Here is a 72,089-nt window from a genome sequence, read left to right as displayed (position 1 = left end):
TCATCTGAATTCACTGACTGTCAGACACTTGAATCTTTGTAACCATCAATCCATATTCTGTTTGAAGTAAGAATATTGAATCTTTGTCTTTGCACTGATTTTTGGCTAATAGAATATGTTGTCTTTTTTTTTTTTTTTTTTTTCCCCTAACAAATGAATATTTTGGGTTTGATGATGTATCTTCAGACTCTTGTTTCTGAGTGCTTACCCATGTCCTGGATCCCACTTTCTGGCACTTAGACTTTGACCACTTAGTAGGTCTCTTGGAAATCCAACTCATTTTAAGAAGTACGATGTACTTTCCAAATTGTTAACATTGATTATCTTAACACAACCACAAACTTTAAACATCATTCTCTCCTGGCCTATAGTTTTACTTAGATATTTTATATAGTAGCAGATTTTAAATTTCAAATTTAGCACTTCAAAAATATTAATATACATGGAATAATTAAGACAGTTTACAACAATCTGAATGATAACCAATGAATGCAAAGAGTTTAAAAAAAAGGTCTGGGTCATTATATTCTCCAGTAGAATGTGAATTGTTAATGGACTGCTACTGTTATATCATCAAGTATGGAACAGGATTCATTTACTACCTATGACTAATAGGTGGTAAAATATCTATGATTTCCATGAATCAAGCATCTTTCAAAGATCTGTGCTTATTTTGGTGTACTTAAATGAAAGAGGATTATGTCTACATTTCTTTTTCATACTGGGATAGTGGTATGCTTCCTGTCAAAAAAAATCACACAAATCATATTTTCCATAAAATACTAGCACATCTTTATTTGACTAAAAAATAAAAAAAAGACTTTAATACTTTGTGTAGGAAGCATTCTGTAGCCTAACTGTTGAAATGACTTATTAAAAAAGAAGAGTTAAAATGTAAATGAAAATACTTACAGAAAAGTATCGGGAAACAAACTTTGCATGAATAGTGTAAATAAACCACTAACTTTTCTGACACTTGGTTCTGCCCCTTCTCTTTAAGGGTTGCCTGTCCATTGATCTTTAAGTCCATCAGTGACATGATGTCAAACTAACATCTCTTAAGTATTTATGTTCTTGCCCTCTGTTATTCAGGGTTTTAAGAGAATTAAAATCTTTGTATGAAAACAAATGTATGTGTAAATATATGGAAGTATATTGTATATCTGTCTAACCTATCTATATACCTATCCATCTACATGTTCGTTGGACAATAGTCACAGGCCATCAGGAACAAACATATCTGTTGCTGAACAAAGTTCTGTTTATTGGTGTTTCTTGCAGTAGGTGAGACCACACAACATGGAAACTGGTAAGGGAATGTTAGGAGGATGAGGGTTAGGGTTAGACATGTGTCACAATTTTGGGTGGCATCTAGGGAAGCTTTGGATTGGGTGCTTCCAGAAAGTGGGGGCAATTCTGTGATTTGGTATCTTAATAAGTTTTATCTGAGGTGCAGGAGGAATGGAGAGAAGCTAAAACTCTGGAAAGGAACCAGCAGTCACTAATGTTAGTTGTGAGAGGGTCGTATTGATCATTTTTGTGTTTTTTTAATTGGTGTTTATTTTGTATTATCTGTGTTCAGTTATGATTATGAAGGGGTCTTGTTTTTGTCTTGTTCCACCATGGTAACAGAGAGCCTTTTCTGATACCGGTGTTCTGTGAAATCATTTATGTTCAATAAGAGGATCCATGGCCTAGTAGTAGGTGCTAGGCCAGTTCCCAGCTCCCAGCCGTTGGGGCTCCTACTTCCTTTCCCTCTGTATATATGTATATGTAATCATATTAAGGATCAATTATTGTATTATTTTCATGCTTTATTTGCATTTGTGCTACAACTATATTGACATCAAGTAGGACTACTTTAAATGTTATGAGAACATTAAGAAAAGAGAAATTGGGTTAATATGTATAGAATGTAATAGCATCAGTGATTGCCAAATGATGTCCCTGTGTGCTCTATGATCAAGGGTGCCCAGGTTGTTTTGGTATAGAAGAATAACGGAAGTACTGAGTTTTCACAAGGCATATGGTAATACATAGGACAAATTCAGAAGGACCTGTGCTCTAAATTTTTACACTTTGAGCAGTGTTTTACAAGAGCACGCAACACCATTTCTTACATTGCAGTTGTATACTTGATAGAAATTTTACCAGTTTTGTAGTTTTCATTTTGTTTAATTTTTAAAAGTTTAATCATTGTATATAAATTATAGCAGGTAGTGCCCAAACTAGTCCTATAATTTACATACATGAGTTGCATTAAAATAATAAGAATTAATCTTGTGACCATGAGATCTTTTTCTCTCTTAAATATTTCTGAATACAATTTTGATTAAACCACCAGATGCTATGCCTTCACCTCAGTACAATGTTGCTTTCTATTTTACGCATTTTCTCATTTCTTTAATCCTTTATGAATAGTCTTCCTGTTTTCTCTCTTGAACTCTTTCACATCCTTCAAGCTCCATCTCAAATGCCACCTTTCTTTTCTATTCAATGTAGTGGAATTTTACCCCTTTCTTCTCTATACTGAATGTAAAGAACTGTCCATATCCTCCATTTGTCTCTATTTATGTGGCTAGCAGTCTGCTAACTGATAAGCTCCCTGGGGGCAGATAGCTCCAAATTCGTCATTACTGCCCCCATATTGTTTTACGTAAGTTTTGACATGTAGAATTCACTAAATGAACATTATTTTGCATAAAATTAATATGATTAAATATTTGGAAATTACTAGGATTTCATTGAAAGTTACAGATACCAGAGTACTAATTTTGAAATGAAAAAGTCAAGTGATTTAATAAATGAAAATATAAAGTAAATAAAAAAATATGCTCTTTATTTGCCATGATAGTAATAATTATTATTATAGCAAACACTTATTGTATGCTATGTATCAGCATTTTGTGAGTACTTAATGTGTAAGAAGTCTTTTAATTTCTACATCAACTCTGTGAGGTAGGTGTCATCAGTATCTCTATTTTACAGATGAGAAAACTGAGCACAGTGTGAATAACGACCTTACCCAGGGCCACATAGTCGTGGAGCCAGTTTCCAAACCTAATTTTGGCTCCACAATCAATAGCATAATTAAAGAAACTAAATAAATTGTAAAAATGCAAATTCTATTTGGACATAAAATTTACTTTCAAATGTCAAAGTTAGAAATGATTTTGAGTGTCCATCATGGACTTTTGATAGGAGATCTGGAAGTAGATGACCAAGAAGTCTTCATTCAGTTCTACAGTTTTAAGATTATCTGTGTTTCATAGTTTCCTTAAAATGAAGGCACTGAATGTTTCTACATATTTCCTACTTGACTGTTTTAGAAAAATAATTCTCACATTCAGTTGAAATGAATATGCAAAGATGTTCCTATGAAGGAAATTTGAGAGCCCAAAATGCTTATTGCTGTCACACTGTTAAGAGGTCATTATTAGTCCCTATCAGCTCATAAACAAGTTCCTGTTGATGGAATTTTATAACACCGTCTATTTCTAGTTATGTGGAAATCCTGCCTATTGACGGTAAAAATCTAAAGCTGTAATATTGGCAGCAAATATACTGGAACAGAAATTTCGCAGTTTGTCCCCTGTAGATTCAATATAGATGAATAACATTTAAAAGGCTAGAACTATACTAGACATTTCAATTATTAAATGACAAAAATGTTCCCAGAAAGACTATAAAGACTATTCATATCTGACCTGTGATCAAATTTTGCTCATTTTTAAAGTAATTTGTTTCCATGTTATGTTCAATAAATTGCAGATGACTCATATTCATAAAAATAAGCTTAATTGCCATGTAATAGGGAATCTGGCTAGAACATATTTGAGGTGCCCAAATCAAGAGCAAATGAAGCTTGTGGAATGCCCCTCTTCTGCACCAAATCATATGTGAATGCATAAATTCACTTGTGAATAAAAAACAGATGCCGTTAAAGAAAGTTTAAGTTCCTGGGGACACATTAATAACTGGCTCATGGACACACAAAGCAAAGCAAACTCTAGGGACAATTTAAAGGACCAACACACAGGAGTGATTTCCCCAGAAAACTGGCCAATCGCAATTTACATAGTAAAGGTGTTAGAACTAAATACTTCTAGGAGGCCTCTGAGTGGCATTCAAATCTGGTATCCACAATAAGCACTGAAATAGAATATTAGTTTTCAGTTGTTATGAAAACTTAAGGCTTGATTTTGTTGTTTATTCTTTTCACCATAGTTTTGTATCTAAGTGTGGAATGATCACATATGTTTAAAAGTATACTTTAAATTTTAAATAATTTTCCTTGAATGAACATTTTGAACAAAGAAAAAAGAGACCCAGTGAAGTGATTTGGCCCAATGCTGCTTGAACTCAAGCCTCCTGATTTTCTGGATTGTGCTAGTGCCACCACATTCTATATATGCCATACAATATACAGAAAAGAAATATGAAATCTCATTGAAGTACAGTAATTTGAGTTTAAATTGAGAAAGTGATTTCAGTTTAGGATGGAAGACTGGGTGCTTTTTCACATCTAATCCTTTTGTAGAGCTCACTGAAATAAAAATACAGAAATATAAGCTAAATACAAGGAATGGTATAGTAAGAGGTCACCATCAGGAAATGGAATATTTCAACATGTTTCTGGAAATTAGAAAGAACATGGGAGAGTATTACTGGAGAAAACAGATCAGAGGACATCAGCTCCCAGAATATTCTAGAAGGGTCTCCAGGAGCAGGGAGAAACATGGAAAACCTTTAGGAAATAATTGTGGTATAGAACCCACATGACAAAACCATGTTTATACAAAAAAATACACACACAGACAAAATTACCTGGGTGTGGTGATATGCACCTGTGGACCCAGCTATTCAGGAGGCTGAGGTGAAAGGAGGCTGAGGCTGCAGTGAGCTGTGATCACACTACTGTACTCTAACCTGGGCAACAAAATAAAAATAAAAATATAAAAATAAAAATAAAATTTTTTCAAAAAAATAAAATAATAAAATAAAATAAAAATATAAAAAAATAAAAATATAAAAAAAATTTAAAATTTTTCAAAAAATAAAAATATAAAAAAATAAAAATAGTATATATGTATATATATTCATAAACATATATGTTTGCTTAACATTCACATGTTTCAAAAAAATAAAAATATAAAAAAGTTAAAATTAATAGTTGACTTTCTTTATATAGAAATATTGATTGATTCTTCTGTCTCCCAGGGATATACTACCAAGCATATCACAAACAAACAATAACACATTATCTAAAAATAATTTGGAGGAGAGCTAAGACCTTTATAGTATTTATTGTGCTCAAAAGTAGAGCCCTACTTTTTCTGGCATGACAGGGTTTACCCATCTAAAAGTAGTCTCCGAGGCCACTTACCCTAAGCTGAAGCCAGCCAGCGAGATTCCCCACAGACTTCCCGGAAATGTTTCCCAGTTGGGGTAGACGATTATAGACACACCTACTCTTTTATGTAATGGCAGCGTGAGCTCGTACTGACTCCCAATTTTAATTCTTAAACTGTGGGTGAACCAACAATCACATGTTGGAGGCTGGATTTCTCCTGAACCCAACTCTGAGACCGAGTATTGTGCAGGAAGCTTATGAGGGAGTGCTCTTGAGATCAGCACCTGTAGGGCAAGAAAAGGAAAGCCAAGTTTGGTAAAGGGTGAAGCTGGGCTGTGATATGAGGACACTGCTGACCCTGCAGGGAACTCTGAGGCTGGGATGACACTTTGAAGCTTTCAAGGCAAGGACTCTGGGGGCTTTATGTTCCATTGCTGACCAGACGTCAGATGTGAGCTGCCCTGGGGAAAGCACATAACCTTTGGCCAGGTGGAAGCCCCTCGCTGAAGCAGTCTAACCAGCAAGACAACCGAGTGAGTGTTCAGGTGACAACCATCACAGCAACTGGGGGAATAAATCCTTCGGTCCTGAAAAGGACTGGTGGCATCCCACAGTACATCCCAAACCACAGATGTATCAAGAAAAGTCAATATGAAAGAGAAAAAAAAATTAAAAATAATATGTGAACTACCTTAAGAGAAAAAGAAAGAATTTTAGAAAGAGAAGACATTTTCTAAAAGCTTAAATTAGAACAAGAAAGAGTTGTTATAGATTAAAAATGATGCTAAATAAATATAAAGTTCAATTAAAAGTATAGAATATAAGCACATTTCTAAGACTGTAGGGCAAAAACCAAGAAGTCAAAAATAGGTGAATAGGTGAGTGGTCACTATAACATCTAACTCAAAGGAGGAGGAAGACAGAACACAGAAAATGCAAAAAAAAAAAAAAAAAAAAGAAATCAGGGAAATAATAGATTTCCTTCAGAGAAGGGTCAATTCTTCACCCTGAAGGGACTCTTGATTCCATTAATAGCCTCTTTAGGGTGGTTCAGGGTGTGGGATCTTGGACCCATGGAGAAAGACATAAAATTCTAGAACACAAAATATATAATTGTTATTAATAATGTAAACTCTTTATTGGAGTTTAGATTACATAGTCAATTTAGGACTAAGCACAAAAAATTAAAGTTTATGGAAGTAAATGTTAAAATCCTTGATAATATAAAAGTTAGAGCATAATTGCCTGAGGCTAGATTTGATTTGAAAGAGGCTTAAGAAAGGACAGAGAGATTAGTTTCATCTCACATTAGTTTAAGGAGATGGAAATGCTGGGTTTATGATTAGATTTTACCCTACTTACAAGTGAAGTTAGCTTGTTACTGTTTCAAAGATGCTGGCAGAAAACCCAAGACTCCTGGATCAGAGACAAACAGATTTATTACTCACAGCACAGCAAACAGCATGAGTATTATGTTTGGGACAGTTTTCCTTTTCCCCAAAGTGACATGTGGATGAATGTATTAGTCGGGATTCTACAGAGGGACAGATGGATGATGATCCCTTTTCATACATCTCTCTTCCACAAGAGAGAGAAATGTATGAAGAAGGATTTTATTAGGAGTATTGACTTAATTGATTATGGAGGCTGTTAAGTCCCATAATAGGCCATCTGCAAGCTGGAAAATCAGGAGAGCCATTGCATGGCTCAGTTCAAGTCTGAAAGCCTCAGAACCAAGGAAGACCATGGAGTGTATTCCTCAGCCTGAGACCAAAGTCCTGAAAGTCCCAGGAATGGGTAGTGTGGGTTTTGGAGTCAAAACTCAGAGAGTCCAGAATTCTGACATTCAAGGGAAGAAGAAAACGGCTGTTCTGGATCAAGAAAAGGGTATCCTGGCTCCAGAAAAGAGAGGGTGAGAATTCATCCTTCCTGCATCTTTTTGTTCCATCTAGACCTCCAGTCTATTGGATGGGGCCTGCCCACATAGATGGTGGATCTTCCCTACTCCGTCCTTGGTTCATATGCCAATCTCTTCTGGAAACACCCTCACAGAAACACCTGGGAAAGCCCAATCATTCAAATTTAAAGCAAAACCACCTGAGTTTCCCTGTCAGTAGAAGAGGGATGGGCTTGGTGCCTACTGATACAATGAGAAAGAACAATACCAGTTATCTGATGATCTCTTAATCCAGTCAAGTTGACACCAAAAATCAGCCATCACAATGGATCTGGCATGATGATGCATACACAGTGGGATTGTGTCATCAGTGAGGAATACTGAGCTTGGTGATTCCACATCTTTCATAGGAGGTATTAAGCAAGACTGCTCTTTGCTCCAAAAGGAGGCATCACCTCAATGTCAAGGTCGCTCCCTGTAAGTATAATCCTAGTAAACAGCAGTCAGGATTTTGCCTGCTGGGTAAACAGAATAGGATGTGTAGCACGAGAAACCTATGGAAGACTTTCTCTCCCAACAGGGAGTCAAGATATTAACTGAAGTTAAAGAAACAAGAAATAGAAGTATAGGCCTATCAGTTGAAGTTCCAAAGGTCATTAGTAAAACAACTGAAAATAGTATGTAACTGTGAAACAGTGTGAGGAGAAATGCATATATAATAAATCCCTTTCTAATACTTCATGATTAGAAATTAATAAATATGGTCTAAAGTTAACACATCTGATAAAAGCAATAAAAGGATGTTATTTAGAGAAGTAGAAGTAGCCACCTAAAGAACTAAAACCATGAACATTTAAAACAGATTGACTTCAGAGTGAGATTAAAGATGTGTGAGAGAGGGTGGTTTTCATTCTACTTTATTAAAGCTCCTAATGCGTCCATCCATATATCTATATATATGTATGTATGCTTTATACACATACAAGTATATGTATATATACACATACATATGTGTGTATATGTGTGTATATATATATTTATGCATATATATATACACGCACATTGAATATGTTACAGGATGTTTCTGGTATTGCTTTCCATAATTAACTTGAAAGTATATCAAGACTAATGTTCAAGAAAACATATGTGTGTGTATATATATGTGTATATATGCGCTTATGCATATACATTATGTGAATGTTAAGCAAACATATATATGTTTATGAATATACACATATATACACACACATATATATATGTTTTCTTGAATGTAAGGCTTGATATACTTTCAAATTAATTATGGGAAGTAATAACAGAAACATCCTATAACATAATCAATTATAGGAGATGACTAAACTTGTCGGCAACCAAAGTCAGAACATTGAAGATTTTAAAATTAAAGAATAAAGTAGTAGTATAGGAGAAAAAGTCAAGTGTTATATTCAGTCAGCTGAGAATTCCTACTTTCATTCAATTAAAGACAATTAAAAAAATCAATTTAGCAAGCATTTCTTGAGTGTTTATGTGTCAGACAGTGTTTTTGGTGACAGGAATACAAAATTAATCTTCCTCTGATGGAATTCCCAGGTTAATAGGAGAAGAAAGGCATATAAACCAGTAATGATAATACATCATGTTAATTTCAATATCTAATTTTCAAGTTTGACATGTTTTGATGATTATCCATTTGTATTTTAATTTAAACATTATCTTATAATTGAAAGTTAAATATGCAGCCTCAGATCATCTTTTCTTCTTTACATGTGAAAGAAGTATAAAATATTTTAATGCTAAATTTGCCTTTATAAGCCTTTGGTTATTAGGAAACTGGTTAGAATATTGCTTAGGACAAAAGAAAAATCTGTTCATTTACATTTTATTTTTCTTAACCGTAATTGTCTCCTTTCACTCTGGATAAATAGAAAAATTAATTCTGAGACATTCCTAAAGCTCTTCTGGGCTCTAAATTAGATCAAGTTGGGAGTTTTCTTCCTTATTACACTACTTCTTCCCTGCTGACATCAAGTCTCTTGTTTCTCTCACTTGTCTATAGCATGTGCTGTTTGTCTTCCCAATTAAATTGAGAATCCCTTATGATTATCATTCAACAAGTTAAGAAAATATCTGAGATTTAAAATTATAATTTGCATAAAAATGTGTATGAAGATTAAGCAAATAATGCCATATTTTATGAAGTTTTCAACAACTGGAAATAAGAAAGCTTATTAAGGGGTAACAATTTTATAAAATTATATTACAACATGATCAGAGTATTATCTATTAGATTACTATTTAAATGCAATAACAGCATTTTTTTTTTTTTTTTTGAGATGGAGTTTCACTCTTTCACCCAGGCTGGAGTGCAGTGGCGCAATCTCACTCACTGCAACCTCCACCTTCCAGTTTCAAGCGATTCTCCTGTCTCAACCTCCCAAGTAGTGGGGATTACAGGCTCCGGCCACATGCCCGACTAAGTTTTGTATTTTTAGGAGAGGTAGGGTTTGGTCTGGCTGGTCTTGAACTCCTGACCTCGTGATCTGCCCATCTCAGCCTCCTAAAGTGCTGGGATTACAGGCTTGAGCCACCACACCTAAATAAAAGTATTTATATAAAACTGTTGTATATTAGATAGATATTCTATGTTATTAGAGGAGAAACTAGTGAGATAGTTTGGTGGTCAAATGAATTCCTATTGACTAATAATTTAAATCAATCCACGTATTCCCCTAATATGGCTACACCAAATTTTGCCATTATCCTCAAAGTTTTATGCAGTTAATATAATAATTGTGGAACATGAAAATATTATGTGAATTTTAAGCAAAATGTTAGGATGTAAAATTATATGTACATTATTACTATCATCATGTAAATAATATATTTATTCATATAAACAACTATTGCAAGCACATAAAAATGCAGCACTGTTATATAGCATTATGAGTGGTGACTATTTTAGGATTTACCAAACTTTCTGTAATGCTTTTAAATTATCTCACTAAATATAATTTAAGTGTGTGTTGCAGAACACTGTGTACTGTGTGATATATAAATTTTTAATTTATAGATATCTCTTTCTTTTTTGCCAGCAAAGGGATGAGTAGGGCAGACATTAGAAGATATACTCCTTCTAATTTATGGATAAGAGTACATGTGGTACAAATTTTTATTATTTTAAACAGCTCTACATTTTCACGGTTAAACACTTAAAATTTAAATTAAAAAAATTATGAGGTATAAAAACCTTTAGATAATCTTAGCCAGCCTCCTTTGTAGCCTCCAGTGATTCTCTCCTGCTGATATGCATACCTTTATTAGCCTCCCATAATGAATCGGAGACAGTTGGTGTGACCACAGTGAATGTGACATTGTATGACTTCTAAGGCAAGATCATAAAAGGCCTCATAACTTCTTCCTTGGTCTCCTAGGTCATGTGTATTGGGGGGAAGGCAATAACCATACCATAAAGATGCTCAAGTAGCCATGTAAAAGAGCCCAAGGGGATAGAAACTGAAGCCCCCAGACAATAGCCAGCATCAACTCTCTGGCCATGTGAGTGAGCCGTCTAGGAAGTAAATTCTGTAGTTTCACTCAGACATCAGGTGACTGCAGCCCTAACAAGTTTGCAGTATCATGAGAGACATCGAGCTGGAGTGCCCTACTGCTGAATTCCTGACTCAAAAGACCTGTGTGAAATAATATATTGTTATTGCCGTTTTAAGCGACTACATTTTAGGGTAATTTTTTTGTGCAGCAAAAGATAACCAAAGCATAATTCATGGCCTTTCTGTTACTTAGAAGTCATCAGGAGCTCTGTGCTGCCTTTTAGATGTCCCTGAAGTAAGCTGCTGTACATATGGCCAATACATGTTTTCTGAAACAGTAGGGGTATTGTTAGATATGTCTTGTCATGATGGCCCTGGGATGCCCAGTGTATTAGTCCATTGTAATTTATAAAAAGAAGAGGTTTAGCTGGCTCGTGGTTCCACAGGCTGTACAGGCAGCAAGATGCTGGCATCTGCTCCACTTCTGGAGAGGCCTCAGGAAAGTTAGAATCATGGCAGAAGGCAAAGGAGGAGGGAGCACTTCACATGGCCAGACCAGGAGGAAAAAAGGATGAGGTGAGGTACAACACACTTTTAAACAACTAGATCTCATGAGAATGCACTATTGCAACCACAGCACCAAGGGGGATGGTGCTAAACCGTGAGAGACTGCCCACATGATCCGGTCACGTCCCAATAAGCCCCACCTCCAAAACTGGGGATTACAATTGAACATGAGACTTGTCTGGGAACACACATCCAAACCGTATCACCCACCATGGTGACTTTTTCTGTCACTTATCACCTGATGCCTTCTTGTTACTTATTCTGAAATCCCAGGGAAACAAAGTCCTAATATATGTGTACAAGAGAAAGGTGATATTCAAATGGCTAGACATTTTCTGACTAAGTAGAAGTGTTTCAAATACTTTGCTTAGCACAGTCACTGTATTTGTTCAACCCCTTAGATTTTTTGCCACATGGATTAGTAGAAAACATATTCTCTTTTTGTTATTCAGAAGTATGGTGCTTCACAGCTACAGAACAGTGCATAGATGAACATGAAGTATACCATTTAGATAATTTGGGAATAAAATTTCTTTGTTTGCACAAGAGACTATTTGGCAAAAAGGAAAAGCGATTCAACAGTGCCAGCTAAATATAATTTTCTAGACCTAATTTTAAAAATGAGTAATTATGAGACAACAAACAATAAAAAAAGGTCTGGTAGTTCATAAAATTTTAATGTTATTTATACTGACTACCTAAAAATATAATTTCAGGTCATAGGTTCAAAAGGCAGATTTCAAAATCTTATGTTTGTTAATATCAATGCTGTGAATTTGCTGAAATGGAAAGTTACAGAAAACGTAGTTAAGAATGTAATTTTAGCAATGTAACCCTAAACACAAAAAGTGAGAGAGGACACATTTTTACATTTATGCCAAATGAAGAATATAAAAGGAAGCGGGAATCAACCTGGACAGAAGGTGATGCTGTCACTGACACAAAGAAGGATTTGGGACCTTCTTAGTTATGATCTAAGGCCTGTTTATTAACTTTCTGGGATCAAACTGGCATTCATTGTCTCAGAAACATATTTTTCTACTGTGGTCCCTGCTCCATTCAAATTCATTGTTTCATTTCTGACTTATTTGCTAAGGTGTGCTCTGCAGCATTTATCAAAATCTCTTCTATACCAAAACCAAAGAGGAAAGCCAAATACTGCATATGACACATTGGCACCTGAGTATATATTAGAAAACTATGCAAATAATAATTGCAGCTTTTGCCAGCTTAATTTGCTACTTCAGAGATTATTTTGCTTATAACCCAACTGCAACTTGCTGCTGTGGCACTGACTGGTATTTCCAGTGTCCCCAAATGTAGTTCTAACAGGGTTACTAATATTATAATAATATTTGAATTTCTTTGTCATGATGAATGTGCCAACCACTTTCCAAAAATTTCTCATTTACTTGGTCTAAACCAACCTCCCTACTTCTATATTCTGAATTAGACACAATATCCGTGTGGACCAACCAAAAGAATAAAATAAAGTGGGCACTGGAATTATCTAAAAATGCTTGATATTTAGTTCTTTTCTTTTTGCAAAGTGTGAGATTTATTAAAATTCGGACTCAAATGAAATGTAAAACAAGAGACAATCTTGATACAGTTGAGAGAATCTGAATAATAACTAGATATTTGATTTAAAAATAAATTGATTAAAAACAAAGGACTGATTTCTGTTTATCTGTATGATAATGGTGTTGTGTTCATTTCCCAAGAAGCTCTTGTCTTTAAGAGATACTGACATTGTTTTCATTGTATATATTTAAGGTATACAAATTGTTGATTTGATAGAGGTATATATTATGAAATAATCACCAAAATCAAGATAATTAACGTATCTATCACCTCACATAATTACTTTTTTTGGAAATGAGAACACAAGATTTACCCTGCTAGCAATTTCAAGTTTTCAGTATGTTAAGTAGGATATTGTGCACCATTATCAGTCCCCGGGAGGAGTATTCCATGTGCTGTTGACCAATCCCAGGGGAGAACTTTAAACACTTTGCTAATTTCTGCTAAGCTTCCTCTGGCAGAAGTTTTGCACAAACCTAACTATGAGATTTATGAGACCAGTGAGACAGAACACTCAAGTGAGACAAAGCAACTTCATGATTCATACATAGGCAGAAAGAATCAACAGAAGTCTAGGATCCATGTTGACCAAGTCCCCCAAAGCTCAGAAAAGCTGCACAGAATGGATGAAGTATCACCAGCACATGACCCATTTTACACCACAGCTGAGCAACCCCGAAAGCAATCTACTCTGTCTTTTATTCTCATGTGAGTGTGCGAGGGTCCCTAAGATTACTGAGCTCAAGCATTACAGGGCTTCCTTTTCTAGGAGCGACAAGGACAAAGCCTTAGCTGTTCTGGAAAGTTCCTCCTTATCTCAGGATGTTGCAGTCTCAGTACATTCTTCCCAAGAATTGCAAGCACGAGGGGGAAGATCTGGTCACCGAAGCTCATTTGGGGACCTGTCCTCTTGCAAAGTACAGTATTGTTACCTATAGTCATCATGCTATACATTAGATCTCCCAAAGCTATTTGTACTATTTCAAGTCGTCAGGCTAGAAGTCTGTAATGGTTAGTTATACGTATCAACTTGACTGGGTTAAGAGATGCCTGGATCAATGGTAAAGGACCCTCGTTCACCAGTGTAGACAGGTATCCAATCCAGTAAGGGCCTGACCTGAATAAAAAGTCAGAGAAAGGGCAAATTTTTTCTCTCTGCTTGAGTTGAGACATCTATCCACTCCTGTCCTCGGACATCAGTGCTTCTGTTTTTCAGGCTTTTAGCTTCAGATCAGGACTTACACCATCAGCCACCTGATTCTCAGGCCTTCAAATGTTGACTGAATTATATTACCAGATTACCTGTTTCTCCAGTTTGCAAACAGTAGACCATAGGACTTCTCAGCCTGTGTAACCATGTGATTCAACTTTTATAAATCTCTTTCTCTCTGTATATTATGTATCCTATTGATTCTGTGTCTTTGATAAACTCTGACTTGTACAAAACCTTTGGGATGACAAAGTTGCATTGTATCCTGGGGAGTCCGCAATGTGATAGGGCTTTGTTTTCTTTACTCTGTGTCTTGTTGTCTGGTCATTCAAGTAGCATTGCATGTGTTTCAATATTCTACAACTTCTCCAGGAAAACAGCTCCTCCAACTTTTGTCTGCACTTTTTATTCCATAAGGTCATATTCCAGATTTTGATTTGAGCCAGATCAATCTGGGTCCTTAACAGATATTGTACCACCCACTTGTCCCTTCTTCACTGCTCACTTTCATTCCTTACCAGGGACTCCTCAAACAACCCCACTTCCAAATTTTCTTTCAGCCAAAAATTCTGGAGCAAATTGACACCTGATACACCTGTCTCTCTGGTTCTTCTGAAGATATTCTGAGATATGTCCTAAAGGGAATCAGAATATACTATTTAAATATATGCCTTTTTTTGGGGACAGAATAATTATTTTGGGCTGAAGACATTTGAGATTCTACAGATTCACAAAGAAACCTTCCCAGAGCTTCGCTTAGCTGGGTAAAAGCAGACTTCTGAGAAATAAAAAGTGCCATAAATCTCCTCTCCAAGGGACGTTTTATTGCTAAAAGAAAGCAGAAAATCAGTGCCAAGAAGAACCTGCAGACACACGAAATCTTCTTAAGATAGCCCTTATCTTCCATTAGTTTCTGCCTATATTTACCTTCCCATAGTTTGCTGTACCTGGAAACCACAAATCCTTTCCTTTGTTTTGTCACATCTCCACAATTTATTGTTATTTGTTAAAATGGTATATAAGCTCTAAGCACTATTTGCTTCTTTGGGTCATCACTTCTTTTCTAAGAAGTCACCTGTGTCATGTCAATTATATCAAATAAAATTTGTATGCCTTCTCTCCTATCACTCTGTCTTTCTTCAGTCTAATTTTTAGGGCCTCAGGCAATGAACCTAAGAGAAAAGAGGAAAAAAAATTTTCTTCTCATACAATTTGAATCTGAGTTTAGGTTCAAGTTGAGCACTTAAGTTTCATAGACTTGAAAAGCAATACCAAAGTTTTAGATTCTTTTTTCTTTTACTTTTGCTAGCGTTGGTCACTTGGATATTGTTTCCATAACTTATATTTGTGACAATACCATAAAGGTGAATTAGAAATAGGACAAGTCAGCCAGGAGCAATGACTCACGCCTGTAATCCCAGCACTTTGGGAGGCCAAGGCAGGTGGATCACGAGGTCAGGAGATCGAGACCATCCTGGCTAACACGGTGAAACCCAGTCTCTACTAAAAATACAAAAAATTACTCAGGCATGGTGGCGGTCGCCTGTAGTCCCAGCTGCTTGGGAGGCAGAGGCAGGAGAATCACTTGAACCCAGGAGGCAGAGGTTGCAGTGAGCCAAGATCACACCACTACACTCCAGTCTGGCAACAAAACGAGACTCCGTCTCAAAAAACAAAACAAAACAAAAAAGAAATAGGACAAGTCACACTGTAAACCCTCTGTTCCTAATCTTTTTAAATAATCAATGCTGGGTAGAATAAATGAGGGAAAAAGAAGAAACAAAATCAGAAACAGCCTGTAGCCTAGAAAGTAAATGTGAAAGGGATAAAGATGATGCTGATAATTCACCACTCTTAACTCTCCTGTAATTTGGAGAATTAAGTTCCAGATTTTTGGAGTAGAGCCACTTCACTATCCTGTAAAATTTTCTCATATAATAAATGACAAAAATAAGGATTTTTATAACCCTTATTTCTAAGTTATAAATAACTTCAGAGGAGTTGCTGTAGTCCTTGAATCAGAATCAAGCCGTTCTCTTCCACAAACTGTGTCTGATTTGTTTTAAATAAACGTTTCTTAACTGCTTAGTTTATTGTCAGTCATTTCTAAGTGCCCCCTATACATTAATTCTCCACCTGCTGACATCACTGTCATTAAGATGTAACTCTGTTATTATATGTGTAATTGGAAGTTTATTGGTTAATTTGCACAGAAAAAAAAAGATTTTTTTTCTTTCAAAGGTCAGCAATTTGGAATTTGGAAGTTCTACTTGATCTGTTTCTTTGTAGACCCAATATTTTTTTCATACTCTTTATTTCTCCATTCTGTAGGGCACTTTCCTCATCAGTGTGGTTATAACTGGGTCAGGACATGTCCATGTTCTAGCTCTTGTGAAGGACAAAAGAGAGGTGGAGGATAAGAAATTCACTCTCCCTAGGTAATAAGGAAGATGTATACATTGTTTCCACTCAAATTTCATTGGTTAGAATTTAGACACATGTTCACAACTAGCTGCAAGGGAGAGTAGGAAATTTGGGCTTTACCTGCGTCTTCCAGATACAAAACTAAACTATGAAGGGGAGACATATCTTCAGGGAAAATGAGCTTAACATCTCCATTAAAATGAATGCTTTGGCAAAGTCTCTAAGATTATAAATAACTTTGTTATCTATTGTCCATGAGTTGTGAAACAGACTGCCCTGTAAAATATACACAACATAGATTGTCGGAGCTATTTAAAGGCCCCTTGAAGTTCTCACTTATATTGAGGATATAAGAGTTTATGTGTTACAAATTAAAGAAGGATTTTTGAGGACTATTTCTTTGAAAACATCTGGGTTGTGAAATCCTAAGAGGGAGAATGTGTATTGCTCCGTTAGTCTCTAACCCCAAGCCTTATGAAGTGGACTTTGAAGAGACGAGAGAGAGCTTCACATTTCTCTTTTATTGTTTTGGGGAAAATAGGCACTTCTATCTAGAGTATTCAGATGCTAAAGATTGCTCTGCACACTGTTGCTTTTTTTAGCCTCCCCACACACACCATCACCAACAGAAAAGTTTCTTATGCAATAAACGTTGTGCACAACTGAAAAACGTTTATGTTATTATTTTAGGTTTTATGCAACCTGGTTGCTTGGAATGACTGAAAGACTTCAGCCAAGAGAAACTGAATGTATGCCAGGTTATGAGGGGCATTAGCTGGGCCAAGGTTGAAATTCAGTGTCTCCACTCCAGAGATCTTTAGAAAACCCCGTTGAAAAAGCAAAGCTGAGTTTGTTAAACGTATTGTAGCAAGAGAGGACACCTTATTGACAGTCTTAATATTATCTTAAAACGAGAAAATTGGGGCAGGGTGCAGATGGAGCCAAGAGCCCAGCTGAATGATTTTAAGACAGGATATACCTGGGATTGAATATATATAATAGCTATGGATTGGAAAACAGAGGAAAAAGAGATCATAAAACCAATTTTAATGGGCAAACTGTATATTGGTGTAGTCTTGATGTGTGAACTGTTAGCCTTCATAAGTAAACTGTTTTAATTATTTTATCTTACTGAGAGCAAGTAGCTAAAGAATGTTTACTTTATCTCAGAATGTTTTACACAAGGGCAGGAAATTTATTTTCGCTCTCAGAGACAGCATGTGACAGATGGGCAGAAATGGGGTGAAACCCAAGGAACCCACTAAACACTCAGAATAAAAAGAGTACACTTCAAATGTGTTACAGTTTCTGAGAGCAGTGAGGCTAGATTGTGAAACTATTGCTCAAGTGATAAATCACCTGCCCATCCATTCTTTTCTAGTCTCATAGACTTCTAGGTACCCCAACATCCACCCACTCATCTCCGCATTCTCCCTGAATGAGCAGAAACCACTGTTGAATATTTAGAAAAGAATGAGTCAATCACCAGGTGGGAAAAGACAAGGAGCCCATAACTGTGCCTCTTTCTCCAGCTGCAGGCTTCCTGATTATCCCAGGCCCACAATGGGGATAAAAAATTATAACATTAAATGAATTTTAGTACTTTTGACTATTAAGCGAAACTTGTTTCTATAATTACTAAATTGAAGCAGTGTTTAGTGACCTAAAAATGGACAGAAAAGTAGTAGTGCTGACCTTGCTTTCGTCCTGAGTTAGAAGAGACACTTTGATAGGGATATTGAGAAACACAAAAAGAAACAATGAAACAAGTGCTTTATGATGTGATACAGAGTGACTATTTGTTCAGTATGTATGTAATGGTTATATATGGCTCTAGTTGGATTGCCATTGTGTTTCTTACTAGATCCTTGAGCCATCATGTCTTATCTACCTGTGTATGTGTGAGTGCATAGATACATATAGGTGAGTTGGCATAAGAAATGGGAAGATGTTCAATAATTTTCACTTCATAAGGTAAGGTAGCTGTTAATATCAGTTTGCTGTTTCCTTGAGATACTGTCCCTATTCACTACAGCAGCATAGAAATATCCAAAACTAGAGTAATTTTTTAAATTTGATGAATCTGGGAACATCTGTGTTTATAATTCAATCTAAGTCTAATTTAGAAATTTTTATGATTAAATAAGATGAGCTTTTTAATGTATTGTTTTCAGTATTGTGAAATGACTCATTAAATATCATTGTGTGTGTGTGTGGGAATACATGATATATAGAAACATACAGGGCCTTACACTGGCTGATACATAATAAATTTTATAATAGTGATCATTATATATTTTTAAATTTAGTAATGCTTTCTCCAAGTTGAATATTTGAGAAGCATATTGAAAAACATTTTTTTTTGACACATCAGGCCTAATCTAGTCAATATGTTTCAACCTAATGCGTTCCACAAAAGAGTTTTCCAGTGAGAAAGAAGCTGGAATTCAGAAACAGAAGTATTTTACTGATCAATGACATAGTGTACAACTCTGGGAAAACTCTTTATTCTCTATGGCTTACTATCTGCATTTCTCACATGGAAAACAATTATTGCCTACCAATAAAAAATTTGAGAACTGTAAGGAAAGACTACCTTATTATTTTGCATCCCCTAGGAGAAAAGAGTTGGGGTTTTGTGGGGGATGTTTTCCCCTCATTTTGATACAGTTTATTCAGAACCAATCTGTTCATTTTGTGATAGGCAACTCTTATAACTGTAGAAAATGGGAAGACACATGGTGAGGAAAGATGGGCTAGAGAAGCTAATCAAATATTTATCCTTGTTTTCTAATAAAATTTTACCAGCATAAATATCCTGTTTCTTTTAACTTTCTATGATTAAATATTTCATTGAACTGGGAGATAATTTTTAATCTCAGTGTTTTTTTCTTTCCCCCAACATTAAGCTTGAAATAGTACTTCTTGTTTGAGTGGTAGATGATGATTGTAGTAGTAAGAGAGGCCATCAGGAAAGAACAAAGAACATCCCCATATACCCCACTTCATAATTTGATTTTGAGTTAGCAGTAGTGTAATGTTTTCTGGAGATGGAGCAGAGAGAGTATAAGCAATGCTATCAGAAAAAACAGGGTTTGAACACGGTTCAGGCAACTTATTTACACGAACTCAAACCTCAGTGTTCTCCATCTGTAAATTTGGGATAATGCTTACTGCATGGGTCTTGTGAAAATTAAATGAGGCAGTGAATGTGAAGTAGAGTTGCTCAGTCTTCTGAGCTCATGGGAGTTGTATAGTCAATGATCCTTCCTATCTTTCCTTTCTTACTAGAATAATCATCCTTCCAGTTGACTAATTCTTCTAACTGAAAACATTTAATTGTGGGACTTATAATTTTACATATTTCTGATTTTTAAAAAATATTTTTCCCCTAGTAATTAGTCCATAAAAATAATTTATTATTTCTTTTTGAACTTTTGAAATAATTAAAAAGTAAAAATTACTTCAACTAGTGCTTTTATAAAGTGTGTATGTGTTTGTGTGTGTGTATGTGTGTGTTTTAAAGCAGTTTATATATTCAAGCCAGAGGCAGGTAACCTTGCTGCAGAGGAGACAAGAGAAAAGACTGCTGCTGTATCCTTTGGCTATATGTATGTTTGTTCATTAGGATGGCAAATGGGGATAATGTATTTCAGTGAGTTCCTATGTGAGATGCATCTTGGAATATAAAATATGAAAAAGTTGTTACATAAGAGTGGCCAAACAAAAATAATTAAAGAAAAAGTATCACATTATACCCTCATATTTCAAATTTGAGAAACTTAATGCTAGGACACGTATTTCTTTTCCCTCTTTAAAGCTCATGCAGCTTCTTTACAGACTAGTTCAAGATATGGCTGATTATTCTCTTTTAATGTGATCAAGTGAGAAAGTTTCACTGATAGACCCTGAGGGACAGCAGATAAGAGCAATGTGGCTCAGGCTGGGCTGGGCCTGTCACTCCTGTCACACAGATTTAGACTTTTGAAATGCAGATTATTGAATCTTGAAATCCCTGGAACTTTGATTCTTGGACTAAACTGCCCCCAAATTCTTCATTTTGTGAGACGGTTCAAATTGCATGTAGTATTTACGAAACATTTAAAACAGCAGTGTTTAATGTCATTATATAATGACTGTACATCTGAATATGGTTTGGCTCTGTGTCCCTACCCAAATCTCATCTTGAATTGTACTCCCACAATTCCCATGTGTTGTGGAACGACTTGGGAGATAATTTGAATCATGGTGGTGAGTCTCATGAGATCTGATGGTTTTATCAGGGGTTTTCGCTTTTGTATTTTCCTCATTTTTTCTTGCTGCCGCCATGTAAGAAGTGTCTTTCACCTCCTGCCACGATTCTGAGGCATCCCCAGACATGTGGAGCTGTAAGTCCAATTAAACTTCTTTTTCATCCCACTCTCAGGTATGTCTATCAGCAGCATGAAAATGGACTAATGTAGTAAGTTGGTACCAGTGGAGTGGGGCATTACTGAAAAGATACCTGAAAATGTGGAAGCGACTTTGGAACTGGTTAACAGGCAGAGGTTGGAACAGTTTGGAGGGTTTAGAGAAGACAGAAAAATGTGGGAATGTTTGGAGCCTCCTAGACACTTATTGAATTGTTTTGACCTAAAACCTGATAGCAATATGGACAACAAGGTCCAGGCTGAGGTGGTCTCAGATGGAGGTGAGGAACTTGTTGGGAACTGCAGCAAAGATGACTCTTGTTATGTTTTAGCAAAGAGACTGGTGGCATTTTGCCCTGCCCTAGAGATTTGTGGAACTTTGAACTTGAGAGAGATGATTTAAGGTATCTGGCAGAAGAAATTTCTAAGCAATAAAGCATTTAAGAGGTGACTTGGGTTCTGTTAAAAGCATTCAGTTTTAAAAAGGAAACAGAGCATAAAGTTTGGAAAATTTGCAGCCTGGCAATGTGATAAAAAAGAAAAACCTATTCTCTGAGGAGAAATTCAAGCCAGCTGCAGAAATTTACATAAGTAACAAGAGCTGTATGTTAATCCCCAAGACAATAGGGAAAACGTCTCCAGGACATGTCAGAGGTCTTCACCACAGCCCCTCCCATCACTGGCCTGTTGGCCTAGAAGAAAATGGTTTAGTGGGCCAGGTCCAGGGTCCTCATGCTCTGTTCAGCCCTGTGTCTCAGCTGCTCCAGCTATGGCTAAAAGGCACCAGTGTAGAGCTCGGACCATGGCTCCAGAGGGTATAAGCCCCAAGCCTTGGCAGCTTCCTCATGGTGTTGAGCCTGCAAGTGCACAGAAATCAAGAACTGATGTATGAGAACCTCCACTTAGATTTCAGAAGATGTGTGGAAATGCCTGGATGCCTGAGCAGAAGTTTGCTGCAAGGGGTGGGGAGGTGGGGTGGGGGCACATATGGAGAATCTCTGCTAGGGCAGTGTGGAAGGGAAATGTGGGGTGGGAGCCCTCACATAGAGTCCCTATGGGGCACCACCTAATGGAGCTCTGAGAAGAGAGCCACCATTTGCCAAAAACCAGAACTGTGGATCCACTGACAGCTTGCACTATGCACCTGGAAAAGCCACAGAGACTCAATGCCAGACTGTGAAAACAGCCAGGAGGGAGGCTGTAACCTGCAAAGCCATAGGGGTGGAGCTGCTCAAGACAGTGGGAACCAATCCATTGCCTCTGTGACCCAGATGCAAGGTAAAGGTGTCAAAGGAGATCATTTGAAACTTTAAGATTTGACAACTTTGTTTGATTTCAGACTTGCATGGTGCCAGTAGCCCCTTTGTTTGACCGATTTCCCCCATTTGGAATGACTGTATTTACCCAATGCCTTTACCCCTATTGTATCTAGGAAGTAACTAACTTGCTTTTGATTTTACAAGCTCATAGGTGGAAGGGACTCACCTTGTCTCAGATAAGACTTTGGACTGTAGACTTTTGAGTTAATGCTGAAATGAGTTAAGACTTTTGGGGACTATTGAGAAACCATGATTGGTTTTGAAATGTGAGGACATGAGATTTGGATGGGTCAGGGCTGGAATGATATGGCTTGGTTCTGTGTCCCCACCCAAATCTCATCTTGAATTGTACTCCCATAATTTCCACATGCTGTGGGATAGACCCAGTGGGAGATAATTTGAATCATGAGGGTGGTTTCCCCATACTGTTCTTGTGGTAGTAAATAAGTCTAGAGAGATCTGATGGTTTTATTAGGGGTTTCCACTTTTGCATATTCCTCATTTTCTCTTGCTGCTGCCATGTAAAAAGTGCCTTTCACCTCCCTCCATGATTCTGAGACCTTCCCAGCCATGTGCATCTGTAAGTCCAATTAAACCTATTTTTCTTCCCAGTCTCAAGTATGTCTTTATCAGTAGTGTGAAAACGGACTAATATAACATCTTTATCAGGTTATTAATATAATTTATATCAGGCACCTTGTTCCTGTCCCTTCCACTTAGTATAACTACAATTCCTGAACATTATATATAAAACAACATAAGAAGACTCTGAAACATAAAGAAAAGAAGGCAGAGCAGTGAGGGACCTGGGAATGCAAGAAACAAAACAGTGGTAAATACCCCAGGTTTTCTTTTGGCCTCATCTGTCTAATACTTAAATTTGAAAAAGGTAGCAACCCAGAGAGCCAATCAGTGCAGACAAAACCAGATGCCACAAAAGCCTACTCTCTCTAGCCAAAGGACCTAGATAGGAGCAGCCTAAAATGATAAAACATTTTTAGACAGTAACCTTTCTACTCTGCACAAGTATCACAGAAAATCCTAGGTAACTTTGTCCCTTCCCCCTAGCAAAAGTTAAGTGGGGAGCTAAAGACTGTAATAAGGCACCCCAAGCTTCCTGGTGAGGTGGTGTCAGAAATGGCTGAGTAGGGAAGCTGGACTTTCATGACCTTCCATCCTCCATCAGTATCAGTGGAGACCACATGGAAAGTCTGGACTTCCACTCCACCCCAGCAAAAAGGAGGAACGGCCCCCTTGGGGGCCAACTAAGGCGAGTGGGGGACTTGGCTTTATACACACTTGGCAAGGACAAAGGCAGTGACCCACAACCCCTTTTAAAGTAGTAGGCAGGAGTTGACTCCAGAGGCAGGACTCCACTATGGAGACCGGACTTGAACAATGGACCAAGTTGAGAACTAGCTAAAACAGGAAAGGGGTGGAAACACCTTTTCATATGACACTCATGCCAATGTGCCATGTCAGTTTACCGTTTTCATGGCAGCACCCGTAAGTGACCAGCCATTTCCATGGCAGCAACCTAACCCAGAAGTTACCACCCTTTTTCTAGAAATGTCTGCATAATCTGCCCATTAATTTGCATATAATTAAAAGTGGATATAAGTATGACTGCAGAACTGCCTCTGAGTGCTCCTGTGAGTACATTGCCTACAGAGCAGCCCTGCTCCACAACGAGCAGTACCTCTGCTGCTGCTGTACACTGTCACTTCAGTAAAAGTTCCTGTCTAATACCATCAGCTTGCCCTTGAATTTCTTCCTGAGCGAAGCCAAGAACCCTCCTGGGCTAAGCCCCAATTTTGGTGCCCATCTGCTCTGCATCATCTGTTGACCAATGGACGGATGAGGACAGTGGCAATCAGCGGAAAGACGTTGATTGGTTAGAGATGGTGGGAGATGGCAATTGGAGAGAGGATGAGTGGAGAGATGGCGAGAGATTGCAAAACAGTCTGTAATTAAGGCTGCAAGAGCTTTAACACTGAGGCTATACCAATAAAGATCTGCTAACACAACAGTGCTATACAACTAATCAAAGGCTCTTTTCAGAGCCATCATTTTTACTGGCAAGCAGCAGAGCTGAGCAGATGGGCAAGTGGCCGTAGTGCTGCTGCTTGTTAGGGACCTGCAGCTCCGACTGGCAGGCCAGTGGGCTAGTGGTCCCTGTGATGGCTCCCTGATGTGGCAGCTGAGCTCACCCAACCTGTATAGTTTTTCACCTGAGTTGCACATGCAAGAGTGGTCAGTGCCATTTTGGTGCCTGTGAATGAGTGAGTGTCCCCTCTGTCTCCTCCCCCATGATATTGGGTATAAACTTGGGAATAAAAGCCTTTGGCTAAGGGGTAAAAGTCCCCTGTCATTTGAGTGCCCCAAAGCATGTCCTTGTCACCTCTTCACCCAGTCCTTCCTCCTGTGTTTCCATTTTATTGTTACATCAGTGGTTTTATTTTCAGTCCTAAAATGTACGTTTTGTTTGCTGTCTTATATTTGCTTTTGACTTTCTGTTGACTGTGTTTGGGCAATTGTTTAAGGCAGAACACTTGGTTTTGAGAGGTCTCCTGTTGTATTGACTCCAGGATGCCAGAGTCATGTTGTTCTGTGACCCCAGCTTGGTCTTGGGTTCACTGTTGTCCACCCCCAGGTGCCCTGGGGTTTTGGCATTTGGTGAGGGGACCCTCATTGGCTGAGACTCAAGCACTCTGTGTTTTCAGCATTGGTATTATTGGCCTCCCCACAGATGCTCTGGGGTTTTTGGCATTGTCATTCCCTCTAGAATTGTGGGTTATACCCCCTCTCCTAGGGGAATATTGGTCTCATCTTTTTCTGCCCTGAAGTTGGAAGTTATTAGTTTTCTAATAACCAGTTGCAGGCCCCTTCCTGTGTTCTGCCTTATAACTGCCTTGCTCAAACTCCTCTTGGATGAAGGGACTGAGAGTTCCTGGGGCCCTGGCCTGATAGAAGACCATCTATAAATGCTAGACAAGTGGCCACTTGAATATTTTTTCCAGTGTCTCCGTTGCTGGGTAGGTTCTCCAGCAAGTCAGGGCTTCTGAGGTCTCTGCTTGGGCAATGCTGTTTAGATCTTTGCCTTCTTTCCTTCCATAGTCACCATTTATTTAGTCCCTCTCTTTGCCCAATACTCGCTTTGTGTGAAATTTAGGCTCAACATTTTACTGCCCAACTGTAGCTTGTAATATGCTTTTGTAATGCTTTGCTACCTACTTACACCTTCTCTGCAGGAAGTGGGAATCTAAAAGGGAAAAATAGCAAAGGCCCAGTTGCTTTCCGTCTCCCTAGACTTAGAAAAACTTCTGTATCTGGTTAAAATCCTTTTAGTCATGGGGAAAATGATGAGCATCCCAGAAGACTGTCCACTAGGATGTCTTTTAGATTATTGGAGCACATTCCAATTCAACTTATAGAAAAAGAAACTGTATTTTCTATTGCAACACTGCTTGGGTTCAATACAAATTAGAAAACCAATAGATTTGGTTTCAACATGATTCTATACATTATAATGACATTTTACGATTGAACTTATTCTGTAAAAAAGAAGAAAAGTGGGAAGATGTCCCTTACATGTAGGCTTTTATGGCCCTTTACTGGCTCATGTTACATCAAGGCATCAGAAAGCCATGCATAAAGGAGCCATTCCTAGCTGTTCCCACTAGAAAACTTACACCCTCCCTGAAACCTCTTCAGTCCCCAAATTCTGAGGAGTTTCTTGTCAGTTTTCTAATGAAGGATTGCACCCCAAAGTCATCAGACACCCCTCTCTTATTATGCCCCAGCCCCAGCTTATACCCCACCCCGACCGCCCAAGAAAGTAAGCACAACCACTACCACCAGGAGTGGGGCCCCCTAGCAGCCCCTAAAGTCAAACCGTGTCTATTGCAGGAAGTTACTGATCAAAATGCAGGAATACTTAGTGTACATGTGCCATTTTCTAGTCTAATTTGCTTTATACAAAGAAAAAAATGGCCAGTTTTCAGAAGATCTAGAAAAGTTTGTAGAGGAGTTTGTTAAGTTTATCATGTTGTTTAATTTAACTTGTCATGACTTGCAAGTGTTGTCATCTGCTTGCTGTGCCATGGGAAAAATGTGGAGGAAAAAGTGTGTAGTTGAGCCAGTGAATTATGACAAGGTTAGAGAAATAACTCAGGGAAAGGATGAAAATCCTGCTCTGTTTCAGGGTCATTTGGTTGAGGTACTCAAAAAAAATGCTAAAGCAGACCCCAGACTCCACAAAAGGACAAGCTCTCCTGGGCATACAATTTATTATTCAATCTGTCCCTGATATTAGGGGGAAGCTACAAACAGCAGCAATGGGGCCTCAAATCCCTTTGAGTCAACTCTTAAGCACAGCCTTTAAAGTTTACAATAATAGGGACAGGGAAGAAAAAGTGAAAAAAAAAAAAAAAAACAAAAGAGACATAGCCCAAATGCATAATTGTTAACAGTTCCTTTAAGAACCCTTCCACCTCAGAATTACCCATCCTGAGAAAATGTCATGAGATCGGCAACTGGGATGCGCAGAGAGGAGCCCCAGACTTGCTGACTTCTGGGTCAGAGTCAATGTGCCTACAATAAGCAAAAAGGGCCAGTGATAATGAGAATACCTTAACTGTCCCTGGTGAGAGAGACAAAAAAACTCCCCATTGATTCTAGAACTAACCTTCTTCCACTAGCCCCAAAGAGCTTCCTATGTCAAGTAAGTTTATTGGAGATCTTGGACCCTTGATGCTTGGACCCTTGATCGAACAGACAGACAGCTTCCAGCAGTGGCAGAGAAGCACCTGCCCAAATATTTTTCTTTGATGTCTCCACTGCTGGGTAAGCCCTCCAGTGGCTTCGGGACACTTGAGCAAAGCAATTTGCTCCCTCTCTTTCTTATCTGATGCTATGGGATTCCTTTCCCAGCCTATTGTTGTCTTCCATATCTATCAGGCAAACAAAATTTGGCCAAGAGAATGGGTCCCAATTTTGTAAATAACTTAAATCCAGTTGTCTTGTATAGGTCATTTTATTTAAGGTTTTTTTTTTTAGGTGTGAGTATATAGGTATTATGATGTGTGTTGCATGTAACATGCTATCAAATTGACTTATAAATAAAAGAGCATTACTAAATTAAATAAGACTAATCTAAGCTTAATAGTCTGACGAGAATGCTGTGTCCTCTAAACTTTAACTTTAAAATTTTTACCTAGATAAATTACCAATGTCATAAGCATTAAAATTGTTAAAATGGCTTCAAATGATGACTAGCTTTGCATGGTATCTTGGTTCTTGGAGGTGGTATAGATAAAACTGTTAAAAGTGAAAAGTTAAATGCATGTGAATGGAATAGAGGCTTAGTGAGCTTTTTGTGTGGTTTAATGTCTTAAAATGGTGTAATGGTTCTCATCTATAGAATGCCAATATCTGGTGGGCAGTTCAAAATCTCTTGTTCCTAGGTTTATATAAAACGTGCCAAAGAGATGTATTCTTTATTGAGAAAAATAATAATCTTTATCAAATTCAGAGGTTGCTAAAAAGGACGTTCAAAATATAATAAAACCAATGACTAGAAAAAAGAGAGATGTAATGAATGTTATGAAAAGAAAAAAAGAGCGAGCAATTTTGTATGAGGAGGGGTTTCGTATAGTAAATTCTTGTCCTAGAGTAAAATAGCTGGTTATTTGAAAAAAAGGTACCAGAGATCAAGTCAGTAAGTTCACACATAACATAGATGGTCTACATACATTGTAATAAGGTTGACAAAAGGGTATTTACAAAATAAATTTTGTCCTGTGATTAAACTTGCTGATTAAAGAAAAATGGTTTGTGGTAGGTTTTCTGAAAAAGTGGTCTGTATTTTGGAACCAGATTTTCTTCAGGTATTGTTTTGATAAAATATCAGAAATTTCATTGTTCAATTCTGTAATCTATTTCTTTTGGAAGCTTCTCAGATTCATGTAACTCTCTCCTTTGCATTTATTGTCAGCTTCTGTGGGTTTTCCTCCTCCAGTTCTGACTGTTGTTATGACCTGATGCTGAAGCGTTTTGTCTTAGAGGTCTGTGGGAGCAGCATTCTTTCCCAGTATAGCCTAATTCTGTGCTCTCAGATTTTCTTTGTGTGTAACCTTCTTTTGGCTTTTGTTTTTTGACTTTTATATTGCTTAGAAGGGTTTTGGGGGCTGGTGAGTGCCTGCTCAACTCCCTTCCCTTTGGTTGGGTGGGGGACATCTATTCAGTCTATTGGGTGTGGGTAGGGGCTATGGATTTTGATTTTTTGGTATGTTTTCTCCATTTCTGTCAGTATGTGCTGGAGGCAGTGTCAATGGCCAAGCTTTTATTTTGTCCTGTGCCAATGCTGGGTTGGTGTGCTTCCTGCCCCGTGTCCATCATGTCCCTCGGTGGGCCTCCCATGGGAGGGGGACTTGGAGTTAGGGGACTTAACAGTCAGCTGGATGTTCTGGGCCAAATGAGAGTGGAGGTGGGTGGGCATTCCTTGGCCCTTGAACCCCTTTTGAGCTGTGTAAGAGCCAAAAACTAAGAGCTAGGAAATGGGGTTGTAAAACTGACTGTCTCAACAGATGTGTTGAGCTGCTGTGGTCTTGGCTTGTAGTAATTAGCTACACAAACACTCTCCCTCCACTTTGGAATTTAGGCCAGGTTCAAAAGGCCCTCCAATACAAAAGTAAAATATTGCTTTTCCCCACAAAGAAAAAAAGAAATAGTTCCCCCGTTCAACCAGGAGACTTAGATTTACTAAAAACTTAAAAAGAAGAATCCCCCGAGGATCAACTAAACCAAAATGGAAGAGCCCCTCTCAGGTGCGGTTGAGTATCCTCACTGCTGTTAAACTTCAGGAAATAATAATTGAGTACACCTATCAACGATTAAATGTGCTTCTTGTGAGTTATAGGCACAAGGTTGGGGGACACTACGAACTAGATCTATAAAACTTTGGAAGAGCTCTGCTACCTACTGAAAATAATCAGCTCTCAGTCAGAAGTGGTAACGTGATGTTGCAGACAGGAACAGGAGCATTATTTTTTCTCTTCTTCCTGACTATATTTCTTTTCTATTACATTAACCAGCTGCCTCCTCCTGGGAAACATCTCTTTTTGTCCTGTTGTTCTAGGGCCCAACCAGACACCATGTTGCCAGTGTTAATCCTGTTTGCTCTCCAAATTACCCTGATACAGTGTTGATGGGAACAAAACTCTATAGTAAATATTTCAAAAATTATAACATCAAGGAATCATTTTCATGGTTGCTGGATTTGTCAACAACATCTTCAGGATAGACAATTGTATCTTCCAGAAAATCTCATGGCCATCTCCCCAGACCTTCTAACTAACCCTAGTGATCCCAAGTACCCAAAATGCTAGTTGTTAAATGGAAACCTCCCTTACTTAACAGATTCCGTCTGAATGCCCCCACAATTATTACCTGGATCTGGAAAGTTGGGTGCACTAATAATTCTGTCTTTTGCACTAATTGTATCCGGTGCACTAGTAATTCTATCTTTTTGACCCCCTGTTGTGTTAATGACACATAAGTGGAAGTTTTTTCCTGTGATGTTCTGATCCAAGTTTACTTACCAAGTTCCCAGGGCCACAGCAAGGTAAATGGGATTCTACTTGTAATCATGGTGCTTTCTTCTGGATCAGAACATACAGGGACAAAACAATTGCCTAGTCTGGGGAGGTAGGAGTACTGTTCCCTTTCGGAAAACAAAGATTGCTCAACCACTGCCATTAGAACAAGATAAAAATATCTCTGTAGATCCAACTTGGCAGCAAAGGGTAGACATCACACTCCATAACCACTTCCGAGTTTTCAGGCAACCACCTGTTCTTTTAGGAGTAGCTTTCCCTTGTATATCAAAAAGTTGGAATATTCCAGCACTTTGGGAGGTAGGTGGATCATTTGAGGTCAGAGTTCAAAACCAGCCTGGTCAACATGGTGAAAACACGTCTCTATTAAAAATACAAAAAATTAGCTGGGTGTAGTGGCACATGCCTAAAATCCCAGCTACTCAGGAGGCTGAGGCAGGAGAATTGCGAGACGGAGGTTGCAGAGTGAGCCAACATCATGCTGTTGCACTCCAGCCTGGGCAACAGAGTGAGACTCTGTCTCAAAAACAAAACAAAACAACAACAACAACAACAACAAAAACTTGGAACAGAGTTTGCAAGTTTGCACATTGGCTACCCTGGGTCACCCAGGGGTCACACCGTATAACCTATAAGACCCAAGAACACCAGAACTGAATGAGCAATAGTATTTATTCAGGCAGAAATAGAAGTGACAATAGGACTAGTGGCACCCTGGGGCAGGTTTGCTTACCAAGAGTCAACCCTAAAGAACTTGACTGAAACCCTACACTAACACAGGTCAGGCACTAAAGAGAATTCAAGAGTCCCTAGGCTCTTTGGCAAATGTAGTTCTCAATAGCAGACTAGCATTGGATTATTTACCAGCTAAACGAAGTGGACTCTGTGCAATTATTAATAAAACCTGCTCAACATATGTTAACAACCCTAGACAAGTTCAGGTTAGCATTCAAAAGAATTGCTTGAGCCTGGGAGGAGGAGGCGGCAGTGAGCTGAGACTGTGCCACTGCACTTCAGCATAGGTGACAGAGTGAGACCCCATCACAAACAACAACAATGAAAAGATGCATGAGTAAGCTACCTGGTTACTTAGGTATAACTAGGGCACTGACCCCAGCTATATCTGGTTGACTATCAAAAGTGCCTTCCCAAGTCTCACCTGGTTTTTACCTCTCCTAGGACCTTTGATAGCTATCATATTGTTACTAATTTTTGGCCCTGGCTTGTTTAACATCTTAGTAAAATGTGTGTCCTCTACGTTACAACAGTTCCAGGTAAAGACAATGCTGGCACAAGGCTCCAACCCGTCTCACCTACTGACCTAGAGAATGAAAGTGTCCTGCCTTTGGGCTCCTTAGATCAGGTATCCAGAGAATTTTATTCCTCTAGTGCTAGGCAGGACCTACACCCATAAACTCAGCAGGAAGCAGTTACAAAAGATGGACTCCACATTGATGGAGCCCACCTAAAGTCAAGGAGGAGTATCTAATCTCTGAGGGGAGAAAGAAGTGGGAGGCAGGACTCAATTCCAGAGGCAGGACTCGACTCCAGAGGCAGAGCTCAGACATCAGACCAAATCGAAGACTAGCTGAAACAGAGATGGGGCAGAAACATCTTTCCAAAAGATGTACCCCTCAGTGTGCCATGTCAGTTAACCGTTTCCATGGCAGCACACCAAAGTTACCACTCATTTCCATGGCAGCAACCTAACAACCCAGAAGTTACCACACTGTTTTCAGAAATTTCTGCAAAATCTGCTCCTTAACTTGTACACAATTAAAAGTGGGTATAAATATGACTCCAGGGCTGTCTCTGAGCTACTAGTCTGGGTACACTGCCTATGACATAGATAGCCCTGCTCTGCAAGGAGCAGTACCTCTAGCACTACTGTACACTGCTGCTTCAATAAAAGTTGCGGTATAACACCACTGGCCCACCCTTAAATTCTTTCCTGGACAAAGCCAAGAACCTTCCTATGCTAAGCCCCAAAGGGCTCACCTGCTTTGTGTCACCTTCACTTTATCCTGCCAGAGCAGGGTCAGAATAATTCAGCTAAAGGAGGTTTAAATAAGATCCAGAATATCACAGGATAGTACTGAAAATGTCCAGGTTTCAACTGAAAAGTACTAATTGTACCAAGAACCAGGAAAATTGCAAACTGAATGAAAAAGGATAATCAATAGATGCCAACACTAAGATGACAGAGATGTTAAAATTATCTGACAAAGATCTTGAAACTACCATAAAAATCCTTTAATGAACAATTATGAACACACTTGAAACAAAGAAAACATAGAAAGTCTCGGCAAATTAAGGTAAACTGTTTTTAAAAAGTGAAACGATTAAAACTGGAAATATAATAACAGAAATAAAAACTCACTGGATGGACTCAATAGCAAATGGAGAGAAAAGAGAAAATAATTAGTTAACTTGAAAATAGAGCCATAGAAATTACAGAACATAAACAACAGAGAGTGAAAATAAGTTGGAAAAAAATAGCAGAGTCTGCTGGAACCTGTGGGAGTATAACAAAAGTAATAATTTTATGGGATTCCAGAAAAAAAGAAAAGGGGTAAAGCTGAAAAATTATTCAAAGAAATAATGATCGGAACTTCCCAAATTTGACAAAATGTATAAACATACAGAAAGAAGAAGCTGAAGGAATGGGAACACAATGAACTGTAAAAAATCCACAACTGGACACACCACAGTAAACTTTATAAAAACTAAAGACAAAGGGAAAAATTTTACAAACAGTAAGAGAGAAATGACACTTTCCATATATGGGAAAACAAGTCAAATATCGACAGATGTCTCATCTGAAACTATGGAGCCCAGAAGGTGTGAAATAGCATTTACCAAATGCTGAAGGAAAAGTTCTGTCCACCCAGAATTCTAAATACAATGAAAATATCATTCAGCAATGAAGGGAGAAATCAACCTTCTCAGATGAAGAAAAGCCATGAACATTTGCTGGCAGCAAACCTACTCTAAAAGAGTGGCTGAAGAAAAAAAAGGATAAAGGAAGAAATCTTGATACATCAGAAAGGAAGAAAGATCATGATAAGCAAAAATATGGGTAAATACAATGGACTTTCTTTCTCTTAATTATCTAAATTATGCTTAATGGCTCCATAAAGAATTATAATGTGGTTCTAAATGCATGTAGAGGAAATATTTTAGATAATTAGGTTATAAACAGAAGGTTCTAAATGCATGTAGAGGAAATGCATCTAAGATAATTATAAACAGAAGGGTAAAAGGACATAAAGGGAAATGCCACATCACTTGAACTGGTAAAATGATGCCAACAGTACATGGTGAATGATGTACACATAATGTATTATTTAGAACAATCACTGAAAAACTATATAAAGAGATATAATAAAAAAAACACTGTATCAAAATGAACGTCTAAAAGATGATCATGTAAACCATTAGAAGGCAGAATAAAGAATGCAAAAGCAAAAATAGAGAACAAACAGAAAACAAAATAAAATGGCAGATTTTATCCCTACTATACCAATAACTACATAAAATGCAAATGCTTTGAAAATGACAATTAAAATACAGATTGGAAAAATCAATTAAAAATATGACACAACTATGTGCTATGTAAAAGAAACTAAATTCAAATATAATGTTATAAGCAGGCCAAAAGCAAAAGAGAGGAAAAAACATACAAACATTAGTCAAAAGAAATCACAAACAGCTTTATAAATAGGAGATAGAGTAGCAAAGGAAGTTACCAGAGTTAGAGAAAGACATTGTGAATTGATAAAAGAGCCAAGTTACTAAGGAGACATGGCCATTCTAAATGTGGATGCACTAAATAAGAGAGATCAAAGCATTTGAAGCTAATTCTGATAAAACAGAAAGGAGAAATAAACAAATCCACATTTATACTTCTGTGAAACAAAGCTGAAAGAACTAGTAAAACTGAAAGGTTAAATGGAAAATACACGGTTATATAGATACTTCAACATTACTTTCTCAACAATTTAATAGAAGAGCTGGTTAGAAAACCAGCAAGGATATGGAAGAACTCAGAAATGTCATCAAACAAAAGACTCTAATCAACATATATTTGGGACACTTTACTCAAAAAAAGCACAATATAATTTTTTTTTTTACGTGCCCACAGACGTAAATCAAGACAGACAATATCCTGTGCCATAACCAAACCTCAACAAATTTTAAAGATTGGAAGTCATATAGAGCATGTTTTCCAATCACAATGGAATCTAACTAGAACCAACAGCAAATAATAACAGAAAAATATCTAAATACCTGAAACTAAACAACACTATTTATTTACACATTTATTTTAGAGGCAGGGTTTTGCACTGTTGCCCAGGCTAGAGTGCAGTGGCATAATCATGGCTTACTGCAGACTTGACCTCCTGGCCTCAAGTGATTCTCCTGCTTCAGCCTTCTGAGTAGCTGGGACTACAGGCATATGCCACCACACAAGGCCAATATTTTATTATTTGTACAAATGGGGTTTCATTGTATTGCCCAGGATGTTCTTGAACTCCTGGGCTCAAGTAATCCTCCTGCTTCAGTCTCACGAAGTACTGGGATTACAGGAGTGAGTCACCATGCCTGGCCAACACTTCGATAGCCCACGGTTCAAAGAGAAAATCTCAAGAAAAAATTTTAAAAGTACATTAAACTGAATGAAAATTAAAAGAAAGAACATATCAAAATTTGTGAGAAGCAACTAAAGCAATGCTAAAAGGGAAATTTATAGCATTAAATGCAGTACATTAGAAAGGAAAATATTTCAAGTCAATAATAAAAATTTCCACCTTAAGAATCTAGAAAAAAATGTTCAAAATAAACCCAAAGCAATCAGAAGGAAAGATACAAAAACAGATAAACATTAGAACACAAACAAGTGAAACCTACAACAGAAAAATAATAATAAAGATCTATAAAATGGACCAATTCTTTAAAAATGCAAGTTACAACAATTCACTCATTTTGAAACAGATCATTTAAACAAGTTAAAATAACTATTACAAAAACAGAATTTAGAATTTTGAAATTCTCAACTCCACAACAAGGTCTAAATAGTTCCACTGAAGAATTTAAAAAAAAACAAAAAACAAAAAACATGTGCATAAGAAACAAGATCAATTTTACATATTTTTCCAGAAATTTGAAGAGATATGAATACATCACAATATGTTTTGTAAAGCTAACATTGCTTTGATACCAAACCAGATAAAGGGAAGAGAAAAGAAAGGAAAACTACAAACCAATAACCCTAATACAGATGCAAAAATTCCTAACAAAATATTACTAAATAGAATTCAACAATGTATTAAAGAACGATATACCATTACCAAGTGGAGTTATTACAAGATGTGCAAGATTGGTTCAATATTAGAAAATCAGTGAAATCCATTGTACAAACAGGATGAAGATGAAAAAACACACACTCATAATAATAGATGCAGAAAAAGCATTTGACAAAATTCAGTAACTATTCATAATGAAAACTTTCAGAAAAAATAGAAATAGAGGAAAATTTCTCAAATCACAGAATATCTACAGAAACACTACAGGTGACTTTAGAGAGGCATACATCACTTTATTGTGCTTCATTTTTTTGCACCTTGCAGATATTGCGTTTTTTACAAATTGAAGATTTGTGGCAACCCTGCATTGAGCAAAACTTTCAATGCCATTTTTTCAACAGCATTTGTTCACTCTATGTGTCTGTCACATTTTGGTAATTCTCACAATATTTCAAACATTTTCATTATTATTGTATTTGTTAAGGTGATCTGTGATCAGTGATCTTTGATGTTACTATTGTAATTGTTTTGGGGGTGTCATGAACTGTGTGCATGTAAGATGATAAACTTAATTGATAAATGTTTTGTGTGTTCTGACTGCTGCACTAAGTAGTCCTTCCCTCATATCACTCCCTCTGCTTGGAGAAGGACCATAATATTGAAATGAGGCTAATTAATAACCCTACAATGGCCTGTAAGTAGAAAGAAGAGTCATGTCTTATATAAAATCTAAAGTTATAAATGATTAAACTTAATGAGGAAGGTGTGTAAAAAGCCAAGATAGGCTGAAAGCAGTGCTTCTTGGGCCAAACAGCCATGTTGTGGATGCAAAGGAGTAGTTCTTGAAGGAAACTAAAAGTGCTACCCCAGTAAACACATAAATGATAAGAAACCTTATTGCTGAAATGTGTAGCTAAAACATTCCCTTAAGGCAAAGCCTAACTGAAGCAAGGCCCTAGCTCTCTTCAATTCTATGAAGGCTAAGAGAGGTCAGAAAGCTGTAGAAAAATGGAAGTTAGAGGTTAGAGGTTAACAGAAATTGGTTCATGAGGCTTAAGCAATGAAGCCATCTCCATAACATCAAAGTACAAGGTGAAGCAGCAAATGCTGGTATAGAAGCTACAGCAAGTTATCTGAAAAATCTAGCGGAGATCATTGATGAAGGTGGCTATACTAAATATGTTTTAAACATAGACAAAATTTTTATTCAAAGAAGATCCAATCTACGGCTTTCATAGGTAAAGAAGAGAAGCCAATACCTGGCTTAAAATTTTCAAAGGGCAAGCTGACTCTCTTGTTAGGAGCTAATGCAGCTGGTGACTTTCTGTCAAAGCCAGTGTTCATTTACATTTGCAAAAGTCTTCCATCACTTAAGAATAATACCAAAGTCTCTCTCTCCATGCTGTATAAATGGAACAACAAAGCCTCAATGACAGCTGATCTGTTCACGGCATGTCGATTGAGCATTTTAAGCTCACTTTTGAGACCTAACTTTAAGAAAAAAAAAGATTTTTTTTCAAAAATAGTACTTCTCATTGATAATGCACCTTGATATGATTTGGCTGTGTCCCCACCCAAATCTCATCTTGAACTGTAGTTCCCATAATCCCCACATGTTGTGGGAAGGACCCGGTGGGAAGTAATTGAATCATGGTGGCAGTTGCCTCCATGCTGTTCTTGTGATAGTAAGTGAGTTCTCATGAATCTGATGGTTTTATAAGGGCTTCTCCCCGGCCCACTTCACTCTGCACTTCTACTCCTGTCATCATGTGAAGAAGAATGTGTTTATTTCCCCTTCCACCATGATTGTAAGTTTTCTGAGGCCTCCCCAGCAATGCGGAACTGTGAGTCAATTAAACCTCTTTCCTTTATAAATTACCCAGTATTGGATATGTCCTTATAGCAGCATGAGAATGAACTAATGCACACCTGGTCACCTAAGAATTCTGATAGAAAATTTATCCCAAGAAATGAAAATTTAAGTTTATTCAAAAACCTGAATATAAATATTTATCACAGATGTATTTATAATAGCTCCAAACTGGAAGTAATCCAGATGCCAATTCTAAAAGATGGCATACTATAATTTATATACAATGTAATGTATATGTTAATGTAATTTATATATCATTTTTGAAATAAAATATAGAAATAGAGAACAGATCAGTGGTTGCCAAGGGTTAAGGCTGGGAATGAGGAGGAAGTAGATGTGACTACAAAAGGACAGTATGTGGGAGACCCTTGTTTGTAGTGATGGAAATGCTCTGTACTAAGACTGTATCAATGCTAACTTCCTGGTTGTGATATTGTAGTACAGTTTTGTTAGATTTAGATTTTTGTGGATTTAACCATGGGAGAAAATTGGATAGAGTGCACACAAGGTCTCTCTCTATTATTTCTTGCAATTACATGTGAATCTACAATTACATTACAATTGCAATTACAAAGAGATAATTAAAAATGACCTTCATTTTTATGTGGTTTATATTATGGCTGTACCTCTCTATATAGGTTTTAATATTATTTATATTATATTTTTTGTTTATTACAGTTCCTTGATTTCTGTTAAGTTTTGTGAAACAGTGAGTTTTAAGAAGGGGGACGTTTCATTTTTAAAAATCTAAAAATTCAAGATTGAAGTCCGCATTCAAACTTCAGTAAGATAAAATGATCTAATCCTCACCCTTTAAGATTTCAAACACAGGTGAAATTGTATATATTTCAGTCAAATCAGAACTATATAGGGTCATGTATCCTTAGCTAACTCTTTTCACATCTTGGTAGAATACTCTTAAGTATCTATAATAACATATTACATTGCCATTCCAATTTTACAGGCTATTAGAGTCTTTCAATTCCATTATCTCTTTCTTATATTTACAAGAACTGCAGGCAGTTGGTAGAGCATATATTATTATCTTCAGTGTTTTCCACGAAATAAAACAGGACATCAGAGTCTTTCAGTGAACTGGCTCATGTTTCCATGGTTAACAAGTACCAGACTAGGAACTAGAAAAAGTTCCTTCTACATGATGCTGCTTCAAAATGTTAACTGCCTTTGTGCTTATCTCCTTCTCACATATAGTAGTCCTTTTTTATTTTTTTCTTTTTTAGACTGGAACAAGTGTGAATCTGCTCTTTTCTGAAAGGTGCCACTTTTAATATAGTAGTGTTCTTCTTATTTAAGCATGATAAGGTCGGCTCTATCTATAAATTTTCTTCAGTCTTAGTTCTTGAGATATAAAAGTGAGTCAGTTCTTCACAACCAAGGGCATTCAAAGACATCCAGTAATTTCTATCTAAAAAAGAAAGATTAGAACCAAAGGAGCCATGTTGTAATTCTATTTAACACAATTTTTAGACAGCAATTAGTATTTTGGGAAAAAAGATGAATCTTATTTGGAATTAAAATGCATAAACAAGATAACCAATTTTACTCAAAATTTTGAACTAAAAGTCTTTTCCCCCATCATAGAAGGATATTTTACTCACAATTAAAACATGAATTATTACTACCCACTGATCTGTCTGGACAAAATACCTTCTAACTGACTTGACCAAACTGTAGTCAAAGTTCTCTCTCTTTGCACAAGGCAAGTCCCTTAACTGATGTTCACTTGAACTTAGCTTGAATTTGCATCAGAATGGAGTATGGAACAACTCCTCCTTAACAGCCCTGTGAAAGATAATTCCTGCTCAGCTATCTGATGACATCTCCAGCACATTCCATTTCTCCATACTGGATTCTTTATAGCCTTGTCTACATACCCCCGACCATAAAAGCAACTTACTTCTGCCTGACCTTAGAGACTCTTCCATATTCTTCCCATCAGGACATCCTCCTTATTGCAATAGACTTTTCTAATAAAGTTTCTCCTTATCTAAGCTTGGATTTGTTTTCAGATGACAATCAACAAGGGATATTGAAACACACAGGATGACAAAGAACAGGTAGCCATTATCATCATGAGGCCTAAATGGGAAGGATAAAGAAACCAGGGGCCTGTTTTAGAGCTCCCATGGAATGGTGGTCACTCTACAGGAGTTTTGCTGTAGAAGGATGTAGTTCTATGAAAATAACAGTGTGATAGGAAGGGAGAGGAAAGTCTAAATAACTCATTATCTCTCTCCTATCCTCTTATCTCTTGATGGTGCCTCCCAGCGTAAAATAGGTAATAAACAGAGCACAATGGACTGAATGATGTAGTTCTTAGAGGTTAACTGCTCACTCACCCCATCACAGCACCCAAAGCAGGACATTGAAGGGCAGCTATGGACGTGGGAACAAACTGAAAACAACTAGCACACCCTCTTTCTTTTAATTTGATATTATTTTGTTTTTATATTCGTGCTTTTATTGTAACTTGTCTCATTATCATTTGTGGATATAGGTAGAGTCAGTGCATTAAGGAGTTCACATTCAAGAAGTAATTTTCAGAAATTTTAATAGCAGTAAACAATTTCTGATTAGAAAATTCTACATTTGAATAACAACTTGAGTTTGACTTATTGTCTCACTAACAATTCCATGCTCAAACTCACCAAACAATTTAACTCAAAAAGTAGTACCCTGCATTAGAAATTGTTTCCTTATTTATATTAACAATAGAAAAGGAAGTTTAGATGTTGTTAGTTGCTAAATTAGGTTTACAATTAAATAATGCATGGTCCATACTGATGTGATTAGGATTCATACAGGTGACATTCATAAAGGTGTACTACTACTTGATTTGCTAACTCTGAACATCTGTAAAAATTGACTGTAATTACTAAAAAATTCTGCCCCTTTCACAGCTCTTCTTAACCATCTCTGCCATCTTTCTTTGTATGATATAATGGATAATAAAAACAAAGACTTAAGGACAATGAATCTCCAAATATAGAATATATTCCTAAACTCATTTAGTCAGTACATATATATAGTGCATCTATAATGTTCTAGGCATTGACTTGGGTATGATAAGTAGGGTTGCCTGATAAAATACAGTGTTCAGTTAAATGTCTATTTCAAATGAGCAATGGATAATTCTTTTAGCACAAGTATGTCTCATGCCAGGTAGGATGTAACCCTTCAGAAAAATCCTTTATACTTGGTAACATTAAGAGGTAGCAATTAACCATTTATAATCTAGGCTATGAGGAACTTGCATAAGCTTTGGGAAAGAAAAATAAATATGTATTCTGTAATGATTTGCTAATTCCGGCAATCCTAGGCATGGGAATGTAATGATGAACACAACATTATATATATCCTCAAAAAGATTATAATGAACAAGATATTTGATGAAGAGCCATAAAAATAAAACAATCCCAAACTCTGGTGATAAAAATTAGGAAGTTAAAGTAATATTGGAATAGCAAGCCTGTAAAGGCAGCAACATGAATAAAAATCTTAAGGCAGAATAGATATTGACATATTCAAGAAACTTAAAAAAGGGTCATTGTAGCTGGAGCCTGGAGGCCGAGAGAGAGAGTAGAGGAAATGATGCTAGAGATATCTCATGTAATCTACATATTTTTTGATGGCATCAAGGCTTTTGATCTTTGTCCTAAAATTGAAGAAATTTATTTATAGGGAAGAAATATAAATTTACAAATACGATCTTTGCAGAGTACTTGGGAGAAACAATTAGTTTTTTGTCCATATAAAAGATTGCAGATGTTTGAGTTCAGGAGGTAGCACTGGATATTAAGAGAAGTGGAAAGATGAAATGAATATTTGAGAAGCAGAATAGAGAGGACTCAGGAATTGATCATGAGCAGTGAGAGAGAAGAAGGAATCAAAAATATTATCTCAAGTTTGTGGCTTGAAGAAAAAGATGCAGAAGGATAGACATGGAGAAAATTTGCAGTAGTACCATTGTGTGGTTTTGGACACGGTAGGCTTTATGCTTCCTAAGAGTCATACATGTAGAGCTGGCAGAGAGTCAGTTAAATAGATAAGTTTACTATTCAGAAAAAAAAAACTGTGCACTGGAATTTTTAGCAGATAGATAATTTCCATACTGTACATGTATCTATCCATCATGAAAAATTTCTGAAATTGGCATGTTAAATAAATCATCTGTCATTTACCTGTGTAAAGTTTTAATTTAAAAGTTCTATATTTATTTTTAAAAAGTGTAACCTGCATATCAAATCCATGATTTCTTGGAATAATTTTGTTATGGGTGAGGATATTTTATCTAACAGACCAGAGGATTTACACATTTTGCAGATCATTTGAGAGTAAGGAAGATATACATGATCTAGATCCCAAGTGTGAATTCTCATGTAATTTGTGTCAATGTGAGAGTTCCTTTTAGGAACTTAGTGAATGGTCACTTCCTAAGTCCCATTCTCTGTGGTGTAACCAAGGAAGTGCTTACCATTTACAATAGGTAAGAATGTTTAAAAGTTGAATTCACAAAGGTATAAAAATATCAATTGTATTAAGGAACTATTGCATTTCCCCTGTTTCATTCAGTTTTGTAAAGAACTTGAGAGTTGATAAATCACTACTTATTCAAACTTATAACTGATGCTCACTGTCATCTTCATGGAAATGCCTGGAATTCTTGACTTCTCTATTTCAGGGTTCATTAAGAGTGTCCAGACAAGCTTATGTGAATATCCCTCTTGCAGGAACAATGATCAAAAACTGGAGCCAGGATCTATCTACTGTATTCATGATAAGTTGGGTAATTTTTGTTTTGTTTTCATTAAATAACACCTCCAAATAAAGAATATTCAATAAAATATAAAAACTATTTTAAATGAAATAGAGACTTGAAATACTAGAGAGGTGGCCTTCATAATTATTTTTCTCCTAAGCAAATAGCAAAAGTATTTCTTACAAATAAAACCACTTTTCACATATTACAGATAACTCATTTGGAATAAGAATGTTATAAAGAGCTTCACATGGTTTCTTCAATAAAACCTTAATATGAAATCTGATAAAGATAGTATGAAAAACAAAAATTTTAGCTTAATCCTACTCATAAACACAGATGCAAAAATTCTAAATTAAATATTTGGAAGCAGAATCTAGCAGTATAGACTATAACCAAGTAGAGCCTATTTCAGAAATTCAGTTATCAAGAAAAATAATAATACACTTCATTTCAAACAAAAGACTATAGGAAATAATTATAAAGCCATGATAAAAATGGTCAAAAAGCATTTAATAGCAGTCAGCAACCATTATTAATTAAATCTCTAAGCAATAAGAAGAAAAGTAAACTTCTAAAATATAATATATATATATATATATATATTTTTTTTTACCAAAATTCATGTAGTAGCAAGCAATATTCTAAAATGCAGCCAGAAAAAGGACATGGGTGTTCTCACTAATTCCATTATTTTGGGTATTTGAAATGATCACTATAAATAAACAAGGAAAAGGTGTTAAAATTAGTTTACTTTTTTCTCTTTTTCTTTCTTCATTCTCTTTTTGTTATAATGATACAAGTGAAAGTCCATAGAATCTAGCGAAAATTACATAGAATAATTAAAGGAATTTGGAAAAACGGACAGAAACATTATCATTAAAAAAGTAAAAAATCTGTATTAACAATCACTAATAATAGAAAGGGAAAAACTCACAATATCAATGAAAACTGTAAGATCAATAAATTTTAAAATAATAGTGCAATATAAATATAAAGAAAGGGTAATACATTTTATTGAAATACATGACATAAAATAATAACAATAAGAGCACACACATAGTATTTACTCTGAGACAGGTTTTACGCTTATTATTATTTCAAGGCTTTTTTTAATATTTCTTAAACTTGTGACCTAACATATCGTCTATCCTTGAGAATGATCCATGTGCTGAGGTAAAGAATGTTATTCTACAGCTGTTGGACAAAATATTCTGTGAATATCTACAAGGTACGTTTGTTCAAAATGCAGATTAAGTTTGATGTTTCTTTGTTGAGCTTCTGTCTGGGAGATTTGTGCAATGCTGAAAATAGGGTGTTGACATCTCCAGTTATTATCGTACTGAGTTCGAACTCTCTCTTTAGCTCTAATAATATTTTCTTTATATATCCAGATGCTCCAGTGTTGGGCACATATATATTTATAATTGTTACATCCATTTTCTGGGCTGATTTCTGTATCATAATATAATGACCTTTTAATCATCTTACAGTTTTTGTCCTGAAATCTATTTTGTCTGATATAAGTATAGCTATTTCCATTGGCATGAAATATCTTTTTCCATTCTATACTTGCAGTCTATGTGTATCTTTATAGATGAAGTGTGTTTGTTGTAGGCAACAGATCATTGGGTCTTGTTCTTTAATCCATTCAGCCACTGTATGTCTTTTGATTGGATGGTGTAATCCATTTACAAACAATATTATTATTGATAAGTAGGGACTTACTGCTGCCATTTTGTTATTTGTTTTCTGTTTTTTTTTTTTTTGTTTTTTTTTTTTTGTGATCTTCCCTTCCTTCCTTCTTGTCTTCCTTTTAGTGAAGGTGATTTTCTCTGGTGGTATGATTTAATTTATTACTTGTTAATTTTTGCGTATCTGTCATATATATTTCACTCTGAGGTTACTTGAGGCTTGCAAAGTTTATATTTATTATTTGATGTAAATAGATTCTTATCAGGTAGATATTATTATTCATTCCTATTATAAAAAAGAGGAAACAAAAATACAGAGAGACAACATATCTTACCCAGAGTCACACAAATAGGACATATCAGAACCAGGAATTGAATCCGTGATCTGGTCCAAGGTTCAGGTCCTTAATTGCTAAACAAAACTGACTCTATCTTGCCTAATGTAAATATCTACTAGGTCCATTTGTTCTAATGACAAGACATATCATCTTTTAAAATTGTATATATTTAAGGTGTAACACATAATATTTACATATACATATACATAGTGAAGTGATTACTACTGTACAGCAAATTGACATCATCTTGAATGAGAAAACTTAATATTATGACAATATGAATTCTCAAAATGTATATATAAATATAATGTATAGAATCCCATTGTGGGGGAGCATTGTATAAAATGATCATTAAGTTCATACAGAATTTTTAAAAAATCTAAGAAGAATCAGCAAAAGTAACTTTTTAAAAAAGGAATAGTGAGGAGGCTTGAGTTAGCAGGTACTAAATCTGTGTTTTAGGTACTTAGTAAGCCTCCTACTAACTTTCTAGAACAGGCAAAAGAATTTTCCATTAAGTGGTACAACATAGAACGAATGGAGTTTTGTATGTATTATTTACCAAAATTCCAGCAGGCATCATTTTAAAATGCTAAAGCCATTCTGTTAAAGCCAGAAAGAGGACATAGATGCTATCACTAATATTATTCAATGTTATTTTAAAGTAAGTTACAATGAGACTGGACAGTTTTTGCAAGAAATTTTAAAAATCAACATATTTACTTACGTCAGCTGTATTAAGCTGCTGGGCTTCTCAGATTCTTATTCCAAATTGTATGAAGGATAGAGGTGCCTATATAATATTCTAGAAGGATTTCTAGGAGAAAAATGTCTATTTTGGAACACACACACAAATGAAAAAAATATTTGAACATCTTTTATGTTAATTAACAAAAGCTTTACTACATATTTAATAGACAAATGTGAAGATTTGTTCTAAAAGTTGTCTGTCGTCTCTGCAGTGTGGACTCATAATTAGGGTCTTTCAAATTCTTATTTATTATTCCTGCAGTGTGGATACCTGATTAATGTACTTCAAATGTTAAATAAAAGCACCTAGCATGTAGATTAATACGTATTTGTATTATGCTGTCCACACTAAGGTACTCTAAAGTAAGTTACAGGCAATGAGTCTAGTTACAGACAATGAGACTAGAACGTTATTATAAGAAATAAAAGAAATAGTCAACCAGTTTATTTTGTGTCTGCTTTACAGTGATTTCTTAATTAAATGTCATTAATTGATCACTTAAATAAATAACTATAAAATTCTGATATAAGGCAACTTAACAGTGTGATCTGGTATGAACTCTCAATATATCCTCTCTAGAGTAATGGTGAAAACAGCTAAAACAGCTAACTAATGAGACACCTCAGTCCTGGTCGTGAATTTATTCCTTTCTCCAGTCTTCATGTGTCTTCAGATTATTCATGGATTGCCTTATTCCCAAGGCCATATTGTCACTGTTTTGTTTTTCTGGGGATACAGAGTAAGATAGTGATTAGTAGGCGGTGTGTTTATTAGGAAGTGCTCTTGGGATTGACACTGTGAGGGGAGGTAAAGGAAGCAGAATTTGTTAGAGGGAGAAGATGAGCTGGAATGCAGTCTGACAAAGGCCTCAGCTAATTTCACAGTGAGCTTTAAAAGCTGAGATTGACCACGAGTTGTCTTGAGTTAGCACTAGGAGACTGATGATCAGATGAAGGCTGCTTCTGGAAGTAGAAGAGATGTTGGTCAAAGCAGTTTTCTTTAGCTGAGGTAATTCCCATAGAGGGCTAACAGCAGAGGAGTGCCTCCTGGCAGCAGTCTCAGCAGCTGGGAAAAAAAGGTCTTCATTCCTGAAGGGGAATCTGGGTAGTGTAGAGGCTACCATGCTAACATATCTCTACAAATTATCATTAATGTAGGGTTAAGTACTGATTCTACACTGCTATCAATCGGTTTATAGTTTTCTAAAGTTCAGACTTGAAGGCAGAGATTCAATGTGCAGCATAATCATAAAACTCTAGAAGTGTTCCTATGTAAAAGGGAAGAGATCCATCCAATTTCTGGTATACATTCCCATGAGTTCTGAAGATTTGCCTTTGACTCCGTTCTGAACTGGCCTAGGGATTTCTTCTTTGTGGCAAGTTCATGAGAGTTCTTTGACAAAAGATAATAGCTTCCAGTCTGAGTAGTCTCTGCTGAACTCCCCTACTGTGCCTGTTTCACTGCCCAGACACTCCTTATGATTATTTCCAATATACTGTCAGAAAGAGCACAGTCTTTTCATGCCATTTCTCTGAGATTTTGCTGTTAGACAATTTGAGGCATATTAAATGTAGTCTTACTTTACAATTATGATACAAATATGAGTATTTAATATTTGCTTTCAAATCTTGGTCAATAAGAATGTTAAAAAAATTTTTTGGAAGGTGATAGGTGTTTCCAAGGCCATTGGTCAGTTAACCCCAAATCAATTTATCAAATGACCCCTCTGCCAAATTATTTTGAAGTTTGTTTTCACCAAGATCTCAAGAACAATCATATCATTCAAACCACAGTTAGTGTGTGTCCAGACTGGGAGTTAAAGGTAAAGAAGACCCAGGAATAGGGTGGCCAGGTATGATACTGAACACTCAGTTAAATTAAATTAAATTTCAGATAAAGCATATAGTTTTTTTTTTATGTATGTGCCACACAACATTTGGTACATATGCCAAAAATAACTGTTTATCTTGTATTTAAATTTAATTGTGCTTCCTGTATTTTTATTTGCAAAATCTGGTGATGCTACTCTGAAGTCTTTCTTCTAAAAGGCAGCCCCTTGCTCTTGATTCTGGCTTCTGTCTTTGCAATGCTCTCCATATCACAGCTTGTTATATACTCATAAAAGGCAGAGAAAGCTACATCTCCAATTGCCTTCCAGGTCCCCTCAGAGGATTGCTTGGTACTGGGGACTTTACAGTTGCCATGACTGACTAATGTTCTCTTCCTCTACCTTTGATTTTGTTTCTAGTTCTCATATTTTATCATTCTGCTCATTCTTCATGGATGGGTGCACCTGTGCCCAAGGTTTCAGTTACTACTGATGGGATGGGTGGGTCGTCTGATTCCAAAATGTGTGCTAACCTCTGAGGCTTTCTTAAGTCACATGGTCATATTTTCAAATTCCCAGTGGGAAGCCATACTGGGATTTCTAACATGTATCTCAAATTCAACATGCCTGAAAAGAACTCATCCATTCCATCTCCAATGCAGCCCACTCCTTCCTATTCTTGACTTTGGTTAAAGGCAAACAGTTCTTAGCTCAGTGCTTCTTAAAGATAAAGTGTGCATGTGAATAAACTGTTTTTTATCTTTAAAATGCAGACTCCAGGATCTTCTTTCTTGATAATAAATCTGGAGTGGGCCCAGGACTCCTGTTTTTGTTTTGTTTTTTGATTAAGCCCCCTGGGCAATTCTAATATAGTAATGAGATGTTAGCCTCTGTAATATGGCTTCTGCTTAAATTTCCAGCCCATTCTTACCACAGCTGTTAGTTGAGAACATAACCCACTCCATTACTTCCCTTGTCAATTTTTAAATGAAATGTACAGCTATCAAAAATGCTTTGCATAATTTTCTCTATTTTGGCAAAGAACGAAAACTCAGGATTTTGTTCTTGGCCTAAACAAGATAAAAATGTCAATAGCTCTTGGAGCTACTTCAGTTGAAGGCAGTAGGAAACCTGAACATCTACATCACGTGGTAATCATGGAAATCGTGGTGATGATTTCAATTTACCTAGGCTGTCTGCATCAGTTACACTATAAACTAAAGGCTAAATAGGGCCTCCACTGATGCTCTGCTTAAAGTTTAGTGCAATACATACTTTATCAATGAGTGCACACAAATGAGTTTAATTTTGTCTGCTACCCTTAAACCCTCCATTATTATGTAGATTATTAATGAGGTCAAGACATCCCTAATATTTTGCAAGAAAGCAAGCCTGGGGAACTCAACAGCTAATTGTAGACAAAGTTGGAAAGTTACATAAAGTCTGATTTAGTCATCAAACTACCTTAAAAAAATTCCCTTAGAAAAATAGTTAGAAAATTTCTAAAGTGTGATTTGAAGTGTAAAATAAAAAGAAGAAAGTTCTTTGTAATGTTTTCAAGTGAAATATACATATGCAAATTTTAACATGATGACCAAAATACCTTGGAATGTTTCATGGTTATTTTTAAAATCATTGAAATACAGAAAAATGGTCTATTCATATGCATTTATGCAATTATATCTATCCATTTATATCTACCTATTTATCTAATCTACCTTGGTCTAATTACCTTTTTATTATCAGGAAAACAGTTGGAAGGAAATGAATCAAGAATGATCCTTCTGGAATTATGAGAAATTTATGTATGTTTTTAATCTACAGTGTATCTATCCTCTAACTTTTCTAGAATTAGCCTGTTTTACTTGTGTAATTAGGAAAAGATAATCAGCATTTATCAGGTCTGACTAAGTCAGAGTTTAAAAAGCTATAATTTGCAATCAGCAGCATTTTGAATTGCGACATTGTTGTGCTGTTGCTCAATGTCATCAAAATTGCTCAACCAACACTCATTCCTTGATTCAGTTATCCAATAAAGGACTTTTTAATGTCAACAATATGCTAGGTAAGACTGATAAAAAGATAAGTGAGACATGATTTCTACTATCAAACATCTCATAATCTAGAAAAGGGAGAAAAGGCATGCAAAGAGAAAAACAATCATACCACAGAGTGACTGCCAATGTTTGGACAGTTAGATGAGTAGAGAAGAGGGGTCAACCAAGACTTCCTGGAGGAGTTGGAGAGGATTCTAAGAGGAAAAGAGACTCAAGTGATGCCTTGAGAACATTCTACACCACGCTTTGGGAGGGCAGACATTTGAAGAAGAGCAATCCATTAAGGCAAAAATATTAGTCATTTATTGAATCCATTCCGTATTGAACAATTAAGCAGTTCACTGTATTACTATTATAAATCCATGTTATACATTTTTAAAGCTCAGTCTTTGTCTACATCTATATTTATTTCTAGATGAAGGGAGGGTTCTAGAAGTGGAATTACAAAGTCAGTGTTTCTGAATTATTTTAAGACTTTAGATAAAATTTGCCAAATACAATTTAAAATGATTGTATTGATTCAAACTCCCACCTACAAGGAGTGAAAAAAAAAATGGAAGCACAAAATTCAAGTGAGGAAAACTAACAAAATTAGCTAAAATAAATTAGTAGAATAAAATTTAGAGAATAATTTTAAAAAGATAAAAATCACAAAATGGAAAGTAGAAAAAACCAACTTGCAAATTATTGAAGTATTAATCCAAAACTGAAATGTCCAACATATTTAGCCCTAAAAATATACAAGAAAAATATGTACCAGTTCTTTAATTTTTAGGTTTTATATGGGTTGTTCCTTTTTATGATCAGCAAATCCACACTTTCTCCTCTTCAAGTCTCTAAATTCTATTTATTCAGAGAATTTTTTTTGTGTGTTTTACAGAAAATTCAAATCTATCTCGTACAAATGTCCTTATTTGTTCTGGTTTTCATCTTAAGATATGTTAAATATGTGACCTTAAGAAATTATCTTTCAACACCTTGAAACTCAATTTTTATGTATATACTTACTATCATTATTATTTTTTTAGACATGGGGTCTTGCTCTGTCACCAAAGCTAGAGTGCAGTGGTATAATTATAGCTCACCGTAGCCTTGAAACCCTGGACTGGAACAATCCTCCCGCCTCAGTCTTTCGAGTAGCTGGGGCTACAGGCACATGCCACTACATCTGGCTAATTTTTAAATTTTTTTCAGAGACTTGATCTAGCTATATTGCTCAGGCTAGTGTTGAATACCTGGTCTCAAGGAATCCTCCTGCCTCAGCCTCCAGAGTAACTGAGATTACAGATGAGAACCTCTGTGCTCAGTTTATGTACTTTTTTTACAAAGCAAAAGTCTCCATAATTTTTATGTAGGCCCGGTTAGAAAATAATAACCAACCATGAAGAAAGGTGCCTTCTCAAGGTGTCTTTGGTGTAACTACACAAGATATAAAGACAGAGTTTTCCCGTTAGCATACTGTATAATCCAGCGAGCCCTGCCCTACAGGTTGAAAATGGTCTCATGTTGTGTGTGTGGTTTTTTTTGAGACGGAGTTTTGTTCTTAGTGTCCATGATGGAGTGCAGTGGCACCAGTGCAGTGGCGCGATCTCGGCTCACTGCAACCTCCACCTCCTGGGTTCACGCCATTCTCCTGCCTCAGCCTGCTGAGTAGGTGGGATTACAGGCATCCACCACTACGCCTGGCTAATTTTTTTGTATTTTTAGTAGAGACAGGATTTCACCATGTTGGTCAGGCTAGTCTCGAACTCCTGACCTTGTGATCCGCCTGCCTTGGCCTCCCAAAGTGCTGGGATTACAGGCGTGAGCCGCCACGCCCTGCCTTCATGTTGTGTTTTGAGAGGCAATAAAACATACCACTTTACTCAAAATAACTCATATTCTGCACTCCGTGGTGTAAAAGTCTATCATACTAAGGGGGTAAAATCACAGAGCTGGGGACATTTTTTTTTCTTTTCTTTTCTTTTTTTTCACCACACAGAGTCAGCTCTACGACATAATTACACCGAATAGGAATTGTAAGCATTAGTTTATTGAGTTTCCTAGCTGATCATTTTAATTGCTCATCAAGCTGGGTCTAAGACAAAGACAGAGGGTAATCAGTTTCAGGGTAAATGACAGGATGTAATTTTGAGAGGTGAGAAGACATACGGAAAAAAGGACAGATGGAACCAAACTTTCATGGTTTCATTTTGCCTGGGCAACATCTGGAACACAGTGTTATAACAACCACAATATCAAAATTATCCCACATACTTGTAATTTAAAATACTTCTTTTGGAGCCTCATCAATTTTGTTCGTTTATTCATTCTTCTTGCAATACTGTAAGCTCCACAAAATGCAAGGACAATGTTTGACTTGTTGAATACTCTATTTCCACCAGTTGCTGGCATATAGAAAAAGCTCAATACGTATTTATTGACTAATAGGAGTGAGATGAAATGAGAACTGCTATTTCTATCTCCTTTCTCCTTTCTGATAATTTTTCCCTGATAACCTAAGTTTGTGAATAAGTCCAGTTATTTTCTGCCAGCTGAAGTTCATTGTCTCCTGGATTGTTGTTAGAGTGAGCCTGAGGAAGCATTTGCAGGGACTGGGTGGCTTTCTAATTTACACAGTCACTGAGGCTCTCCCCTATTTTATTCTTCACACCATGCTGGTTTCTTGCTAGTCTACTCTCTCTTTCATTCCAGACTTAAAAAAAATTCAGATTCGTTTTATTCCCCTGATTAAAATAAGTATCTGCTTTTAAGAGCATTCACAATAATGTAAACGCTGCTTAACTAGCACTCAGCAAAGTTCCTATCTGCTGTCATGCATTCTCTCCCAAATATATGATTTATTCTGGTTACATTAAGCCCTAGAATTCACCCACAGTGTTCATGCTTCAGGATTCCTCCTTGTTTCTGGGTTGTACCTTGATCCAATTCTATTCAGTATTTAAAGTCAATTCAACTTATTATTGGGAATTGTTCATTGGAATCTATATTATGTCTATTATAGAATAAAGCAAATGAGTTATCCTGAAAATTATCTTTGGGGGATTAAGATTTTCAGCATAAGATACAAGACATACGAGTATAAAAAATAAATCATTTAAGTAAAAACTATGTAATTTTAATTTAGAATTGAAACATCAGTATAAGTACATCATCTATTTCCCTTCTTTTAAAAATACATATTTCTAACTTTAGTGAAAATGTCTGGGAGCAATGACAACTCAGTAGCAATGAGTATTCAGTAACAAAAGGAAATGAAATCTTTGTGTCAATGGCTGATTCCAGGTTGAGATGAAATTATAGTGGCTTTAAAGAAGCTGAAGTTGCAGGGTGTTTCACTTGTGTGAGCCCTTTCCAAATTCATGAGAGGTCTTAGCAGTGTGGTCACATGGTTATGTATATATATATATATACACACACACACACACACACATATTTGTTTGCAAAATACTCAAAACTATGATATTTTAAGTTGCAATTAGTTTTACTCTGATTTTGTCTTTGCCATAATTCTTTTTGGTTGAGTAGTTTTGAATTGGCCATGGGGATTTTAGAGGTCATGTTAAGGAAAATTTGAGGAGGGATATATTCTTATGTAGTTAATGGTCCCTTGACATTAGTGTTAACTATTCTGATATAGAATGTGCCTCTCCATGGGAATCAATATAATATCCTAAGAAGGAGGGGCAAAGCTGAGGTCATATGAGGATATGAACATGTTCTAATGCCCATAACAGTGTGAGAATAGTGAAGCAGAAAAAAGTTTCAGATAAACAGAGTCAGAAGCTAACTATGGAAATACCTCCAAATATTAAAGTGTGAGTCTGAAAGAAACTTGATAGTTTCTCCCAATACTTCATATTATAACCTTTAATGGCAAAAAGCACACTTTTGTGCCAACATAATTATAATCACTTTTTATTGAAGTGTTATAGAGGAAAGAAGGATTTACCTTTCTACTGTCTGCTTAGAAGATATTATAAAATTATTGTCATATGAAGAGAATTCAGGCAAAAATGTAAGAAAAAGTGTTACAGAGGTATTTCAACAGTAACAATATTATATCTTTTTACCGGATTTTGTGATATTTGTAGGATGTCTACCTTTAAAACGCTATAGTTTGTTGTTATTTATTTTGCCATTCTATATAAATATTTACTTTTGTATCTTATTTTATATTCACGGTTTTGTACTTTTTTTCTTAATGAGGACCTTCAAACCATATAATCTGCTTCTGAAAAATCTGGATCCACATTATATCGGATTTGAAATAGAAAATACACAAACTGATCCTGGAACAGGTTGTCGTGCTTGAAAGCAAATAAGTGATCCGACACTGTTGGTCTTGCATCAAAAGGACACTGGAACCTGCTCTAAGGGGTTCCTACTGGCCTATGGTGGGACCACTTGAGGTTCGAAGTTACTTCGATTGACTAAAACATATTTTATATTAAAACATCAAGAAAAGGAAATAGACACGCAAAACAAACTCATTGGATATTTTGGAATCACATCAACTTATTACTCAGAAAATTGATGGTAAGAGTGAAATCCTTAAGCATTGATCCTGTCTTTCTTGTATAAAATATATTTCAGGGTAAATGACAGCCAGTATGGGTAAGGGAAAGTTTTATACAGAAAAGTCCTAGCAAACAATAGAAAGCATGATAGGATGAGAAATCACCAGTTTGCAACCTTAAAGAAATAATAAATCAATTCAGTGTCCATCATTTGATAGTAAAGAAAATGGGTGAAAGTTGATAAATAACTTCCATTCAGGGATGTGAAACAGGGGTGCTGGCATATCCTTCCCTCACCATGTCAACCATGTGCTTTTCTCAGAAAGAAGTGTTTGAATAAGTGTCAGACTTTTAATTTGTTTCCATCTTTATTACATCTCATATTAATTGATCAGATTTTCTTCTTAGTTCCCTGAGTCCATGAAGGGTTTCTTATCTTCGTATTCTTTGTTCATTTCAATTGGCAAAGATGTGGATGAAAATAGGAGTTTGATGCATTTTAAGTAAAAAATACTATGTGGAAGTTAATATTATCTTTTAAAAAAGCTGTTGACAGTGCTGATTTATAACCTGTAAGTAGTCTTCTATACTGTCCTTTAATTCTGAATTGCACTTAGAGTGCTATAGTATCCATTTTTTCTTTTACTAATATTTCCAAACAACTTTCTCTGAGTCATATTTTATGGTTTATAACCTTTGAATCAAAACAAATAAATTGTATTGTATATAATATCTTTTTGCTTGAAACTTTAAAAAAGAGGGAAAAAAATCCATAAGGATACTGTCTCTCTCTCTCTCTTTTTTTTTTTTTTGACACAGCAATACTTGTTAAAATATAACAGTTTTAAATGCTGTTTGTTTCCTCTATGTGTACAATCAGTTGATCTAACTTCTCTTCAGCATGTAGAACAGCACATTAATAACTGGCTCGCCTCTTTGAAGGAATTTTGTAGAAGTTCTCTCTAAGTACAGACATCTCAAAAGAATTGCTTAAGAATAGAGAATCCTTGTTTTTTTCAAGATCTTCACTCAGCAATGTCTAGGTGTGGCCTTACAGCAATGATACTCCTTTTGCTCCTAGAGGACAGTTTCTCCACCAACTCTGAATACTAGCTTTTAGAGATAATTACAGCCTAGAGCAAAGAGAAGGCTTTGAGAGAACGTCCAGGATAACTGGGCAATCCCTGATACGTCACATACATCCTCGCTTAGGTGGTAATCAAACACAGGCAAAGCAGTTGAAACTGTGTGTGGGTTATGCTTTGTGAGAGGGTCTCAAGTTAACTGCCTTTTAATGAAAACTAGATGCTTACTAGATACTTATTCTATCGAATGCTTACTAATAATATATAGAAAAATAAACAAAAAACAACCTCATACATACCTTATAATCACCCATACACTTGTAAAATAAATAAAGCATCATATGCTGTCATGGTTAAGAGTATACACTTAGGCATCTAGTAAACCCAGCTTCAAGACCATTTCTACCACTAATTTAGTTTGTTATTGGGCAAATTATATTTATTCATGTAAGCTACACAGCCTTATTTTTAAGATGTGAACGATGGAATTACCTGTTCCATAGAGTTGTTGTGATGTGCCAAATGAATGCTCTGTTACATAACCAGCGTCCAATAAATGGTAGCTATCATTTTTATCATTATGTTCATGGTAAAGCAGCCAATGGGTACTTCCTCCTAGGAGGGAAAAGAACATTTTGGATGGGCCTGGCCAGTATTTACCGACTTGCCTGCTCATATGATTGCCTAGGGTATTTATTAAAAGTACAGATTTCTGGCTATATTCTTCACCTTTTGATCTGAATAATCAGGGTACTGGGAGGGGTGTCTGGACTCTCCATTTAACAAGTACCTTGGGCTTTATGGTCAAAATGGTTTTGAAAGTAGCACTAGTGGACATAACACTGAGAACTGAATGACTAATGAATATCTACTTCCTTACTGTTGATGAAAAAAACTTGCAGCACTAAGACAAATCACAAACATCATTCTACAATTGCTATCCCATATGTATCCTGACCACACTCTGTGAATTCCAGCTTATTTCTTATTTTCCACATTTTGTGGGGTTTTTTGTTTGTTTGAGACCGACTCTCTCCCTGTCACCCAGGCTAGAGTGCAGTGGCTTGAGCTCGACCCATTGCAACCTCCACCTCCCAGGTTCAGGCGATTCTCCTGCTTCAGCCTCCCAAGTGGCTAGGATTATAGGTGTGTACCACCACGCCCATCTAATTTTTGTATTTTTAGTAGAGATGGGGTTTCACTATGTTGGCCAGGCTGGTCTCAAACTCCTGACCTCAAGTGATCTGCCTGCCACGGCCCCCAGCAGTGCTGGGATTACAGGTGTGTCCCACTGAACCCGGACTATTTCCACATTTTGACCACATGTTTTCTTCAAAGTTTTATTTTTCAATTTGAGAGAAACTGTTGGTAGAATAGAAGGAGAAAAAGAAAAGTGAGGGGAAGTCAGGAATCAAAGACAGAAAAATGCAAAAGATCAGAAAAATGACCGTTTAGTGTTTATTTTCCTTTATTTGCTGACCCAATTCAAATTTTACAACTTCTTCCGCACAGCTAAGTACTTACTGTGTTTAATCTGTCTTTATTACATATGTCCTTGCAAAACATACATCGCTTTATGTGCAGTGTATTTTAGTTTATGTAAATAATATCGTTGATATGCATCTTTTCTGACCTACATTTTTCACAAAAATACTGTGTTCTTAATACTCATCTGAGTACCATGTGTGCATCTATGTTTCTTTTTCTAATTGCATTCCACATTGTACTGATCCACGGACAGTTTTACACATCCAGGTTCCTCTAGATTCCCTACCAGCACAAGCAGTGCTGCGTATAGAGCTGAGTCGCCTGCGGTGTGAGTTGGGGATATGCACACATTTTATGCAAGCCGAGTCATAGGGTCAGTGTGTATTTACGAAGTCCGTACACCAGCTTGTATTCCAGTATGGCTGCCTAGCTGACACTTCCAGCAGAGCAGATGCCTTCTAGAGCTGCAAATTCCCATCTACATTTGACATTTTCTACTTTTCTAACGTTTGCCAGTCATGTCTTACTGTCTTAATTTGCATTTTTCTGGGTATTATTAACTTTGAATTTTCTTTTATGTGATGGTAAGTTTTGAGGAGTTTCATTTCTCAAAAGGGCATTTGCTGAGTAATTGCACTGGAATCTGATACCAACTTCATGCTTACAAAGAAGCTGCAGTGGGTATTTTTAAAAGTTGTTTTCCCAAGTTGCAGTACCTCTCTTTTCTATCGGCATTTACATCTGAGATATTCTTATATAACCTAGTTTATAAAAGTTCTTTCTCAGAGAGATATAAAGTTGAAAGAAGAGATTGTATGAGCACAGAAAGCGCTTCAGGCGTATCTTCTCCTGGAAAAAATAATGAAGAATAAAAGAGAATATGTAAGTTAGGGTCCCATTAGAGGTGATAAAAGCCAGGAGAGAATAAAAGTATTTTAACTACGTTGGGTCATCCCTGGGATGCCTGGCAGCATGAATGCCTTGTACTGTCACACGAATAGTCAGGATTAAGAATGAAAGTCCAAGGAAAAGCGTATACCCTGTCCATGGTTACCTCGCTCCTAACAACTTCTAAAAGTTTTTTTTTTTTTTTTAATCTAACACTAAGTGAGAAATGACTTTTAGAATGGTTGAAAAGGATGTCAGAATGTCCTGCGGGTATTATAAATAAATAAAATTGATCTCAGTCTCCTAGATGGAAGTAAAAGAAAGTCTCTTCCATGTCAGTTTTGCAGGCTACTGACCGAGAAAGAAAATTCATCTACTATGTTGTCAAATTTATTCCCTCCATCCATCAGTTGTCTTATAGGAATTTTTTTCTGGATACCCATTCATGCCCGAAGCATTGTCAGTTGTACATCCCCAGCTATTTTAAATTTGATTTCTCTCTATTTATGTCACTGCTGCTCCAGTTCAGGAGCGTCCCTCGTCTGAAATAGCTCTTGCTTTCACTTTTAAAATCTGCCTCCATTCTTGCTTTCCTCAAATCCATACGCCATGAGGTTGAGGCAGCTAGAATGCAAGCATGTTGCTTTCTCTCAAAATTTTTAAATGGTTGCCCACTCTCAGCAAATGGCATAGACACCCTCACATGACATGGTAGACTCTCTACTTTCTTCCTCTCCCATACCTCTCCATGCTAGTGTGTGACTTAGCTGATTTTAGCTCTGTGGAAACATCAAGCTGTCTGTTGCCCTTCAGTCTTTGCTCACCCTGATCTTTCTGCCTTATTGGTCCTCTTACCTCCTCTTTCCTTCTCTGCATAGATAAATCCTATTTATTTAATCAGACTCAACTTTGGGGTGATCAGTTAGTGATCCTCCTCCTCACTCGGGCTGAACTAAATGTTTTTCTATGGTACTTCCAAAACACTCATGAACATGTCAATTATTAGACTTGCTGGCTTATGGTTACACTTTCCCTTTATCTCTTTCTGATGATATGGTGTAAATGTTCTTCAGCTCTGAAAATATGATTTATTTATCCTTATATTGGTAGTAAAAATATTATTTTAAGGACAGGCAGAAGAATTCCTCCAAGGAAGAGAGTGATTTTGGATTAATAAAATTCCTTGATGGTTGAGAGCACTTTAAGAAGGGGGAATGTCTAATATTCAATTTTACATCTTCTGTTGTACTGACCAGCAATATAATTGCCTTCTATTGTGTTAGATCTTCAGTAAAGTATATGGTCACACAGTCTTGAGCTGGTAAATTGGCGAATAAATTTATTAGCTGCTGTTTAAAGCAGGATAGTATGGAATGAAGTATGTGCCCGAGAGTGGCAAAATTCAGAGAAGGCATCAATAACTCACTGGAAGTAGCAACTGTTTGTTCTGGAAAAAGATAAACTTTAAAGAATTTCCAGAAATATACGGAGCATTTGTTAGATTTCCTACTGTAATTAATTTGATGTTTGAGCCAATTTTCGTTTGAAAGATAAGGAAAAGGATGTTAAACTGGAGGATATGGGCAAACTGTATTTTATAATATGGGAAGTAAAACATTAGATAAAAAATAGTCTGTGCATAAAAAGGAATATAACAAAATAATAGCAGTTGTTACTGGCTACTCTTTACTTTTTTTATGCATTTCTGTAGTTGACATATTTAATCAAATGACTACTGCTTTTCACCTCAGGGAAAGTTTTCAAGTGAACAGTTTAAAAATCATACTGCCATTGATGATTTGACATTAAAAGATCACATATTTAGTACCAGTTGTTAGTGTTTACCATTACCATTTGTTTTTCACTTGGAAAATTGTTTCTGAGTAACATGTATGTTATTGGACAAAGTTTAGGAAGTGTTTACTACCCTACCTCTCCCGAATTCTTCAACTGTGCTGAAACCTGACTTTAGGTAAACTAGGAGAGGGGTATCTCTGGTGCCATTTGCAGCCTTCTTTTTGAAATCTGTCTCCTTCATTTCAAAGTCCGTACAGGCTCCTCTGCTGCCATGCTGGGCTCTCAGCTTTTCTCCACGTAGTGTCCATTGGACTGTCCATTACAATGGCTTTGCTCCTATTTGCCTCTAGTGAAAATTGTTTAATCAGGGTCGTATTCCCTCAGGATTTTACACTCCTGGACACAAGGTTATTTGGACAAATGAACCCTTGATAACCTGTTGCTCTTCTTTAGATAATTTTCAGTTGACTCTTTCTCTACCTCACTTTCTCTATCTTATCTAATAGGCTGTGTTGGTTTTGCCTAAGAAATATCTCTCAAACCTATGGCCTCTTCCCCTATGGACATTGCCCTAATTCAGAGCGTTGTTATTGTTTCCTTTAGCTCTTCCAGAAACTATCTAGCTGGTCTCCTGTCTTCAAATGTTTGTCTCCCATTTAATTTTCCAAACAGCCCCTGGAATATTTTTGTGCAATGTAGATAGCATTATGACAGCTCTTTCCTTTAAAAAACATAACTTTAACGATACAATGGCAAGTTTAGAAATATTGCTCTAGAATACAGTCCAAACCTCTCAGCATATAATGTAAGATGTTTTTATGGTTTGATACTGCTGTTCTTCTCCAGTAGCAACTTTTGCCATTCTCTTTCACTGTCTCTTACTCCCTGATGTAGTTGGAAATTTTGTCGCCACTGAAATCTCATGTTGAACTGTAATCCCCAGTGTTGGAGGTGGGGAACGAATCATGTCCTTTGCAGGGACATGGGTAGAGCTGGAAGCCATTATCCTTAGCAAACTACTGGAGGAACAGAAAAACAAACACCACATGTTCTCATTCACAAGTGGGAGTGGAACAATAACACATGGTCACAAGGAGGGGAACAATATGCTGGGGCCTACTGAGGGGGTGGGTCAAGGGAGAGCATCAGGATAAATAGTTAATGTGTGTAGGGCTTAACACCTAGGTGATGGGTTAATAGTTGCAGCAAGCCACCATGGCACACATTTATCTAAGTAACAAACCTGCATGTCCTGCACATGTATCCCAGAACTTAAAATAAAATAAATTAAATTAAAACATAAAAAATAAGATAATAAAAATAGCAATCCAGTTTCAGTCAGTATTTTATGTGTTTGAATATATATATAATCAAGGTATAACATCTTTCTTAAATTAACCATTGCTTAATCTTGACAATAGCAGTACCAATAGTATAAGTTTAACAGTTTACTTAGTTTTGACTTTGTAAAATCAGATTTTTTTTTTTTTTGGTTTTCTACTGTGTGCATGTTCAGTTGCATAGTGATATAATGAAAGTTCATACATTATATTTTTAAAATAATTTAGAAATAAATTTTCCTAAGAAGGCTTGAGAGTAGAGTATAGTAAACCATGTGTCTGGTTTACAAATCATGGAACTGAAGCAAGAGAAGTTCAAGTGACTTCCCTAAGTCCACATAAGTAATTTGTGTCTGTCTAAGGACCAGAAACCAGTGCTACTGGCTTCTGACCCAGTGCTCAATAATATACTTTCCTTAATTTGGGAATAGGGTTTGGAATTGCCAACACTATTTATCAGTAACAGACATAAGCCATATATAATGTTTTATTTCCACTAACAGGAAAAGAAAATAGAAAACAAATTCGTGGAAATTTGAAAGTATCCCTGGTTGCTGTGCTGTCACCATCCCTTCTCAGGCATAATTTCACTCTGGCAGGTTGTGTCTTTAGTGTCTGAGACTTCTGGGGCATTGGCTGAGTCCGGTCTGTCTCTGACTTGTACCACTTCGAGGACAACAGGCACATCAATCTGTAGTGCTTTGATATCAAAGCCGTCTAGAAGATCAGCAATTAAGCAAAATTTTTCTGGGTATGATCAGAATGACTGACTGCCCAACATTTCTATTCAAATTATGAAGATTTGTTGTTACTATTTTACTCATACAGTTGTTAAAAGACAATGAGAGGAGAGCAGGTGGTGTATATGCATATATTCAAAAGATATTAGAAAAGGAAAACTGGTAGAATTCACTTGGTAAAATTTATTATCCTTTGTTTTGAAAAAGAAGATGCTATATTTCCTTTCTACATAATGTTTTCCCAGCTGGACAATAAAACCCTTTATCAAAATTACATCATTAAAAAATAAAATAGTAATAATGTTGATCTAATCGTAAGTGAAAACTAAGACAGAGAGAATTCTAGAACACACCAAATTACCAAATAAATCAGTAATGAATCTGGGAAAAAAGACCTTAAGTATTTCTGACTCCTAATTCACTTTCACCCAGAAGAAAAATATTATTTCCTGAAATATTAATGAAGAATGTTCACTGGGGCCTAAGTATAAAGTTAACAAAGCAATTAAGACTCAGAAATTTGCAGGCAGGTATAGAAAAATCAGTTTTGCCTGGAAAAGCGCTCATGAAATAAACCAACCAGGAGGCGAAAGGATGCCCCAGCTTGGAAGCCTGAGTGTAAAGAGAGATGCCATTGCATTACCCAGAACTCAGGGTTTTCTGAGTGAAGGAAAATGATGACCATTTGGGTTAGATTCTGTTGCCTGATGAAGATGTTGGATTCTGTGATTGATTCCCCTGAAAAGCAAAACAAAACCACTTTGGTCCCGACAGTCCGGAGCCTTTAGTTTTTTAACATTTCTTCTCACTATTACTCAGCTGAGGAGTCAGCGTCAGTCTGGGCGTGTTGTATTTCTTTTTGCAACCAAGTTCACAGTCATTAACAAAAAGAACTCAGGGAATTGCATTTAGATGGCAAAGCCATCTAATGCTTCCAGTTACAGGCATGTACTGCATAAGGCTGTTTCAGTTAAGATGAAACATAAATACAACAGCGATCTCATAAGATTATAAACTGCACTTTAATGATATGGACAGGAGGCAAGAAAATACTGGGTAGAAGAGGGCGGGGTCCCTGGCGAGGGCTCCACCATCAAGCCTGAACCAGCAGCCTTCAATGAGAACATGCATTTCTGTTTTCCCACCTAAATGTTGCCTTTTCCAACACCATCTTGGCCCTCCACACTCTCATCTTGTACCTATAGAAAACCTGACATGCATTCCTGTTTTCTCACCTAAATGTTGCCTTTTCCAACACTATCCTGGCCCGTCACACCCCACAGCTTGTACCCATAAAAAACCTAAGCTCCACTGACAGAGGAGCAGGGCAGCACAGCAGAGAAGGAGAGAAGAAAAGAAGCATCTGAGTGTTGAGAGAAGAGACAGCTGGACATCAAAGACTGTGGTCAGAGAGGAATTTGGCCAGGGACAGTTGGAGAGGTCCCACTGTCCCACTCCATCCTCTTTCCTGCTCCCCATCCTATTGAGAGTCACTTCCATCACTCAGTAAAATCCTCTGCATACACCATCCTTCAATGCATTCATGTAACCTGATTCTTCCTGGATGCTGGACAAGAATTCAGGATGCACTAGTGTGGGAGCCCTAAAAGACTGTCACAGTGACTCTTCACCGAGCCGTTTAACACCTAAGCCTTCCATAGATAGCAAAGCTAAAAGAGCATTGTTTGTAACACATGCCCTCTGGGGCTCCAGATGTCATCACAACCCCTAGATGCTGCTGGGACAGTAGATGATGTCGGGGTGGTACAGGGTTCATTCTTGTCAGTGCCCAGAAGCACTTGCCCTGGCTCCTGCACCCACTCACTTGCATGCTACCCCTCTCACAAGGAGTAGGAGCATATAAATGAGCCATACTTCTGTGGCAAGTGCCGAGAAGGGGTTGGGGGGGGGGATCTCTCCTGTCTCACTTTGTAAATGTTTAGATACGCACATACTTTCCATTGTATTACAATTGCCTGCAGTATTCAGTGCCGTAACGTGGGGAACAGGTTTGTAGCCTGGGAGCAACAGGCTATACCTTAGACCCTAGGTAGTGGAAACTCTATGAAGTTTCCACCAACATTAAATCACCTTACAACACATTTCTCAGAATATGTATCCTTACCGTTAAGAGATGCATGGCTGTACCCAGAACATTTGTTCACTGATTCTTCTCTGTAGCAAAAAGAAAACACCACTGGAGAAGAGATGCAAAGAGCCACGATTCAAGTTTGTAATCCAACCCTGTTGCCCTTTCCAGCTCCTGAGGTTGAACTGATTTTTAATCAATATTGTTGCAGTTGGGGTACCTTTTCCAGTATAACTGAGAATCTCTGACAATCCAGAAAAAGAACAGGCTTTGCAATGAGAACTACTTAGTCATTTTTAACTGCTTCTCTTCTTAGCCGTATCTGAGATAATCCCTCCTCTTTTACTTGTGTGCTGGGACAGCTCAAAGTTGAGACAAATGTTCTAGCTGCCTCATTGCCAGAGATTCATTTCTAGCACTTTGGGCCTCTTACTGAAGAAAAAGATCGTGCTTTTTTCTTTTTTTTCTTTTTTTCTGTTCAAAGTCTCACAGATGCCCTTGGATATACTTCAGATAAACATGAATCAAATCTAAGGAACTTTTGAAGTTTGCTAGTTAGTCCACTCAAAGAAAAAAGGCAATTTCCATATTAAATTGGGTATCATTTTGCAGCCATGCTCTACTTAAAACTTTGTGTCTAGCAAATTTCAAGCTGTCAATCTTTGTGAATGACTCCTTAAGAAGAGCTTACCAGTTGTGCCCCCAAAATGGGTAGAGTACTGGACTTCCCCCTGCATAATGAAAACCTATTGTAGGACGACCATTCATAAGATAATTTAAAAGGCTTTTAAACTGCAGCACCTCTACCACTAATTGCTAGGCAAGACATTACCATCAGAGGCCCAGATTGTTCTTTAAAAGGTTTTTAAATGATGGTGTGAGGAAATAAAGCCTTGTCATGGAAAGCTTTTTTAAACGTGCTCTTCTTCCTTATGCTAGAAGCAGCAGTCAGCCTGGACTTTGCACATAATGAGACTGTGAATGGTTGATGAGTGTCTGCTACTAGAGGAAGAAACAATGAATGAGGGGTGAAGTGAATGGAGGCTTTCTCGTCATTGTGTGTAGCTTGCATTAAAGCAAAAAAGAGGACTTCTGGATTTAGCACTAAGACTTTCAAAGCCAGAGATCTGCTTTTTCTCCTTACTTGCTCCCTTTACTCAAAACAACTGGCAATAGAAGACAGACAGACATAATCTCTTAAGGAAAATACAATAAATAACTCTATTAAAAAGGAGCCCTTAATAATAGGGAAAAGAACTTTCTTTTAATGTTTCTAGAATAATCATTTGAATGTTATAACATTATGAATCTGTATAAAGAAATATTTTTATGGTACTGTTTTTGTTTTAATTTTTTTGAATTAAGTTTTCAAACAACAGCTAAAGAATTGGGGTGCTGGATTCCTTATTACACCAAATTACATCATCCATATATTGTTATTGCTATCATTTATTTCATGATAATTGTCTTTCATTAAGATAAAGTCTTCCTTTTAATACACATTATTTCCCAGAATACTCGAAGTTTTACTCTGTGGCCTGGCACTGACTGTTTTTTGTTCTTTGGTCTGAATCACTCAATATAGAAAACTGAAGGGTGGCCCATCACAGGGCAAGAAAGTAATAATGTTTCTAAATATGTCTTATTCTAAGTCAGATATAGACATTCATGGGTATGCTGTTCAAAGTGGCAATTATTATTTGATATACTCTTAATGATCTACTAATTCTTGTAAAGTTTCTATTTTATGATTCACTAATTCTTGTAAAATTTCTATTTTATGCAGATTATTAAATGTTGCTAATAATTTTCCTTGTAGAAATTACAACATATGAAGATATTTACTATATTTATTATTTGTAATCCAACTATTTAAAAATATCTTTAAAGTGACATAATAGAAAATACAATAACATAATATAAATGTGATACTGCTATTCAAGTAGAAATGAGGAAATTAGTGAAATGTAAAAACTAGAGTAAATATAATGATATAGGCTAATACAGTATCCACAATTAAGTATTAAGTTTACCTGTGTGATTCCTGGCTACTGAAGCCAAAAAGGGAATCTAATATTCTCTTCTATATGTAATAAAAGAAAATTTAAGCTTTTCTTTTTTTTTAAAGAAATGTTCCTGCAACTAATTAATAATAATAAAGTAACCAATGGGCATGTCCTATCGCATTAGAATTGTAGACGTGTATCAGATATGCAAAATAAATGTACAGTTTCCCCTTAACAAAAAGATTTAAAAAAATGTTTGGTTCTCTTTCAGCATCTGACATCTGACGTCTCAGAGGCTTGGAGGCCAGCTCAGTTAGAAATTCTACTGTGGGAATATAGAGTTTGGGGTGCGTCTGTCTTTAAGCTTTTGAAAATGACAGCATGCCTAAGTAAACAAAAACAAAACAAAGCAAACAAGGAACTGCCTATAGTTCTAGTGAACATTTTCTCTTTAGAAAATACTCCAGATTGAAAGTTTGTTTTCTTCTTAGTAAATTGGACCCTCTTTTTAAAAAAGTATTAATTGATCACCATACAAACAAGGGAGCTCTGACCCTGCTAACCTCAAATGTGAGGTTTAATCTGAAATTAAAATGAATTCACTGTGGTTAATAGGATAACTGTATCCCCCTAGCATGGTCTTTCTAGAAGTGCGCAGTGTGCTCCATCATTTGCCACAGTGTAAGCTACATTCGCCCAGTCGTTCTAATACCATTTACTAAAAGTCCCTTGAACAGTGATGCATGTACAGGAGCTCAGCAGAGCCCAGAGGAAAACTGTACCTGTTTAGGGGCACAGTTAAAAGAGAGAACACTGTTGCTTCAAGTCTTAGTGAAATAATTTTTCTAATCAGGAAATTCAATATTACGCTGCTGGAGATGAATCAGATTTTTGAAGACCAAAAAGACACTGCTCTGCTAGTCTAGTTAGCGACTTTCTCAAAAAAAAAAAAAAAAATCAAAAGGCAGACTTGTTTCCATTTGATGCTAAAGTCAGGCTACTCTGACTGCCCTGGATCACTGTTTCCCGCATTCAAATAGGTCAGAAGCTTCTGTCATGCATGAAGTGGTGTAGATCTGGGGAATCAGGGTGTAATCAATTTGGTTTAAGCCTTTTGTATTTTCTCATTGACTAGTGAAGATACTGTATTCCCTGTTAAAAGAGCGTGATTAAATTTCTTAGCTACTTCCGGTCAAGTGGAAAGTAACTCTACATTTTGTCTTGTCTATTGGAGATTATAAAATATCTAGAACTGATTTCTCCTATTCCTCTCTATCCTTTCTATCTTATTTCATCACTGTACATTGATGAAGAAACAAGACTTACAGAATGAAAATAGATTTAGAAACTTAGAAACCTTTAGAGACTTAGAGACCTATAGACTTAGAAACTTAGAAACCTTTAGACTTTTAGACTTAGAGACTTAGAGACTTAGAAACTTAGAAGCTTAGAAAAGCCACACCAGGTGGCCATCTAAAAGCCCCCGCCCAATGACCAGGTGGCCATCTAAAGCATCCACCCAATGACCAGATGGCCATCTAAAGCATCCGCCCGATGTCCGTGTGGCTATCTAAAACACCCACCCAAATTCCTGGAACTCAAACAGAAGAACAAGTCCGGGAAATACCCCGCGCAGGTTCAAACCAGGTTCAAACCAACTAATCAGAGTAAGACACCCTGCTCAGGCCATAACCTACTCCAATCATCTTGCGCCTCAAGCTTTGTGAATTTTTGTGGTTTTTGCCTTTATAAACTGTCTGTACTAGGCATTCGGGGTCCTGTGGCCAACTTTGGACATAGGACCCTAGCGCGCTAGCAATAAATCTCTCCGCTGTGACTTCCGTGTCGAGTGGTCTCTCGCGACGACCCCTGCCCAGGAAGGAATCTAAAAACTAGGTTCCTACACAGAACATGTCCGCTACACACTCACCACTGTCAATGTTGCGGAAAATGATGCTACGAATATCTGTCTGCAGAAAGAAAAAAAAAAAGTCAAACTTCAAAACCATTTCTAGTTGTAGAACTATTAGGAGTGGAAAAAGCAAACATTCTTTGTCCTTCTCACCTTTCAGTCTGTTTTGTTCTTAATATGGCAGCATAGGCTCTTAGTAATGAGCTGCCCTTTCTAGGGTGCCCTTCAGATTATCATGGAGGCACTTTGACAGACAGAAAGGTTTGATTCTGTTACTTATTAGCTGTGTGGTCTCAGGAAATTCACTTGATCTTCTCCTCAGTCTCCTCATATCTAAATAGGAATAGTGATCTACACTTTAAAATTTTGCTGTGTTAAATAAGATAATGTGTGTAAAATATCCAGTATCTCTAGCAAGCCTCCAAAATATAATAGGTCCCCCCAGTTGCTTTTTCATGCCATAAAATTAATCAGGTAAACATAACATAAGAATACTCCCCACCCCAACCCAATATGGCAGTGTATTTTGATGTCTACAAGAATAAAAAATGACTGAAAATAGTGATTTTTCTCTGAGAAATGGCACTGGGGGTAGGAGGGTGTAGTTACAGGGAGATGGTATTTGCTTTCTTATATTCCAATTTTCTACAGTGAGAATGCAGGTAGGTATCATTTGTGGATAAAAGTATTCAATAATATTAATGTACTCACAAAAATATATGTATAAATATCATGCCAAAGTAATCAATACATTACAAAGGCCTTGCTCTGCTATTTATTCCTATTTGTTAAAAGGTAAGCAGCTGGGAATGCACTGGTCGAATATACAAGTGTTTCTTTGACTTCTGATTTTCCTTATTGTGCTTTGCAAAATTATATTACATAACAAATATTGGAAGGTGTCATATGCATGTATAACTACTGTTCCTTTGTCACTAAAAAGAAGTAGAAAAAACAGTTTTGGAGTTATGTAATGCTATACATATTTCAATGACATTATTAATTAAAATATTTCTGATGTTAAGTCTGTTAGTATAATGTTTAAATGAAATAAGTATGTGAAGCCATAAAATATTAGCCTTTTAAATATTGACTCTTATTTTTGATTGTGGTAAATGTAAAATCTGTCATACTAACCATTTTTTAGTGTAAAATTTAGTGGGATTAAATATATTTACAATGTAAACTACTATTATTTCTAAAGCCTATTTATTTCTAAAGCCTTTCATCATTCCAAGTGGAAATGCTATAATCATTAAGCAATAACTCCCCATTTTCCATTTCTTCAGTCCCAAAAATCTCTTATCTTTCTGTCTATGCAAAATTTTTCTATTTTAGATACTTTATATAAATAGCATCATACAATATTTTCCTCATTGCATATGATTTATTCCCCTCAGCGTGATGTTTTCAGGTTTCATCCATGCTGTAACGTGTAACAGACTCTATACTTTTTATGCCTGAATAGTATTCCATTGTACTTATACATCACATTTTGCTGGCTCATTCATCCATTGATAAAAAACTTAGATTGTTTCCACCTTTGGCCTATTGTGAATGATGCTGCAATGCACCTTAGCACACAAATGTTTAAGTCCCTATGTTTAATTATTTTGGGTATATACCTAGGAGCAGAATTACTGGGTCATATAATATTTCTATGTTTAGCTTTTCAAAAAACTGCCAAACTGCTTTCCACTGCACTGAATAATTTTATATTCCAACCCAAAATGTACAAGTGTTCCAATGTATCCACATTCTTGTGAACACTTGTAATTTTCTGATATTTTGATTATATTCTAGTAGGTGTGGAATGGTATTGCATTGTGGCTTTGACTTATTTACATTTCCTGAATGTCTGATAATGTTGAGCTTTTTTTTTATGTGTTTAGTGTCCATTTGCATGTCTTTGGAGAAATATCTATTCTGGTCATTTGCCCAATTTTTGACTGGATTCTTTTTTGTTGAACTGGAGGAATACTTCATATATTCTTGATGCTAGACCATTCTCAGATATATGGTTAACAAATAGTTTTCCAATTTGGCAGGTTGTCTTCTCATTTTCTTGATAATGCTCTTTGATGCATAAAATTTTTATTTTAAAAATTAAATTAAATTGATCTCATTTATCTATTTTTCTTTTGTTGCTCATGCTTTTGATATCATATCTAAGAGTCTATTTCCAAGTCATGGGTAATTAAGACTTATGTTTACTGTTTTCTTCTAAGAGTTATATGATTTTAGTTCTTACATTTAGGCTGTTAATCCATTTTGAGTTGATTTTTCTATAGGATGTGAGGTAGGGATCCAACTTCTTTCTATTGCATGTGGAAACTTAGTTATTCCAGTAGAATCTGTTGGAGTCTATTCCCATTGAATGGAGTTCATTCCTTATAAAAAATCAATTGGTATAGATATGAGTTTATTTCTATACTTCCAATTCTATTACATTAGTTCATATGTATATTCTTATATGAGTACCACACTGTTTTGATTGTGTGGTTTGCACTGAGTTTTGAAATTAGGAAGTTTGAGTTCTCCAACTTTGCTCTTCTTTCATAAGTTTGTTTTGGCTATTTGGGGCTTCTTGCGATTACACATGAATTTGAAGATTGGCATTTTCTGCAAAACAAAGGTGTAAAAATTTTGGTAAGGATTTGGTTAAGCCTGTAGATGACTATTCTCACTTTTCTGATTTTTTTTTTTAAATCATGAAACTGTGTTTGATTTTTGTCAAAAGATTTTTCTGCATCAATTGAGATGATCATGAGGATTTTCCCCCTTTTTCTAGTGATGTAATTTTCATATTTGAACCACTCTTGCATTTCTGTGATAAATCCCAAGTTGGTCAATATGTTTAATCCTTTTACTATGCCACTGGATTCATTTTTGAGGAATTTTGCATCTATATTCATAAGCAATATTAGTGTAAAATATTGGTTTATAATTTTTGTTTTTTATGATGTCTTTATGTGGATTTGGTATTAAGAAAATGTTAGTCTACAAAGTGAGTTTGAAAGTGTTTACTCTTCTATTTTTTGAAAATGTTTGACAAGCATTGGGTTAATTCCTCTTTAAAAGTTTGACAGAATTCACCAGGGATACCATCTGGTCCTGGACTTCTCTTGTTGGGAGGTTTTTGATTAGTGATTCCATCTCTTTACTGTTACAAGTCTACTGAGATTTTCTATTCTTGAGTTAGTTAAAATAATTTGTATGTTTCTAAAAATTTGTCATTTATTTATCTAATTTATTGGTAAACAACTGTTCTTAATATTGTCATTTAATCTCTTTTATTTCCGTAAGATCTATAGTAATTACTACACTAGGGGTGTCCAATCTTTTGACTTCCCTGTGCCTCATTGGAAGAAGAATTTTCTTATGCCACATATGAAATACACTAATACTAACAATAGCTAATGAGGTAAAAAAAATCACCAAAAAGTCTCATAATGTTTTAAGAAAGTTTGTGAATTTGTGTTGGGCCACATTCAATGCTGTCCTGAACTGCCTGTGGCCTGTACAAACTTAGTCTGCACTTTCATTACTAATTGTATTTATTTGCAATTTCTCTCATTCTTTGTTAGTCTAACTAAGTTTGTGTCAATTTTGTTGATGTTTTCAAAGAATTAACAATTGGTATCATTGATTCTCTTTACAGCATTTCTATATTTTTATCATTTATTTATCTCCACTTTAATATTTATAATTTAAGTTCTTTTGCCAACTTTGTTTTTTCAATTTTTTAAAAAAGATTTATGGTTAACTATTATGTACAACAAAATGGTGGAATATATTTATTGGGTACTTATAATGTTTTGATACAGACATACAATGTATAATGATGACATCAGGGTAAATGGGTTCTATTACCTGAAGCCTTTATTATTCCTTTGTGTTAGGCACATTCCAATTCTAATCATTTAGGTACTTCTAAGTATATGATAAGTTATTAACTATACTCACTCTAGTGTGGTACAGAATACTGGTGCTTATTTGTTCTATCTAATGGTATTTTTGTACCCATTAACCATTCCCACTTTATTGCTCCACCCTGCTACCCTTCTTGGTCTTTGTCAACTGTCATTCTACTCTCCATCTCCATAAATTTGTTTTTTTAGCTCCTACAGAGGAGTGAGAAGATGTAACATTTGTCTTTCTGTGACTGATTTATTTCACTTAATTCCTCCAGTTCCATCCATGTTGTTGCAAATGACAGAATTTCATTCTTTTATGGCTGAATAATATTCCATTGTGTATATGTGTCAGATTTTCTTTATCCATTGATGGACACTTGTAGCTTCTATATATTGGCAATTGTGAATAGTGGTGCAATAAATATAGGAATGCATATGTCTTTTTGATGTATAGATTTCCTTTTTTTGGATATATAGCTAGTGGTGGGATTGTTGGATCATACGGTAGCTCTATTTAGTTTTTTGAAGAACCTTCAAACTGTTCCTCAAAACATAGTGATTGTACCAATTTACATTCCCACCAACAGCGTATAAGCATTCCCTTTTCTTCACATTTTTGCCAGCATTTTTTATTGCTTGTCTTTGGATAAAAGCATTTTAACTGCTGTGAGATGATATCAAATTAACTTTTAACTCCTGAATGAGTATTTATTTCAATAATTATGCTATTCAGCTTTAGAATTTTCATTTACTTATTTTTTTAAAATAATTTCTTTGTTTTCATTGATATTCTCACTTTGTTCATAAATCTTTTTCCTATTTTCTTTGATTCCTTGTCCATGTTTCTCTTTAGCTGTTTGAGCATGTTTAAGACAGTTGGTTCAAAGTCTTCTGATAATTCTGATATCTGGACTTTCTCATGAGTGATTTTGGTAAATTTATTTTTTTAATGAGTAATACGTTTCTGTTTCCTGTATGCCTTGTTATGATACTGAGGGAAGAAAGCTAGACAACAAAGAGTACATAGTGTATGATTCTTTTTACTTAAATTTATATAAAGGCAAACTAATCTATAGTGATAAGAAGCAGATTAGTGGTTGCCTGCAGATGGATTTATAGGGATGAATGAATTAAAAATGGTTACAAACTGTGGGATATAATGGAAATGCTTGTTTTCTTTATTGCGGCAATTGTTTCATAATGTACCTATATTCAATACTGACCAAATGCTGCACACTTAAAGTGCAGTTTATTGCACTCCAATGATACATCAGTAAAGTTGAGCAAATAAGATTTGTCAAAAACCCACTTGCAAGTCACGAAATGTATAGAAATTAAGTTTAAGCATTGGATCTTTGAAAGTAAACTATTAAAACAAAATGTCATAGATATATATGCTTTGGAAAAAAATATGTGTGTGTGTGTGTGTGTGTATACACACATTACACATACATACATATTTTTTCCCAAAGCAAAAATAACCACTTTGAGTAAGATTTGAGTAAGTTGAGACATATGGAACTTGTAGGACTTATTACAGAACCTCAGCTAAGCTAGATTTTAAAATTTTTATGGGGAGATGCAGTGTGTGATATAAGGGTACCTGTATTAGTTAGCCTGGGCTGCCATAACTAAATACCACAGACTGAGTGACTTGAGCAATAGAAATTAATTTTTTTACAATGTTGGTGACTGGAAGTCCAAGATCAGAGTTTCAGCTGAATTGGTTTCTGGTGAGGCCTCTCTCCATGGCTTG

Source organism: Chlorocebus sabaeus, chromosome 18 (assembly GCF_047675955.1).
Source record: "Chlorocebus sabaeus isolate Y175 chromosome 18, mChlSab1.0.hap1, whole genome shotgun sequence".
NCBI lineage: Eukaryota > Metazoa > Chordata > Mammalia > Primates > Cercopithecidae > Chlorocebus > Chlorocebus sabaeus.
The sequence above is the reverse complement of the archived record's forward strand: the minus strand, read 5'-3'. Positions refer to the sequence as shown.